The sequence below is a fragment of the Malania oleifera genome, chromosome 1, assembly GCF_029873635.1.
Source record: "Malania oleifera isolate guangnan ecotype guangnan chromosome 1, ASM2987363v1, whole genome shotgun sequence".
In the NCBI taxonomy this organism is placed as follows: Eukaryota; Viridiplantae; Streptophyta; class Magnoliopsida; order Santalales; family Ximeniaceae; genus Malania; species Malania oleifera.
Window position 1 is genome coordinate 155,563,413 of NC_080417.1, and position 55,574 is coordinate 155,618,986.

The 55,574-nt window shown below is 38.7% G+C and overlaps 1 protein-coding gene across 1 annotated transcript; it reads left to right on the forward strand.

Moving 5' to 3' along the window:
* The first annotated feature begins 25,370 nt into the window (after positions 1 to 25,370).
* Positions 25,371 to 30,960, forward strand: LOC131168198 (probable galactinol--sucrose galactosyltransferase 1). The gene is made up of 13 exons (XM_058127485.1): positions 25,371 to 26,045; positions 26,346 to 26,581; positions 26,704 to 26,794; positions 27,091 to 27,139; positions 27,707 to 27,798; positions 28,085 to 28,192; positions 28,309 to 28,443; positions 28,533 to 28,943; positions 29,178 to 29,319; positions 29,433 to 29,500; positions 29,586 to 29,720; positions 29,844 to 30,061; positions 30,210 to 30,960. Exons 1-13 carry the CDS (start codon positions 25,855 to 25,857, stop codon positions 30,584 to 30,586), a joined length of 2,253 nt encoding a protein of 750 aa, XP_057983468.1. The 5' UTR covers positions 25,371 to 25,854; the 3' UTR covers positions 30,587 to 30,960.
* Positions 30,961 to 55,574: the final 24,614 nt, after the last annotated feature.

The window sequence follows — 55,574 nt, forward strand, 5'->3', positions numbered from 1 at the left end:
TTATCGAGTTGTCTCGATTCGTGCCGTACTTGGTTCCAAATGAGCACGAGAAGTCTCAGAGGTTCGAGAGGGGTCTGAGGAAAGACATTCGCCATCTTGTGGATGCTGCAGATCCGTGAGTTCTCTGTTCTGGTGGATAAAGCCACTATAGTTGAGACCGACCTTCAGGAAGATGACGTAGTGCGGGTTCAGGGAAAGAGGCCAGTGTCTTCTGGTCCTTAGAGTGGCCCTCGACAAGGTTAGTGGAAGAAGAAGAAGAACTAAGCTCTGGTTATCGGTAGAACACTGAGCGGCCGAATGCTCAGGGGGATCCATCCTCCGCACCATGCGCTAAGTGCCATAAATGGCACGATGGCGAGTGTCAACCATTTTGGGGTGTATGCTACAACTGTGGCAAGTCAGGCCACATAGCAAAGAGCTGTCAGGAACAGAGTAGGAATATGCCTGAAAGAACCATAATCGTGGGAGTAATTAGGTGCCTCAGGGGAAATACCAGGCAACCACGGCTCTAGCGAGAGTATATTCACTTACTCCAGAAGATGCGGAACACGCTGGGAACGTGGTGATAGGTACCATGTTATTGCTTTCGAATAAAGCTGTTGTTTTATTTGATTCAGGGGCAACCCATTCGTTCATATATGCTAGATTTGTGAAATTGTGTGAGGTTGAAACCCAACTTTTGGATGAATGTTTGGCTGGGGCTACGCCGACTGGGAGTATAACGATCTGTAGTAAGATGTTAGGAAACTGCCCGATTGTGATTCAGGAGAGACTATTACCGGCGAATCTTGTGGTATACGACATGTCGGGTTTCGACGTTATATTGGGAACGAATTGGTTTTTTTCCAGTTATGCAGCGATTGACTGTCAGAAGAAGGTAGTAGTGTTCAGACCTCCTGGGAAGCATGAGTATAAGTTCATGGGATCGTGTGTGTGTTCGATGCCACAGATTCTATTGGATTTGCAGGTGAGGAGGTTACTTTTGGATGGATGTCAGGGGTACTTAGCTTGTGTGCAGGAACCGCCGCGGGATGAGTTGAGACTCGAGGACATTCGGGTAGTCAGTGAGTTCCCAGATGTTTTTCCAGATGATTTACCCGATTTACCTCCAAATTGTGAGGTGGATTTTGCGATTTAGTTGCTACTTGGCAAGGCACCGATCTCTAAAGCTCCGTACTGGATGGCTTCAATAGAACTTCGAGAGTTGAAGGAGCAGTTGCAAGAACTACTGGACCAAGGTTTTATTCGACCGAGTGTTTCACCCTGGGGAGCTCCAGTATTATTTGTGAAGAAGAAGGATGGGTCGATGTGTATGTGTATTGACTACCGTGAGATTAACAAAGTGACGGTGAAGAACCATTACCCTTTGCCTCGTATAGATGATCTCTTTGACCAGTTGCAGGGAACGCATGTCTTTTTGAAGATTGACCTACGGTCAGGGTATCATCAGGAGAGGGTTAGGTCTGAGGATATAGGGAAGACTTCTTTCCGAACTAGATACGACCATTATGAATTCTTGGTTATGTCGTTTGGGTTAACCAATGCGCCGACAGTGTTCATGGATATGATGAACAAGGTATTTATGAGTACCTAGATTAGTTCGTAGTGATGTTCATCAAAGATATTCTGGTATATTCGAAGAGTTTGGAAGAGCATAAGTACCATCTGAGGTTGGTACTACAGATCCTGCGAGAGAAGAAATTATATGCTAAGCTGAAAAAGTGTGAGTTTTGGCTAAATCAAGTCGCGTTCTTAGGCCATGTGGTGTCTAGGGGCGGTATCTCCGTTGATCCTAGGAGGATTGAAGTTGTGGTCGACTGGGCTAGACCGAAGTGTGTGTAGGAGGTTCAGAGTTTTCTGGGACTGACGAGTTACTATCGTTGGTTCGTGGAGGGTTTCTCCAAATTGTCTAGACCCCTGACACGATTGACTAAGAAGGGGGTGAAGTTTGACTGGACTAGTGATTGCGAGCAGTGCTTTCTCGAGTTGAAGCACCGGCTGGTTATCACAACAGTTTTGACCATTCCTTCGGGGGATGGGAGTTTTGTGATCTATAGCGACGCATCCCTGAAGGGTTTGGGTTGTGTGCTTATGCAACAGGGTAAGGTGGTAACTTATGTTTCTCGGAAACTTAAGGAGTTTGAGAAGAATTACCTTACGCATGATCTGAAATTGGCTGCTGTAGTTTATGCCTTAAAGATCTGGCGACACTACCTGTACGGTGTTCAGTGTGGGATTTTCACTGACCACAAAAGCCTCAGGTACTTTTTCACGTAAAAGGAGCTTAATATAAGGCAGAGGTGATGGCTAGAGTTGATTAAGGACTACGATTGCACAATCAGTTATCACCCAGGAAAGGCTAATGTGGTAGCAGATGCGCTGAGTCGGAAGTCAGAGCATGTAGTAATAACTACAGTTGTAGCTCAACATCATGTCAGACGAGATCTGGAAAGCCTTGGCGTAGAGTTGGTGTTTGGTGATCATCAGGCTTTCATTGCTAGCTTGGTGATCCAATCGACCTTGTTTGAGCGTTTTAAAGTTGCGCAGGCTAGTGATGCGGAGTTAGTTGAGATTGTGGAGAAAGTGTAGCAGGGTTTGGCTGCGGATTTTAACATCTCAGATAAAGGTGTGTTGAGTTTTGGGACCAAACTATGTGTTCTAAATGACGATGAGATCAGAAAGACGATTCTGGAAGAAGCGCATCATTCTTTATATACGGTACATTCAGGTAGTACAAAGATGTATCGGGATTTGCGCGAGTCCTTCTGGTGGAGTGGTATGAAGAGGGATATTGCCGGGTTCGTGGAGCAGTGTCTGATGTGTCAGTAGGTAAAGGCTGAACATTAGAGACCGGCAGGGCCGTTGCAGCCTTTGCCTATTTCGGTGTGGAAGTGGGAGCACATTTCCATGGACTTTGTTACCGGATTACCGACAACGCTTCACGGGTAGAATGCTATTTGGGTAATTGTGGATAGGTTGATGAAATCTTCTCACTTTGTACCGACAAAGGTTAGCTACCCTTTGAGTAGGCTAGTTGATATGTACGTGCATGAGATTGTGAGATTGCACGGGATACCAGTGTCCATTGTTTCAGATCAAGATCCGAGGTTTACTTTTCGATTTTGGAAGAGTTTGCAGGAAGCATTGGGGACGAAGCTTACTTTTAGTACAACGTTCCACCCCCAGACTGATGGACAGTCAGAGAGGACGATACAGATCTTGGAGGATATGTTACGGGCTTGTGTATTGGACTTCGGTGGTAGTTGGATTCAGTTTCTACCACTAGTAGAGTTTGCCTATAACAATAGCTTCCAGGCTAGTATAGGGATGACACCGTTCGAGGCTTTGTATGGTCGGAGGTGTCGATCTCCTTTGTATTAGGATGAGGTCGGTGAACGTCAGGTTTTAGGACTTGAACTCGTGCAGCAGGCTTCTGAGAAGGTAGGATTAATCTGGGAGAGGATTAGATCAGCTCAGAGTCGGCAAAAGAGTTACGTAGATGTTCGCCGCCGTGAGTTAGAGTTCGAAGAGGGAGGTAAGGTATTTCTGCGTATCACTCTGATGAAATGAGTGATGAGATTTGGCAGGAAGGGCAAGTTGAACCCGAGGTATATCGGACCATTCGAGGTACTTGAGCGAGTGGGTCCAGTAGCCTATAGAGGTGCATTACCTCTAGCACTTTCGAGGGTCCATGATGTGTTTTACGTATCCATGTTGAGGAGGTATGTGTTGGATCCTTCACATGTTCTTAGTTATGATGAGTTGGAAATTAGGGATACTTTAGCGTATGAGGAGATACCTATTTAGGTTCTGGACTGTAAAATTCAGAAGTTTCGTACTAAAGATGTAGTGACTCGAAGAATAATAGCATTTTTAAATATTAAAGAGGGAGAGAAAATAGAAACAGAAACAGAAGGAGGCCGTAGACTTCGTTGACGAATATAGGGTCTCGTCGATGAAGGTCTTCAGAATTTCGTCAATGAACATAGGGCTTCGTCGACGAGAAAATACTAAGAGACGGTTCGAGCTGCACTGAATTTTGTTGACGAACACAGGGCCTCGTCGACGAATTTTGTGAAGGGCTCGTCGACGAGGTGACATGTCTCGTCGACGAACCTGGCCCTATAAATAGTGGAAACTCAGGATATTTCTCATTTCTCTCGCTGCTCTCTCTCTCTCTCTCTCCTACTACTCCCTCTCCATTCTCTCTTCGATTCGGGCCCCACCAGTCACCAGATCGATGATCCGAGGCTACCACGAATCTCCTGGCAGAGTTCTCTGCGAATCTGCTGGAGCAGATCATCGAGAAAACAAAGTTGGATTTCATCCCAAATTCAGGATAAGGCCTTTTAGCTAGTTTTTGGCTTTCTGACAGTTATAGGAAATGATATAGAAGGAAAAATACTGATATTATGTTATGACATATGTTGGTTTCAGGGTGTTTTGTAGGAAGCCCTGCGGGTGTTAGGCTTGTATTCCCTAGGAGTTTTTCAAAGTTAAGGTAAGGGAAATATGCTATGCTAGACATTTCATAAAATATGATATAGTTTATTTAATTACGAAAATTATGTATTTAGTATGTGTGGCTTGTGAATATGTATATGATACATGGATATGTTTTACGAATTTAGTTTCCTGATTTTATGAATTTCAGTATTATGGTTATACGAACTTTAGTATTATGATTTTATGAATTTCAGTACCATGATTATACGAATTCCAGTATTACGAATATGCAGTTCCATGTTATGATTATTTAGATTTCAGTACGTTATGCAGCATCATGGTTATTTCAGTACTTCAGAATCATGGTAAATCAATTAGTTATGTATAGAAGTATATTATATGATTCAGACCCTATTGGACTTGCAGCTACAGAGCACGGTACCGTTGCTACAGACACTATGTTACTTTATGAGTGCAGCCACCTATTCAGATATATGTGGTAAAGTCGACCACCTAGGCCCTTGAAGCGGTTAGGCTCTCCATCCAGATATGGGTTGAGGTAGGCAGGTCGACTGACGGAGTACAGTGATTTATTCTTGGTTGGTCAGCTAGGGTAAATCCAGCCTACGAGCCGCACAACCTTATCATGAGGGGGCATGTCATGACACAGATAGCCACAGGGAACAATTTCAGTTATTATTACATACGTATGGATTTACAGATTCGGGGACCCTTCTTATGTACACTAGAAGTATTTTGAATTATAACCTACAATACTATTATGTTAAGCAACATGAAAAGGGGATGCATTTTCTTACTTATATTGTACTTAACATATCCTGTTATACATGTTTATATGAAATCAGATTTTGCATAATATTATTAGCTCATTTGCCACACACTAGCAATAGCATATTTCTTCTTACTAAGTGTTGGCTCATCCTAGTGTTGAAATATTTTATCAGGTGATCCAGGTAGGTGAGCAGATCAGGCTCGCAAATAAAGGGGCGTCTGTAGTGTCCTGTCAGCAAAGTGAGTATGTTTTGGGAGAATTTTTGTATTACCCTAGCTAGTTGAGGGTCTTTTGGGAAATTCAGATATATGTGTATATGGGGAAAACATGTAGTACTCTGGTATTGAGTGATATTGGTTCTATATTGTATGTAATGATTTATGGTTATGTTACATGATTTCCGCTTCTTGCTACTTAGGTTTTGGTTGGGTTAACCCCCAGCATTGTATTAGAGCATGTAGAATATTATAGAGTAAAAAAAAAAACCCATTTAATTAGGCAGGTCATTACAAAATAAATACCGTTGGTGAAGGTATTGTGGCGTAACCATGAGGTTGAGAAAGCTTTTTGGGAACTAGAAACGAAAATACGTCGGAAGTATCCGCAGTTGTTTTGTGTAGTAATTGGATAGCAGAGTCGGTATAAGTATGTATATATGTATATAATACTCTGTTATCGTATTGTATTAGTGGTTAGCCTCTAGGAGAGTCCTATTGTATTGTAAGCTCTCAAAGCCACGTATGTATGTAACCACGGTATTCCTCTGCCATAAGTAAGGGTATGTATGTATTGTAATGGGGATGCGTATAAATGGCCACCGTATTCTCTAGAGTATGTATGTATGTATCGTGACGAGGCTACATATAAATGGCCACCGTATTCTCTAGAGTGAGTATGTATGTATCGTAGAAGGACTGCGTATAGATAGTCACCGTTTCACTTCAAAGTATGTATGTAGTAGTATGAATGTGATTGTAAAGAGAGATTGCAAATTTCATGGATGAAATTTTTGTAAGGAGGGGAGGTGTAAGAACCCGAACCATGATATATGGGTTTATTGTGTAAAAGAGGGGTAAAAATGGAATTTACACAGATTTCGTCGACGAGGCCATAATTCGTCAATGAAGGTAGAAGGCTTTTCGTCGACGAAATTCAGAGATTCGTTGAGGAAGAAAAGCCGAGAGGTTTGGAAAATTTAAATATCTGGGTTCGTCGATGGAATCCCTGAGGACTTCGTCGACGAAGACACCAATTCGTCGATGAAGCCTCTCGGGTCAAAGGTCTTTATAAGGATATTTTTGGTTGCTTCTTGGCTAAGTTATGGTTTTCCTCTCTCTCTCTCTCTCTCTCTCTCTCTCTCTCTCTCTCTCTCTTCGATTGCTTCATCGTTTGTCGCTTGAATCGCAAATCCAAAGCTACTATGAGGATCAGTGAAGGATTCTCTACGTTTCTAGCAGATCGGAATCTCATTTTGGAAGATTTTGAGTTTTGGGCTAAAATCGAGGTAAGACTCGATTTTCATTTCTGATTCAGTATATGTGTAGTAGTACGGATTGTAAGCATGTACTATACTGTGGTTTGTAGGTTTTGGAGTATCGGTTTGTGGTTTTAGGGACCGTAGAGTTTGTAGTTGGATTTCGGGTTAAGGTAAGGGGATTCTATTTATATCAGTTCATTTTCGAAATCAGGATCGGTAAGCTTGTAGGCTATGATCGTATGTACGTTTTGGCTACTTATTTGGGGAAATCTATTGGGTAAAAACACGAGATTTTCGGGTTACAGTTTTTAGGAAAATTGGAAATTTCGGGTATCATCTCTACTTTGTTTGGAAAACTGTTGGTTGTATTAAAACTGTATTATTGAGGTGACCGTAATCCATATTTGTATAAACTGTATACTTGAATTTGTAAACGATATGATTTGCCGTAAACCAAATAAGTATGGTATGTCTGTATGTATGTATATATTTTGTTCCAGATATTTTTGAAACAGCTATGTGGCGGCTAATTACCGTACGCTGAAATATATAGGAACGTGAGTTCCAAAATGATTCCAGGATTTTGTAAAACAGCCATGTATCGATTAACTACCATGGGCGAGAGTGGCCAACTCTATATCAGGGGTGCGAAATATCACCAGTATGTTACGGCTAGTCATCGAAGGGTGTGTTCTACACCGTATGTAGCAATGGAATCACTGTAGGCCTAGGTCATCGCAGTGTAGTTGTGCATGTGGCAATGTAATCATGGTGAGACTAGGTGACCTTGTGTAGTTGCGTATGTAGCAATGTAATCACTATTGGGCCTGAGTCGTAGATCCTCGTAGTTGCATGTGTAGTAATGTAATCGCCGTGAGACTAGGTGACCTTGTGTAGTTGCGTATGGAGCAATGTAATCACTATTGGGCCTTGATCGTCACAGCGTAGTTGCGTAGGTAGTAATGTAATCGCTGTAAGACGAGGTGACCTTGTGTAGTTGCGAAACTGGTGTGACGACATTGACCATATGTATGTATGTATGTATGTTTTGGGTATTGTATGAACTGGAATGGTTTTTGTAAAAATACTGGAACTGTATGGAAATGTATGAAATTGTACGAATTGTTTCAAATTGTAACATATGTATAGTGTTATGAAGTATGTAAAATGACATTGGTATGCCACACACTGATATAACCTATTTTCTCTCTTACTAAGAGGTGTCTCACCCATAATATATATAAATGTTTTTCAGGTCCTTTGGGTAGCCGAAACTAGCATCCTAGCGTCCGGAAGCGAGGGTTGTTGTTTAGCTACTGCTAGTACCTGTTAGGTACGAGTTTTTGTATCCAGATTGTCGGGATGGTTTTTGTAGACACCTGGGGTATGTTTTGTGTATGGGAAGGTATATCTTAGCTTGTATAGACTCTGGTATGATACTGATTATGTATAAAAGATCGTATTCTGCTGCGTATTTTGATGAGTATGGACGTATGTATGTATGTATGTATATAGGGCATCTGTTCACCCCACGAGGTTGGACCCTCTTTGTATGTGGTATCATGTATGTTTTAATTGATATAGAGACAGGTTAGGTAACTAAATTCACACATGAGACCCACTCGTGGGTTCGAGGCGTGACAAAAAGGCTAATTGTACCTATTGTGGTTTAACATGTCATATAGCTGATAAATGCTATAAGTTTCATGGTTATCCTTCAGAATACAAACCCAAAGGAGGAAACAAAGTTATGGCTAATCAAGTGACTTGTGGTTTTAGGAATTTTGATCCTACTACTACTTTAACCAATTCCTAGGGCACTAAGTCTCAAGTTAATGGTCATTTTTCTGGTTCTTTGCTCATCTTGGTCCTCATTTAGAGATCATGTTTGCATCAAATGTTCTTGATGGTCTTTTGTAGTCAAATTTCTCACAGGAGCCTTCATTGGCACAATGTTCAATTACTGAGGCTCAATGTGCATAAGCAGTTGCTTACTTTTCTGAAAAATCATTTAATATCTGAATTAGGAATTCGTACCCAAGTTTCTCATCACGCTACATGTAACGACCTACTTAATTAACTGGGGTTTTTCTTTTTTTTTTTTCTTTTTAACACTGTAGTGATTAATATATTCTGATACCACAATATTAACCTAAGTAGCGAGAGGCAGAATCATGTAAACATATCCATAACCATTATATACAATACAAAGCCAATACCAGAGTACTACCATTTCCCCCAGAATATACACATATAATTGTTTTCAAAAATTCCCTCAACTATACTGGGATATACAAAAACACTCCCCAAAAATGTACTCACTCTGCTGACAGGGCACTACAGACGCCCCTCTATTTGCGAGCCTGATCTGCTCGTCTACCTGGATCACCTGAAAAATGTATCAACACTAGGATGAGCCAATGCTCAGTAAGAAGAAATATGCTATTACTAGTGTGTGGCAAATGAGCTAACAATATTATGCTAAATCTGATTTCATATAAACATGTATAACTGGATATGTTAAGTACAGTGTAAGTAAGAAAATGCATCCCCTTTCCATGTTGCTTAACATAACAGTGTTGTTAGTTATAACTCAAAATACTTCTAGTGTATATAAGTAAGGTCCCCATTTCTGTAAATCAATACGTAAGTAATAGTAACTGAAACTGTTCCCTATGGCTATCTGTGTCATGACATACCCCTTATGATGAGGTTGTGCGGCCCGTAGGCTGGATTTATCCTAGCTGGCCAATTAGGAATAAATCACTGAACTCCGTCAGTTGACCTACCCACCTCAACCCATATCTAGATGGAGAGCCTTACCTCTTCAAGGGCCTAGGTGGTCGACCATACCACATATTATCTGAATAGGTGGTTGCACTCATAAAGTAACATAGTATCTGTAGCAACGGTACCGTGCTCTGTAGCTGCAAGTCCAACAGGGTCTGATATCATATAATTTATTTTATACATAACTAACTGATTTACCATGATTCTGAAGTACTGAAATAACCATGATGTTACATGATGTACTGAAATATGAATAATCACAACATGGAACTGCATATTCGTAATACTGAAATTCATATAATCATGGTTCTGAGTATCGTATAATCATGACACTAAAATCCGTAAAATTATGGTACTGAAATCCATAAGATCATGATACTGAAATTCGTATAACCATAATACTAAAATTCATAAAATCAGGAAACTAAATTCGCACAACATATCCCCGTACCATATACATATTCATAAGTCACACTATACTAACATACATAATTTTTATAAATAAATAAACTGTATAATATTTAGAAATTTTCTAGCATAGCATATTTCCCTTACCTTAACTTTGAAAAGCCCCTAGGGAACACAAGTCTAACACCCATAGGGCCTTCTACAAAACGGCCTTACCCTGAATTTGGGATGATTTTCAACTCCGATTTCCCGACGATCTGCTCCGGTAGATGCGTGGAGAACTTTGCCAAGAGTGTCGTGGTAGCTTCGGATCATCGATCCGGCGACTGGTGGGGCCGGAATTGAAGAGAGAAGGGAGAGGGAGTCGTAGGAGAGAGAGAGAAAGAGAGAGAGAGAGAGAGAGAGAGAGAGAGAGAGAGAGAGAGAGAGAGAGAGAGAGGAAAGAGATAACGGCGAGAGAAATGGTAAAAAATCCCGGGTTTTCACTATTTATAGGGTCAAGTTCGTCGACGAGACACGTCACTTCGTCGACAAGCCCTTCACAAAATTCGTCGATGAGACCCTATGTTCGTCGACAAAATTCAGAGCAGCTCGAACCGTCTCTTGGTATTTTCTCGTCGACGAAACTGGGCAATTTCCTGAATTTATGATTATTTAATATTATCCCCAAAATGCAATGTCATCGACGAAGTCTACGACCTCCTTCTGTCTCTATTTCTATTTTCTCTCCCTCTTATTATTAAAATGTTATTATTCTTCGGGTCACAACACTACATCTGTCACGGCACCCATTGCATCTTCTCAACCTACTTTCAATGCTTGTTGAACTTTTACTCCTTATTCTTCCAATTTTTTAGGTAACCCCCTTTGGTTTCAAGCAAATCTATCTCATTCCAATTTTTCTACCCAATTTCTTCATACACATGACTTTAAATCAAATGATTGGATCATAAATACTGGAGCCACTGACCATATGGTCCATTCTGTCTCTCAACTGACTTCTATCACCTCCATTGTACAATTTTATGTCCACTTTCCAAATGGAAAAAAGGCCTTAGTCACACACATAGGCACAGTGCGACTTTATTCTACTCTCACTTTTATTGATGTTCTGTGTGTCCCTACCTTCAGTTTCAATATGATTTTAGCTAGTAAGCTTACCAAAAATCTTTCTTATTGCCTTATAATTCTTGGTAATTGTTGTTTTATGCAGGACCTTGTTCTATGGAGCACAATTGGTCTGGGTAAAGAACATAATGGGTTGTATTTGCTGCAAGATTCTACTATGCACTCTGTTATTGCTGCCAATACTGTTCATGCTAATAATTCATCTTCAGAGTTGTGGCACACTAGGCTGGGTCATCCTTCTTATTCCAAATTTTCTTTGCTTAAAGAAGCACTTGATGTAAATACTTCTAATACACTAGATTGTTGTGATGTTTGTCATTTTCTAAGCCAAAAAGACTACCCTTTGCTTGTATTAGTCATGTTTACAATAAGCCTTTTGAGCTAATACATTGTGACCTATGGGGTCCTTTTACTACTTGTACTCTTGAAGGTTTTAGATATTTTTTAACAATTGTGGATGATTTCACTAGATGTACTTGGGTTTACCTTGTTAAACAAAAATCTAATACTCGGTTTCTTCTTCCTCATTTTGTTGCTATCGTTAAAACTCATTTTAATGCCATAATTCAAACTATCAAAAGTGACAATGACACTGAATTTTTCCTTAAGGATTTCTTCCATAATAATGGCATCTTGCATCAATTGAGTTGTGTTGATACTCCTCAACAAAATGCTAATGATGAGAAGAAACATCAACATATCCTAAATGTTGCAAGAGCATTTTTATTTTAATCAAAGGTGCCATTGAACTACTAGGGTGATTGCATATTGACTGTTGTTTACCTACTCAATAGGATTCCTTTAAAGTCTTTAGGTAATAAGAGTCCTTTTGAACTTCTTTTCAATAAATCTCCTTCTTATTCTCATTTAAAATGTTTTGGCTGTTTATGCTTTACTTCTACTCTCTCTCACAATAGGCACATTTGCACCAAGGGTTAGAAAATGTGTGTTTCTAGGCTATCCTCATGACATTAAAGGATATAAGCTTTTGGATATTCAGACTAATTCTATTTTTATATCCAGAGATGTTCAATTCTATGAGCATATTTTTCCTTTTGGGAATTCTGGTAATCCTTCCATTTTTTATCTAGATAATTTTGTTTTTCCTCATTGCACTTCTGGTTCTTCTGATTTCCATTTTATTCCCTCTTAGTTTTCTTCCACTTATCCATATTCTGATGCTTCACAACCAAGTCCACCTTTACCTACTTTTGTAGAACATAATTCTTCTAATCATGATTCTAAAAATCCTAGTTCTCCAACAACTGAACTTTCTAATTTTGATTCCGCAGATGCTCTTTCTCTAGTGCCTACTGCCTCCTCTCCTTCTATTCTTCCTCTTCCTTCTTTAAGAAGATCTACTCGATCTCATCATCCTCCTTCTTACTTATCAGACTATTCTTGTAAGCTTGTTAGTACCAAACATGCCCCTGGTTTGCCATATGATATTTTTGATGGCCTAAGCTACTCTCATATTGGCCCTTCTTTTCATTCTTTTGTCATGGCTATTAATTCTGCTTCCCCAGAACCTTTTTTTTTCATCAAGCAGTTCAATATTCTGAGTGGACAGAAGCCATGGACAAAGAGATTGCTGCTCTGGAACTCAATGACACATGGACTCTTACTACACAGCCTCCTGGTAAATCTCCCATTGGTTGCAAATGGGTATACCGAATCAAGTATCATCCTGATGGTTCTATTGAAAGGTACAAGGCGCGTTTGGTTGCCAAGGGTTTCACTCAAAAACTTGGCTTAGATTACTTAGACACTTTTTCACCTGATGCGAAGTCTGTTTTAGTGAGGATAGTGCTTGCTTTAGCTGTTGTGAAAGGGTGGTATTTACATCAACTTGATGTAAATAATGCTTTTCTTCATGGGGAGTTAGTGTAGGATGTGTACATGTCTCTTCTACCAAGCTTTCACAGCAAGGGGAAGTATCTTGTTTGCAAATTGAATAAAAGCATTTATGGACTTAAGTAGGCCTCCAGGTAGTGGTTTGAAAAATTCTCTACCACAATTTTGCATATGGGATTTGTTCAATCAAGATCTGATTATTCATTATTCACTCACACGTCTGGTTGTTCTTTCACAATACTACTAGTTTGTGTAGATGATATCTTACTTATTGGTAATGCCTTCTTGTGTTGACAATTTGAAGCAAGTCCTTGATGCCAAGTTTGGTTTGAAAGATCGGAGATCACTAAGATATTTTTTAGGAATTGAAGTGGCTAGAACTGATAAAGGGATCAGTTTAAACCAGAGAAAGTATGCATTAAAGATTTTGAAAGATACAGGTTTTATTGGTAGCAAACCTGTTAGATCTTCTATGGAACAAAACTTGAGGTTATCCAAGTATGAAGGTAAACCACTTGATGATCCAGCTCAGTACAGGAGATTAATTGGTAGATTGTTATACTTAACTCTAACCAGGCCAGACATTACCTATGTTGTGCATTGGTTAAGCCAATTTTTATCACAACCTAGAGAGCCTCATCAACTTGCAACCAATAGAATACTCCAGTATCTTAAAGGTTCACCAGGCAAAGGAATTTTCTTTCCAAGCAATTTAGAGCTGCATATTAAATCCTATTGTGATGTAGACTGGGCTAGTTGCCCAGATATAAGAAGATCATTAACTGGTTATGCTGTTTACTTGGATGAATCATTGATATCTTGGAAATCAAAGAAGTAAGGAGTGGTTTTAAGGTTCTCTACTGAAGTTGAGTATAGGGTTATGGTAAGTGCAGCTTGTGAGATCACATGGGTATTACAATTGCTTAAAGATTCAACATCCTAAGCCAGCCATGCTATTCTGTGACAATCAAGCAGCTTTATACATAACTGCAAATCCTATATTTCATGAGAAGACAATCCACATTGAAGTGGATTGTCATTTAGTGAGAGACAAGATTATGGAAGGCATGATAAAAACTCTTCATATTACAACAAACTCTCAAGGATTGTGACTTGAGGGGGAGTGTTGAAAAAAATGCCGCAATGCAAAAGCAGCAACAGTTAAAATATATCTCATCAGAACAACATATCAATTAGCTTACAATAGCTAACTGCAAGTCATTCAGTTAGCACAATAGAAGCATTTCAGTTGTAGTTTAGTTACTGTATTGTTAATTTAATTCTATTATTGATTGTTGTATATATATAAACTCTTGTAATCTTCTCCAGATATGAAATAAGACTGAAATATTTTCATTCAGTTTTAACAAACAAAAACTTAAATAGAGAGTGCTATAAAATTAGTTTGATTCCATTTTTCAAATCTTTTCTCATTTCTACGTGTTAAAATAGGACAACTATAAATTAGACAACACAAAGAATTAATCTCGCCGGTTATAAAAGATTTCTCAGTTGTATTCTATAAAATATCTATTACTTTTTGCTTTTTTTTTTTTTCTTTTGGTCCATAAAAAGTTTTCTAAGTTCTTTGCTTTGAAAAACAAGTGGTCAAAACCACATGGAGCTGCTGCCAGCGCACTTTCTACCTCCATACTATTCTTTATATAAATATTTTTATGGGTTAAACCAAAAGTTGATTCTTCAACCGAATATATACAGCTAGAATATTAAGATTTGTGATGCGCGAGGAGGAGGACCAATGAGCATCCATTTACAGGGAGATTTGGATCCAAGTTGTACCACATTGTGGGCCTGGGCTGGGCTGGGCTGGGCTTATTGAGGGGTAAAAGCACGAGGTTCGCACGTGAGAGGAGAGATAGTGCATTCTTCTAGAAGCCCCCGTCCTTTGCGGTGGCACGCGTACAGTACCCACCGCGACAGCGTAGAAGCCCCGTCAGGGCCCATCTCCAATCAAATCCACAGGTGTGGACTGTATAGCAGAATATGGGCCCATGGGCCTTTTCCCAGTCTCCTGGATAATGAAATTTTAGGTCTCCAGTTCCATTATTATTACCCACTACCCAGGAAAAAATAAAAGAGGAGCATTATTCGGCTGGCTGTCAGCCTATTCTGTGGCTGAGTTGGCACGTGCGAGGACTTCTAGAAGCCTATTCTCATTTTTATTCTCTTCCGAAAAAAAAATGCAGCGGCAGATGAGGGAGGGCCGGCACTGCGTGGAGTTTTTGAATGGGCCAGCCGGCGGGTGGTGGCCCATTAATTGTCCGGTGTGGATGGGGATGGCACGTGCCACGTGGGAAGACTTCTAGAAGAAATACCTTGCCTTGGGAAGACTGTATTAGGAGACGGGACAAGTAACATGGGAAGCAACAAATAAAACTCACCATCACCAATCAACTAACTAACGTTAATTATTAATTATATGTCTTTGTTTAATCATTAATATTAATCAACTAACCAGTAAGTTGTAAGTTGTAACTAAGGGACAACAGCCTAATATTAATATTAATTAATAAGTCACTTTTAAATTTTTATTAAAATACTTCAATATATTATGCATTAGATTACCATTATTGACAATAATGCTCATAGCATTTGGCATGAGATTAAATATGTTATGGAAAAAGATAATGATTGGTTATAAAGTGGGTCCCCCTCTTTCTCACCAAAAAAAGAATATTCTTATTTAAATTTTATTTTATACATACAATTGATGAAATGTTTAAATTAGGATATAATTTTTTTTTTTTGTGGGCCGGGGGTAAAAAGGTAATTTAAAAAGGGCAACAAATATCCTAGAACAAATGAAAGCGATTGATTGGATGGGGAGAGAGTAGGAGTGGGGAGTAGAGATGGGCCCCACAAAGAAATGGGGTGCAATCCACGAATGAGCCCAATGGGCCGCTACTGTTCGGATACTGGTCTGGTCGGTTTCACGATGGGCCCGCTCCTTTGCTGTCGAGTCTGTAGAAAGCCCACCACCACAAATTGCAAAAGCAAAACGTACAAAATGGAGAGCCGCAACTTTTTCAGATTCTAAGTTTCTAACGCACACAGATTTGGAATACCTTCACCACCCGCCGCCACCTCACCTCTTGTGAAATATTTTTGTACTATATTTTTTTTGAGGTCTTTTATTTATAATGGAAAATTAATTTCCTCCTTATTTTTATTTTCTTTCCCTTTCTCAAATAGAATTTTTGATCCAAACAAACCTTAAAGGGGCAAATTGATAAAAATTAAACATCAATGAACAACTTGAGATTATTTTTCTCGAAAACAAAGGTGTAGGTTGGGGCATTTTACAAATAAGTAAATAAATAAATAATAGAAGCTAAGGATCATTTTGGAAGAAAAAATTGAAAGGGGAAAAGATGTTGCCTTTTGTTATTAAAAACATTAGAGGGTCGGATGTTGAACTGTAATAGATACGGAAACTTGATAAACTGTAAAGAGATAACCTTGAATAGATGTAGAGAGCCAGCTTTGATGAGCTGTAGTGTCGGTGTTAATCTCAACTCATCTCATTGAATCACCTCATTACAATCTTTCATTTATATATATCCTCATCCACCTATATAAATGGAGATATGCATGTGTGAAATATAAAGTGAGTATAATTAAGTTGAGAGAGAGAGAGAGAGAGAGAGAGAGAGAGAGAGAGAGAGAGAGAGGTGTCAGAAAGAGTGAGTTGAGTTGAGTGGAGTGATTTTCTCTCAGTTTTAGTAAAGTTTGGTGTGCTCCATAGATGTAAGTTAATTTGGACCGAACAACATTAAATCTTATCGTTCATTTTGATTGTTTATTTTGCTTGTGGCGTGATTGTTGCTTCTAGATCCTCAACATGGGGAATAATAGAATAAATATTCATTCAAGAATAAAATTTCTCATATTGGATGCTAGTAAATATGTCAATGTAAATCATTAAAGCAAATCTATGGATGACGATAAGCTATGTGATATTGGAGTTAGATTTTTTTTCTTAGTGGATCAAGTGAGAGATTTTTTTTTTTCTTTTTCCTAAGAGGGACTAATTAAAATAATATAACTTTTGACATTCGGCGAGCATTGCCAAGCACGTCTAATAATTACTCTAACGTCGGGTCATTTATTATTATGTAAGCTATGATGCTATTGGCATGCTCTATATGTTTAAAACGTCTCACTTGTTATATAAATATTATCATATCACATGTAAGCATAATGCATTTTGTAATATTTTTTTTATCACCTTCATGCACACTAAATGATATTTTCTTTTTGTAGAGCCGTGAACTATAAGTAAGAATAGAGTTTGCTAATAATGCTTCTAAAAATGTGGGAGCTAGCCGTCAAAAGAGCTAGGTAGTCTAGCCATCGACATTGTTACCAATCTTCAAATACATGTGCAGTACAACAAGAAATTAAATGTTGGGTTTTGTATTTTATTGACTTTGCTAAATTAGTCATGTTTTTTTAATTCCCTAGTCATTTTATTTTTATTTTTATTAAAAGTTATATGTAAAATGATTTGATTAATGATGTTAATTGTTTATATTAAAATATTGTTTTAACATGACAAAAAATTGAAATCATAAATAATTTTGATGTTCAACATTTTTGAGAGTATAATACTGATAATAGAAATAAAATACTGATGATAAACATCGACTCACCATATTTTATCTCTTCATTGTGAAAAAAGAGAGAAAGAAACTGAAAAATGATGACAAACAATCCTTTCATTTTGAATTTTTGATATAACAATTGAAAATCGAAAATGAAAATTAAAAATTAAGGCCCGGGGTGAATCATTGTAAAAAATTATAAGATCGAAAATCGGAAAATAAAAATTGAAAAAGAAAAATCAAAAACCTATTTGGTTAATATTTCTAAGATTAAAACAAATTAAAAACTTGATCAAAAAAATGCCTGTTTTTGTATTTAAATCAAATAATAATGTAAAACATATGACTAAAATAATACAAATTAAAAATGCTAAAGCTATTTTACTTATGTTGGAGTGTCAAGCTAAGAAAATAAATCCAAACCGTCCATATCAAACTGAGATCCAGTGGCTAGTTTTGTTTTATTTGTTATGGGGGGCATAGCTGTACTTTTACCTGTCAATTACTTGAAAATACAAAACATAACAGCAGATGGGCGGGACTTTAGCTTTTCTGTTTTTGCAGCTTGAGATACCGCAGCGCAGAAGAGGTTTTCTTCTTCTTCTGTTTGCAGCTCTAGAACCACGTGGATGTAGGCCAATTTTTTGGCCGAACCACGTAAATGCGTTCTTGTGGATTGTGACTGTGTGATTGGCATGTTTATGCTTTGCTGAATATTGTTTGGTGAACATATATTTTTCTTGATCAGACTTAACACACATACACACATAAAAATAAACAGGTTTATGTTTAGGTGTTATTGTGGCTGGTTTGGAATTAATTAAAATCTGAAAATAGAATTAGCAATCAGTTGGAATTACACACAACAACTTAATATCATATTTCAAAATTCATTTTACTAACAATGTTATTGTTCATATGACAATAGAAAAATTATAAAAAAATTTATGAACATTTCCATTTTAATTATATTTTAAATTCATATGATCATTTAGTTAATATTTTGGTAACAAGTTATCAAAACAACTAAAAATCATCAAAAAAAAAATGTAAATTTTTTTAAAAAAATTGAAAACTATCAACAAAAATAGAAAAATAACAATATAAACAAATATGTTTTCATAAATAATATATTTTTTTAGTGTGTAAAAATGAAAACAAAAAATAGAAAATAAAAATGATAACAAATAGATCCTAAAAATAGCAGACACAATTGAGTTACCTATTTTTTCGCTGGACAAAATTTTTAAAAATAAAATTGATATCAAACAAATCCATAAATTAACTTGATCAACCTCATTGAGTTCTTTGTTTGTTTTTTTTTTTTTTTTATTTTTAAAAGTCAAATATTGGGTGTTAAATTTCTACTCCAACTAAAACCCAAGGTGGTATTTCAAAGTAGCCAAGGAACAAAGAAAATTGAATAGAAAATTTCAATTTGAATTCAAGAAGGGATGCAAAGCCTCGGGTGTGTGAGTGTTTAGGACTTGTAATTCTGTATGTGATGGTGACATATACGACTTTTAGGATTAATTATAATTGTGCACACTAATTAAATTCAACATACATAAATTATTATCCAATGATTGACTTTAGTTATATAATGACTACGATTAGATCTAATCACAGATATTATAATTAATTAAACTCCTTAAGAATTATTAGTTTCTATGTATAATGCTTGCAAAATAGTTAAAATTGTAGGTTTTTCTTGAAAGTCAATATAGTACATCAAACTTGCCTTTGCGCGCACAATAGAATATGTAGTTTTTTATTACTATTATTATTTTTTTTCATGGGAACTCATGTCATAGATGAACCCTAATTGGACCCTCAAATGCGGCAACAAACCCATGGGACGGCGGCCTCCCCCTCTGGTTCGCCACCTGGGTTAATCGGATGCAGACACAACTTATTTTCAGTCCGGTTAGAAGTTAAGCCAACTCATCTCCCAGGACCCATCTCAGGACCCTTCACCCAGGACTCAGATTCGTTGCATCAACTGAGTATATCTACCAGGATTCAAACCCCCAATACTCCTACTAGATTGTCTGGCTGCTTTACCACTGTGCCAATGCCATGGGGGTAAAAATTAAAAAAGTGAAAATATTTTTGGAAACAAATAAATTGTTGTGAAAATAGGGTCTCTTCCAATAATGCACATCAGAATAACAATATTGTTGTAAATGATCAATCATACACTTGCATACAATGTAAATGATGAATACAAATTATATCCGCAACCATAGCAATATAAAGAGAGTAAAGATAAAAGATACGACACTAGGAGTTACGTGGTTCGGCAAAGCCTACATCTACAGGGAGCAATTAGCAAGAGATTTCACTATGAAAATCAAAGATACACACTCAATGATCTTCTCTCCTTCTCTCACCCCTCTCTTACTTGTCAAAATATGCCCAAAAAAACATATATAACAAGCCCTCGGAGGCTTCCCTCCGAATCCCTAACCGTCACACCATTTACATTCAAAATTCAAATATTTTCTCGTAACTCAGGCGCACTCGTTGGCGATAACAGGTAATTCGTCGACGAGTCCAAGAAGCCCATTCGTCGACTAGTCCATCATCTCGTCGATGAGTTTTCTGCTCTAAAATTTTTTGGCTCTCGGTATCTACTCGTCGACGAGTCTTTTACTGCTCTGTACCAACATATGTTTTTCCTCCGTTCTATTTATTAGCCCCCACGAAGTATAAAAGCCACACCATAAACAACATAAATAAATAGATGTTTATTCTTCAAGTGCTTTGTGAGAGGATGACAAAAAAAAATCATATAATCCAGTGTTATTGAGACTTAAACGTTGTTGTTATTGTATCCATTTTAAATACAATCACTTGAAAATTAAGAAAAATTTCGAGTCGGTAGGAATTAATTATTTATCCCTCTTTCAAACGTCAAAGCAATATTCTAGTTCCAATAATATTAATATAAAAATCAATGATTATGTATAATTAAATATAAATAAGTGAATTATGTATAATAATTGATTGATATAATAAAAGTAAAAATAAATTTTATAAAAAGATAACATTGATGTAATAGAAATGTTTTTTGAAAATTATTAAGTTGAAATTTGAAAACATACAAATTATACAATCATATTTTTTTTTCATAATTAATTTAAATTTTATTTGATTAAATTCAATTAATCGAATTACCATAAAATTCGGTTCGGTTAAAGCAATCAATTCGGTTGATTCGGTTATGGGTTGGGGTTAATAAAAAAATTCGGTTAATTCAGCCGAATTGGCCGAACCACCATTTGTACACCCCTACAAAGGAGCAACTTGGATTTGAGCCAATTGAAGAAACAATATGGCTCGGATGAAGCCGACCAGTGAAGGGAACGACTCAGATGGAGTTAACCAAAGTAGAAATACGGCTCGGAGAGAGCTAAATGTTGACCCATGAGCTCGGATTAAGCTGAAATGTGAAGAACTGGGCTGGAAGAAAAAACAAAAACTGAACAGCTGAAAAAGCTTACCCCGAGAGATTCAAACTTTTGAAGCTTGGCTCAAAAATTTGAAACTAATGAGGGGAGGCGGCAACTGATATACCCAAAATTAATACTCATAAAGGGAAAATAGTTACAAATCCACAATTAAACTTCTCTACATAACCGACATGCAAACTTTAATGTATACACATTCATGACTCATGAGAGGGAGCGGTTACAAGACTACACTTAAAACCCCACAAGCACAATAATGCCCATCAATGCCAAATTGATGGAGGGTTAACCTCCACCACTATAAACAGGGGACTTGAAGAGGAAGTAAACATCTCACTCATACTCTTTTTTTCTTTTTTTTTTTCTACTGTTGCAATTCAGAACCTTCCATTAGTCTCTTACTTAGGCTGTAGAGTTATCCCCCAAAGTACATCTCGGGTCCTTCAAGCTATCCTTATGTGATTCTTTTCAGGTGGTCGTGATCAAGGAACGATTCACGAAACTCATTCGATTTTCAAGAAGTAACAATATATATTTAATTTTTTATACTAATTCCTACCAATCTTCAAACGTGATTTTTTTTTCTTATAATTTCTTTTATTTTAGATAGCATATTTGTAATTTTTTTATAAAAATAATATGGTTTTTCTCGCACACTAAAATAATACACTCGCACATCAACCCCCTTCTCTTTTGTGAAGAAGAAATTAATATATAAAATTGTAATTTAACACATTAAAAATAAAAATTGTTATTTAATACATTAAAACACAAAAATATGGCGAATCTTTGATGGTCATCGAATTTTTTTACTTTTATTTTTTTGCCTCGATAATATTTTTCAAGTTCGATTCGTTGAGCTAGAAAATTAACTTCCTTGGGTTTTAAAGGCCCACAACTCCTCCGGCCTAAGAATTAAAATCAGCTCTTTGCATTGCAGCCCATAATTAAATTTGGCCCAGCACAAGGCTTCCAAAGCCCATAGCTCGCTACCTATTTTACTACTAGAATCCGCTTTAAACATAATTTGGTTCTTTCATTCTTCACCTATCCTTCTTTGATGCACTGTGGGCTCTACTTGGGCCTTGGCCTAGAATAGGAGTAATGAAATTAGTCCATTGCTTTACTTCTGGTCTGGGCAAAGGCAATCTTTCTTATCTTTGGGCCACGCGATTCCTGCTTTGCTATTCTACCATTTCTTGAGTTCAAAAATTGTGGGCTGCATGATTTGGTGGTTTTGCCTTTTGCTCATGGCATCTTGGGGTTGAGAGAGTTTATGGTATGTGCTAGTATCTGTAATCCTAGGACGATTAATTTCTTGATTGGTCAAATTATAAATGATGTTCCACCAAGTATTTCAGAATTAGAATGTGTTTGACAAGTCAAGGGTTGACAATAGGATCGGTCAATGACTCAACCTATACTAGATCTAGGCTAGGCCAGAGGGCAAGTCTCACATAATTTTTGCATGTTCTCTAAGTGAAAGTAATATTGAGATCTATCCCTACCTCGTCAAAGGTGCAAGGATGGATATCGTATTTGTACAAAGGAGTGCCTTATGAAATAGGGAGTTGGAATTCGTAAAAATAGTAAAAGGGAAGGAGGGAGATGAAAATATTCATGTTAGATGAGGCAATAGGAAGGGATAAAGAGAATAAAGATGCAAAGAGAGAGAGAGATAGAGAGAGAGAGGCTTTGAGATTTTATTTTTATTTTTATGAAGTAATAAAGAATAAAGATGCAGAGAATAGTAAAATACATGGAGAGAGGCTTCTCTAACGGTTGTATTTAAATATTGTTAAGATTTTTTATGACTATTCTCTCCCTATACTTCTGGGCTTCTTGTGCGTCATGTAACTAATTATTCAACCTTTAACATTGCATATTTGGAGGGTGCACAAATTCCAAAAACAATCACATATTTGAAATTATGACCAAATCTAAGTTTGTCGAAGAAAACAACAAATATTCATGATTAGAAGAGGAAATTGGGATGTGTGAAAAACAATTGGGAGCTGCTTTTACCAAGGAAGATGACGGGTGAATTGTTTGTAGTGCTTGTAGGTATAAGCTTGCAAACAAGAACAATCCTCAAATCATAAATAAAGAGAAAATCAGGATGCACGAGGAAACATTAGTGCTCTCATCCTTTTCCTTTCATTATGGATATGGAATAGTTAATCGTGGTTGATGAAGGTGGGACCAACAAGCTCAATCACAAGTGTATAATCTATATCTTTCTTCTTGATAAATCTTATTTGATTTAGGTCCCTTTTGGAATTCAGATAATATTAAGAAATGTAGAGGAAACTATAAAAGAATTTACGTTTTCATGTTTTGTTATAGAGGAAAGTAAGAAAGAAAATGGAAAATATATCAAATTCACGAACACAATTTTGATTTTATACGTAACTAATATTTAGTTTCTCTCAATTTATATTCATATAAAAATAAATTCCATTTTTAGTGGAATTTAATTTAAAATAAAAATATAACAAAAAAAGAGTTTTCTTCTTATTTTTCTTTTATTTTCGTTTTGTAAGTAAATCTTGTTGGACTTTTGTGGAGTCTATTTGTGTTAAATTAGGATGATGACCCGACTTCTTTTTAAGGAAAGATTTCTATCTTAAGGCTTAGTCCATGAAGCGAAGGCTTGGACTATCCCATGCCCCTGGGAAAATTTCTGAGTCTGTTTTTATAACTCATTTGGAACCTTGTACGCATCATATAAAATGATTATTTTTTTGATGATTAGGGTTAAGCAGTTGCACTTCGTGAAAAAGTGAGAGGAAAAGCATTGTACTGTCACATTCTCTTTATTTTCTTCCTGATAATAATGAAATCCTTTCAATTCCATGAATTAATTTTTTTTCAACGTATATTCTTTCTTTATTTTATTTCTTACATGTTTGGAGAATTTGTTTCTAATTCTCAACAAATCTTTGATTCGAGAACCAAAAGAGTATCATACCATTGTTTGCCATATCCAAACTCCAACGCGGCAAGCTGCTTTGGCAATCAAGAATTGCTGAGTCAGTGCAAAGTAGGATCTGAGCTGTCGGTGAGCGAAAGCTAACGTGGCGACACGCAATTGTCTTCCTCAAGTTTCCCAACGCGGTCGCAGTTGCCTTGTCTGTCATTCTCCAAATTTTCAGTAACTCGTTGCCACGTCATCTCCCATCTGCCACTCTAGATATCTAAAAAAAAATGCCAAACTAATGAAAAATCACGAGGCACGTGTCTGAGCTGTATTGGTCTTAAATAATCCCAAAAGTTTTCATACAAACAATGGTGCATCTGCAGTTTCGATTTCCAAGGCTGTCTGGACACGTCATCATCTCCACATGTATACAAAAAAAAACTATATTTTTCTTTTTTGGGTTAAAAGTTAAAGCCTTTCATAAAAGAATAATAATATACTATATTTTAAACAGATTTTTTATTTTAAAATGGGTATAAAATTCAATTTTTGCTTGTCATGATGACACGTCAACATAATCACGATGACCTTGACGAAAATTTATAAAGTTTTACGGCCTGAATTGTATAAAAGTTTGAATTTAAATTTATATAAAATAAAATATAATGTAAAGGTTAAATTCTTAAATATTAAATTTACATTTCTAAATATAATTTTAAAATAAGTTATATATTGAATATTCTGATTTATGTTATGTTACTGCCATAAAATATAACTTTAAAATCCATTTTTCAAAAAGATATTAAGCAAAAATATTTAGCTACACTAATTTTTAAATAAACAATTATAATTCTTACATTGTAAATGGTTATAGGATAAATTGACTGAAAATCATAAAATTAATAATTATTAATACTTGAAACAACGAAAAATTATTGTGTTAAATCCTTTTGATCTAATATAAAAATTAATAAGTTTTATGATCTTTGGATTTGAATTAATATAAACTTAAGTAAAATTTAGTTTATTTAATTGTCCAAAATTTAAATATGAAAATTTTATTTTTAAATGTAATTTTTAAAATAATTTTAAAAAAAAACCATATATATATATTCATATATGTATGTATATTTGTATGTATGTGCATAATAATAAGTTTTTTACGATCTTATAAAATCCAATATGAATTTCTAATATAAAATTATAATAGTGATGAGTTTGAAGTATTTTATCAGCATTAAAATATGGATCAAATTTAAAAAGTCAACACTTATGAATTATCAAAAACTATTAATTATTTGGGTTGTCATGTATTTATCTTTGAATTATAAAAATAATAATAATATGGGGAAATTAAAAGATAATAAAATTTTAAAACAAATATATGGGAAATTTTGTGGAATGGAAGATATTTACACGCAAGGGGTATAAAGGTATTTTCGGGGACGAAAATATCAAGTTTAGATGGGAGAGGGGGAGGACATGTGGGACGATGAGCAGCCGTTCATTTGGGAGAGGACGTTGTTGAAAGCGTCTGCCACTTCATGTGCACAGGCAGGCGTGGATAATTGGGCCGCCACTCTGCTTGTCCTCTAATGAATCCGAAAGCTCCTTTACTTTTAAAACTTTTCTCCTCGCGTTTGAAAAGCGCAAGATGTTCAGAGTTTCATACGTAAGATTTGTACTGTGCCCATGCCCTCCCATGGATTTCCCCTCCCCAAAACCCGAATTTCGGCTTACCCAATTTGACCGCGAATCAGAAAACTCCCGCTTCGGTTAACTCTCCCATTATAAATACCCGACTTTCCTTATCATGATCTCCGCATTCAATTCCACTTGTTTTACTCTCTGGGATTTTAGATTGATTGTGGGGCTTTTGTTCTTTAATAAATTTTTTCTCCGGGGATCTTGGGATCGAATTTGGTAGAAGAACAGTTAAAATGACGGTGGGAGCTGGCATATCGGTGGCCGACGGGAGGCTCTTGGTGTTGGGCAGCTGCATTCTCACCGATGTTCACGACAACATTGTAGTGACTCCGGCCGCCGGCGGCGATTTAGTCCACGGAGCTTTCGTCGGCGTCCGGTCTGACCGCGTCGGAAGCCGCCGGGTCTTCCCTGTCGGAAAGCTTCAGTATGTTCTTCTTTTTACGAAGTAGTTCAATTAGACTTGCTTACTCTGAATTTTATTGAACCGCGCTTTTAACTCTTTGAGTTTTTAATTAACGTTCCTAAAAAGGGAATGATAATTAAATTTTCGAGGAGCTAAATATATATAATCTAACAAAATTTCAGTGACTTGGGGAGATTTAGATTGGTTTCCTTAAGCTTCATAAATTAATTTTTGTGGCTTTTTGGTCATCTGCAATGTGGGTAGGGGCTATCTCATGGATTAAGCTCTTACATGCTGTGAAATCTGCTGTTGGATTTGCAGAGGATTGCGTTTTATGTGTGTGTTCCGGTTCAAGCTGTGGTGGATGACACAGAGGATGGGCAGCTGTGGGAAAGACATTCCCTTCGAGACCCAGTTTTTGATAGTTGAAGCACAGGACGGTTCTCATTTTGGCCAATCTTCACAATATGTTGTTTTCTTACCAATTTTGGAAGGAGACTTCAGAGCTGTTCTTCAAGGGAATGCACACAATGAGATGGAGATCTGTTTGGAAAGTGGTACAAAGAAAATTGCCATTTGTGTTTGTGTTCCATAATTTTTTTAATTTCCTTGTTTAGATAATTTTCTTTTTGGGTCCTGTTTGTATTTTCAATTGAGTAAATATGCTTGTGCCTTGCAGGAGATCCTGCGGTGGATGGATTTGAGGGTAGTCATTTGGTTTTCGTTGCAGCTGGATGTGACCCATTTGATGTCATCACAAACGCTGTGAAGTAAGTTTAATTGGTTCATTCATTGCTCACTGCTCATCTTTGTTTACAATCTTGTACTTCAAGGGTTTTATTTTCCCTTTCTGGGAATAGATAAGCAAAATCAGGACTAGCAAGATCTTTTGTTTTCTTCTCTTAAACCTGATTTCATATGCTATAAAGACTCTGGCTCTCTGTATCATTTGTTTGTGCAAACTAGACATGCTTAAAAAATATATATTACTACATGTTTCTACCATGACTCTTGAGAATTTACACTTACCTATGCTGAAACCCTTTTTGTACTTCAATTTATCCAGGAGTGTGGAGAAACATTTGCAGACATTCTGCCATCGCGAGAGAAAGAAGGTGTACCTTCTATCTATTCCTTAGCAGCATCCTTCTTGTGCTGCAGGGTTCATCTCAAAATGAGTGTATGCTTGTTAAAACTTGATATACATTGTTGGCCCACAACTTAGTAGCTTAAACTTTTAGGTAAAGTGGTAATCTAACATGGTATTAGAGCTAAGTTACTAGGAGGTCCTGAGTTCTAGTCTTATCGCCCGCCTTTATTATGTGATGTTATTTATCATTTGTTTGTCTCTCCACTTTTAAGTTGTGTTAAAACTTGATATACATGGTTGGCCCATAACCTAATAGTTTAAGCTTTTTAGGTAAAGTGGTAATTTAACATGGTATCAGAGTTCTAATTACCAAAAGGTCCTGGGTTCAAGTCTTGTCGCCCACATTTATTCTGTAGTGTTATTTATTATTTGTTTATCTCTCCACGTGCTGTCGAGCTGCACGTGCGGGGGTGTGTTAAAGTTTGATATACATTGTTGGTCCACAACCTAGTATAGCTTAAGTTTTTAGGTAAAGGGGTGATCTAACAATGCTGATAGTCATTATTCTTCCGTCTTGTGGTTTGTGGTTTAGATGCCGGACTTTTTAAACTGGTTTGGCTGGTGTACGTGGGATGCTTTCTATACAGATGTCACTGCAGAGGGGGTGAGGCGAGGATTAGAGAGGTATAACTCATCCCATCTTTGATATTTTCTTGCTTTGATTTTGAACTTGAAAAAAGTTTGTAGGATTGGATAGGAAATTATGAAAGAATCCATTTCTTTTCGTGTTTCATTAATTGGGGAAAATGAGAAAGAAAACATAATAACAAGCAAATCAGTAAGTAAATTGGAACTAACTTTTCTTTTTCATTTTCTCTCACAAAATCCTTAATCCAAAGATTCCAAACAAAGCCTTTATGGTTAGTACAGGTTCTATGACAAGTAAGGTAATAACAAATGAATTTTGCAGTTTGGAGAAGGGCGGGATTTCCCCAAAATTTGTCATCATTGATGATGGATGGCAATCAGTCAGCATGGATGCTAATGGTATCGAATCCAAAGCAGATAATGCAGCCAAGTAAGATTTGAACTGAATGCATCTCCTGTTTATTTATCAATCTTCCCCCCCAACCCTCTTTTTGTTTGCACCGGCTTTTAGTTTCTGCTCTTTAATTTCGTTCTCCCCATTTTCAGCTTTGCAAACAGGTTAACACACATAAAGGAGAACCACAAATTTCAGAAAGATGGTAAAGAAGGTCTCAGAGTTCAGGATCCCACCATGGGACTTAGCCACATTGTTACTGAAATCAAAGAAAAACATGCTTTGAAGTATGATTTCCTTATCTTCAAATTACATGGTGCTATGTTTTCAACAGACATTTATACGACGGTTTGCTGTTTTTTAAATTGTTCTCCAGGTACGTTTATGTGTGGCATGCAATAACAGGGTACTGGGGTGGTGTTCGACCTGGTGTTACAGAAATGGAACACTATGAATCCAAAATGGCTTACCCCATTTCCTCACCTGGCGTCCAGCTGAACGAGTCTTGTGATTGTTTGAACAGAATTACAACAAATGGGCTTGGCCTTGTGCATCCTGAGAAAGTTTTTAACTTCTATAATGAACTTCATTCCTATCTAGCATCTGCCGGGATCAATGGTGTCAAAGTTGATGTTCAGAACATCCTTGAAACTCTTGGGGCAGGCCATGGTGGAAGAGTGAAACTTGCTAGAAAATACCATCAGGCCTTGGAAGCTTCCATTTTGAGAAACTTCCCTGATAATGGAATTATTTCCTGCATGAGTCATAACACAGATGGTTTGTATAGGTACATATAACATTTAGATTATACATGTTTCGATTATTAGCACATTTCATTTAACTTACTACGTGCTTGGTACAAAGATGGAATGGAATTGAATTTTGTAACTTGATTTTGTCATACTCTCCATTCAAATTTTCATTCCATTCCATTCCCATTCCCATTCCATCTGCGAACCAAACATGATGTGTCTTTTAATACACTGAATTGGTATGACATGAACAAAACTTTAATGCACAGTGCGAAGAGGACAGCAGTTATAAGAGCATCAGATGATTTCTGGCCAAGAGATCCCGCATCACACACAATTCACATTGCATCAGTTGCTTACAACACCGTTTTTCTCGGGGAATTCATGCAGCCAGATTGGGATATGTTCCATGTAAGATCGATGCAACAGTGAGCTTCATTTTGCTGCTCCATTTGTCAAATTTTGAAACATGATCCTTAAAAATAATGATTAATCTTATAATATTTTATCTTGTGATATGGTAGAGCCTGCACCCTATGGCGGAATATCACGGAGCAGCTCGTGCCGTTGGAGGATGTGCCATTTATGTCAGGTAATCAATTTATTCACCCAAAAATTTTAGCTCATCAATGATTATAGCCACTCTTTGCCCTCTAACCTTATCCTATGTGACACAGTGACAAGCCTGGACATCATGACTTTGACCTCCTGAAGAAGCTTGTGCTTCCTGATGGCTCTATACTAAGAGCCAAACTTCCTGGTAGACCAACGAGGGACTGTTTGTTCTCTGATCCTGCCAGAGATGGGAAAAGGTAAAAATATACAAATAAAACAATTTAATAGTTATGGATGAAATTTGTTTATATATTTATAGTTTTGCTCCCTTCAAGTAGTTGTTTTTCTACTTCAGTAATGCAATGTTGATCCTGTTACAGTCTTCTGAAGATATGGAATCTAAATGATTTCACTGGAGTCATGGGGGTTTTCAACTGCCAAGGAGCTGGGTGGTGCCAGGTTGGAAAGAAGAACCTTATCCACGATGAACAACCTGGCACTATTACCGGGGTTATCCGAGCCAAAGATGTTGATTATTTGCCCAGAGTTGCTGGTGACAAATGGACTGGGGATACCGTAATATATTCCCATCTTGGTGGTATGTTAATTGATTGCGTTCTCTTATCAATACAATCAAATGTGCACTGAATTGAGAAAACTATAAACCCATTTGCAAAATCTGCTTGAAACCAAATTCGGTCCGTATGTTGATTGACTTAATAAAGTTCTTGTAATATCCACTGCAGGAGAGGTGGTGTATCTTCCCAAGGATAGCTCTATGCCTATAACATTGAAGGCCAAAGAGTATGAAGTTTTTACTGTGGTTCCTGTTAAGGAACTGTCTAATGGCACTTCCTTTGCTCCCATTGGTCTCACCAAAATGTTCAACTCCGGAGGATCCATCAAGGAGTTAAACTATGAGGCCGATGGAATTGGGATAGTTGGAATGAAAGTTCACGGGTGTGGAATATTTGGGGCATTTTCGTTCGCTCGGCCTAAAAGGGTAACTGTTGATTCAGAGGAAATAGATTTTAGATATGAAGAAGGATCTCGATTAGTTACTGTTGTTCTGAGAGTTCCAGAGCAGGAGTTGTTCCTGTGGACAATAGTTATGGAGCTATGAATACTGAAAAAGATTTTACATATGAAGAAGGATCCTGATTAGTTACCCTTGTTCAAAGGGTCCCAGAGCAAGAGTTGTACCTGTGGACAAAAATGGTTATGGAGCTATTAGGACTGAAATAGATTTTACATATGGAGGATCCAGATTTGTTACCCTTGTTCTGAGGGGTTCCAAAGCAAGAGCTGTTCCTGCGGACAAAAATAGTTATGGTGCTATGAAGACAACCCATGTCTTTGGTTATCTTTGAAGACAACCCAAGGTGTTGTTTAATTGTGGGAAACTATTTTTGTTTTCCCATTTTAATTTTTTAAGGAATAAAAAATTGTTGCCCCATCTTTGGGGTTTTATAAAATGAGAAGAAGCCTTTGATTCCACTACGCCCTGTAGGTTATATGAATCATTTTTTGTTAATTTATGTATTCGTTTAACTTAAGAGTTACATCTTTCACTCCTCACTCTAAGTTAATTCTTAGTTTACTTCTACCTTTTCTATATCACTAATAAATTAATAATAATTAGTTCATTCCTTCTCAATATTACACTATTTGGCTTGCATTTAAATGTTCAAATTATCTATAAAAGGTAATTTAATTATTAGTGATCATGAAAATTAATTTATAAATTGACGAGAAGTTTTCAAGATGGTGATAAATTTATTTTTGGAGAGTTTCCTAAATATTAATCATTATATTTAATATTTTATAATTTAGTTTCTCTACTAATGATAGTTATAGAAATTATTAATTTAGTTATTGGAAAATTATAAATTTAAGTATTAACACTATATTAGAAATGAAATTGCAAATCTAAATTATAAAAATAATTAGTTCAATTATTAGTGGTCATTAGAATTATTAAATCTATTAGTAATATCAATTGTGATAAATAAATAAATTCCAAAACTATAATGAGGTTTTAAAATACTAGTCAATATATATGTATTTACAGTTTAAATATTAATTATTATTTCACAAAATAATTCGATTCCTATGAATTGTGTTAAGTTTGTAAAATATTGATGATTTTCAATAATTTGTTGTGCTCACAATATTTTTAACATTATATACTCTACATAATACAATAGGCAAATTAGAGTAGGCAACTCAAAACATATACATTTTTCCAAAACGTTGTCTCCCTTCTATTTAAAATTTATTTATTTTACTACATTTTATTTTTTTTCTATCTACTTGCAAATTAAAAATAACAAAATCAGTTAAAATAGGTATAGCAAATAATTTTTTTTTTTTAAATTCAATGACAATTTTCTTTGACTCCTATTACCATCATCAGAGTCATTTTTTTTCCTTTTATTTTGTCTTTTTCTTGCCTCCTCTAACCACAAAATCCTAACTTTATAGTTTAAACATATCTACTAAAGCATGATATAGGCTTTTTTATTTGATAAAATTCTTGCAAATCTTTTAGGTTGATCATTAAAAATGACTAATAAATTAATATGTTAATCTTACAAACAAAATATGAAGCGCCTTGATCCGTCACGTGGGCCCGGAGTGCTAGATAAAACATATAAACTCTCTCATATCACTTCTAATGCAAATAAATGCAACCTGTCCTAATCAGGGAATCCCGAGTGCACTTGCCATTACTAAAATTAAACCATACAGCGAAAGAGTTCTAAAACATCCAACCACTTTACTAGAGTTCAATCTGTTCCCAAATAAAGACATACAAAATTTGTCTACATATTACAATCCCAAAATAACAAAAGAAGACATCTGGTATCTCACCAATTCTGATAACCATTCCCAGAAGTCTAATTCTAGCCCCAAAGTAAGTTAGGTACGGTTCCCTAGAGGACCTATAGAATAATTTGTATAATGGGGTGAGACACTTCTCATTAAGACGAATTATATTACTATCAGTGTGTAGCTAGCATGAGTTCTCGTGGGAATATAAAATTTCCATTTTTTAATTGTATATGAAATGACATTTTATAATTGTACTAATCAGTATATATGAAAATACATACTTTCTGAATAATAAATTGTCGGCTCAATATAACCCATTTCATAGTCAATTTGCCCATATATGCATAAAATACACAACCTAGACTATTGTATTAGCGTTGTCACGCTATCATATACTCATAGGACATGCTTCCCCCCATGACGGGTTGTGCGACCCAAAGGCTGGACTCAGCTCTTGGCTGGCTGACCATAGCTGAGTCAAAAAAGGGTGTAAGTACGATCGTGCCTACCTATGGTCATCCAGAACTACCTCGGATGGGGCCCTTTGGCAAAAACCTAGAAGTAGTACTGTGGCCTAGGTCACCGAATCATCTATCCATCATCACACTATCGTCCTAGTGTGATTGCACTCCCTGCCAACATATAGCTACGGTACTGTGCTTATAACATCACATTTCACAATCATAAGGTTCTAGAATCATATATGACAATTCACATAATAAAAATTGATTTATTCTCATTTCATATAAACTTATCATTTACTAACTCTCGGCCTTCGGCCAGCATAAAAATCTCGACCCCCGGCCATCATATCAAATCTTGTATTATCAATAAAAACATTCTACTCATATATACCATTTAGAAACTATTCTCATGCCACACAATTTTTATCTGATAGATCATAAATAATAAACTGACGGGAAAAAACATAAGTTGCTAAAATTAGGGACTGAACATCTTCAGGGTTTTATTTAACTTAAACTATCTATTTTTGTAAGAACCTGAACCGTGATAAATGGGTTTAAATAAATAAGAGAGGGGTAAAATTAGTATTTGAACAGGCTTCATCGACGAAGTCAGAGTTCATTGACGAAGGTCATGCATCTCTCGTCGACGAAGTTCAGAGGCTCGTCAACGAGGAGAAGTCGAGGAGTTTTGGGAAACCGGTGATATCAGGATTTGTCGACGAATCCACCGTCTCGTCGACGAGAAGACTATAGAGCTTTGTCGACAAGGACACCATCTTGTTGACGAGTTTGCCGAGTCAAAGGGCTATAAATATCATTTCTCATTGCTTAACTTTTAAGAAAACTAAATCCTATCTCTCTCTCTCTCTCTCAAGAACTCTCCCTACTCTCTATCTCTCTAGATTTCTTCACCGTTCGTCGTTAGAATCGTGAATCTAAAGTTACCACGAGGATCGTCGAAGGATTCTCTACAAGTTCTACGGATCGAAATCCCATTTTGGAGATTTTTGGGTTTTGACGTAAAATCGAGGTAAGCCTGGGTTTTCAATTCTGATCCGATAGTTTTGTAGGGAACAATCTTGTGAGTATATTCTGTAATATGATTTGTAGGTTTTGGAGTTCGGTTCGCTGTTTAGGGGCCTTAGAGTTTGATATTTGCTATTCGGGGGAAAAGGTAAGGGGAATTGTATTTATATCGGTTATTTTTGAAATCAAACTCGGTAGAACTGTGGGTCACGGTCCTGTGGGTGTTTTGGTTACTCATTTGGGGGGATCTAATGGAGAAAACTATAGGTTTTCATGATTACAGTTTTGGGAAAAAGGGGCAACGGGCTGCATCCCTGGTTTTGTTGAAAACCGAGCGTATATGTTGATTTATACTGTGTTATGGGGATGGTCGTGCCTTGACTTGTTTTAAATTGTATATGTTTGGAAAACCATGATTTTAGATTACCAAATGGGTGTGGTTTGCTTGGTTATATGAGCATGCATGTATGTGTGATTGGTTAAATTGCAAGCAGGAACGGGGTTCCGAAATTGTTCCAGGTACTGAGAGTGTCTGGCTCTATATCCGAGGGCATGTGTTTATCACCTACCATGTAAGCAAGAGTGTCCGACTCTATATCCGGGGGCGTGAGCCTATACCAGCTGATCACTGAAGGGTGTGGATCCACTAGTTAGCACCGGTACGATGCCATGGGAGTCTGGGACTAGTCATGTGCCGATGGCGCCGTGCTTCGCAGGTTGGCTACGGGCCAACGTCAGATTGTCACGGATCGGCTTTGGGCCGAGGGGTGTGATGACACTGGGTAGATCGTGGGTGTGCGTATGCGTGTGTGTGCGTGTATGCACTGTGTAAAAATTAGTATTGGACTGCATTTAACTGTGTGTATGTTGCACCAAGATAACACTCAAATGCGACACACCGATATAACATGTGTTCTTCCTTACTGAGAGGTGTCTCACCCCTACTGTACGTACATTTTTACAGGTCCTTCGAGTAACCGAAACTAGCGTCCTGGTGTAGAGAGCGTAGTGGCCGGTGTACTGCGATTAGTGCTTGGGTAGTGCTAGGACTGTGTTTTGATGGGTTGCCATTTTGGGATATGTTGGGCACCTAGTTGTACGTTGTATGATAGAGTTTGTTTCTGCTCTTGTATAGACTCTGGTATGGAACTGCATATTTGTATATAGTAAGACCTTTTCCACTGCGTATGATCTGTTGCGTTTGGATGTGTTATGGGAGCTTGGGAACCCCACGGGGTCGGACCCTCGTCCTTTGTACTGCATCTTTGGATAATTTGTATGATACAGGGACAAGTTAGATTACATTTTTACCCTTGGGTCCCATTTCCAGGTTCGGGGCGTGATAGCTTGGTATCAGAGTTAACCGGGTTGTTAGGTCTTATAGACTTGGTTAGGCTTAGCTGTGAGTACATACAAGAGTATAGGATGTTGGATATGGGTAGAGTTGGTTGAGGGTTGTTCCGTTGCTAGACCGAGATTTGTCGATGGTATTCCGTGTTTTTTTCCTAAGATGACGATTCCAGTAAAATTAGGGCAGATCATTGATGACTTTCGTGTCGGTGTGATAGGACAGACCTAGACCTGGTAGGGAGTAGTTAACACGATTATTGTAGATCATTGTGTTAATTGTATGTGTTGTGGGATACTGATAGATTCCTATTGTGTTGCAGAATGGAGCCCAAGGATAATGACCTGGGAAGTGGCTCCGAGGAGACCGCGAGTGATGAGTCTCCCTCTGTACCTCGAGGTTTGATGAGGCATGTGTTACGGGAGATCAGGCGGAGTGTGAGGAGACGCGAGCGCTCTCCTACTGCTGCGAGGTGCACCATTAAGAGGTTCACACGGATGCATCCTCCGACGTTTTTTGGGAGACCTGACCCTATGATAGCATAGGATTGGGTGGAGAAGACTGAGAGGATCTTGGAGGTCCTACACTGCACGAATAGGCAGTGATTCCTCTATGCTACCTTCTAGTTATTTGGGGAGGCGGGTCGATGGTGGACTGCGGTGAGTCTATTGGAGAAGTAGAGAGTCAGTCTTGAGGAGATGACATGGAGCCGTTTCAAGGAGATGTTCTTTAATAGATACTTCCCGACTTCAGTACGTGAGGCGAAGGCGGATGAGTTTTCTGCTCTAACTCAGGGGAGTTTGACGGTGCAGGGGTATGCGGCTCGGTACATAGAGTTGTCCCGGTTTGCGTCGTGTTTGATATCGAGCAAGTATAAGAAAACTTGAAGATTTGAGAAGGGCCTGAGGAAGGATCTCCGTAGATTGGTGGGTATGCTTCAGATCCGCGAGTTCTCGGTGTTGGTGGATAAAGCCACAGTTATTGAGACCAGTATCCGAGAGGACGAGGTGGATCAGGAATCGAGGAAGTGGATAATACCTTCTGGTTCTCAGACATGATCTCATCAGGGATCGTGGAAGAAGAGGAGCAAGGGCTCGAGTTACCGTCAGAATACCGAGCGCCGGGTTTCTCAGGGGAGCTAGACTAGGGATCGTTGTATCAGATGCCACAGACGGCAAGAGGGTGAGTGTCAGTCTTTCGAAGGTAACTGCTACAACTGTGGCTAGCCAGGTCACATGGCTCGCGACTGTCATGCACCGAGGTGATACGTGCCTGCATCCAGTGTGACCGAGGGAGCAACCAAGTACCTCGAGGAACCATTCAGATGAATACAGCTCCGGTCAGGGTATACTCTCTTACTCCAGCGGACGCTGAGCATGCAGGGAACGTAGTGACAGGTACCTTATTATTGTTTTCAAATAAAGCTTCTATTTTGTTTGATTCAGGTGCAACCCATTCCTTTATATCTATGAATTTTGTTGGATGGTGTGGGGTTGAGACCCAACTCATGAACGAGGTGTTATCTGTTACTACGCCATCTAGGAGTGTATCTTTTTGTGGGAAGATGTTGGTAGTTTGCCTAGTGGTAATTCAGGGGAAGCTGTTACCGGCGAATCTTGTGGTATACGACATGTCAGGGTTCGATGTTATTCTGAGGATGGATTGGTTGTTCTACAGTTATACTGTGATCGACTGTCGTAGGAAGGTAATAATTTTCAGACCTCCTGAGGAGCAAGAGTATGAATTCGAGGGATCATGTGTGCTTTCAGCGCCACAAATTCTATCAGCATTACTGGCGAGGAGGTTACTCTTGGACAGGTGTTAGGGGTACCTGTAATGACCCGGGAATTTAAATAATTAGAAAATATAATGAATAAAGTGGATTAAAGGAAAATAAGGGATAAAGGAAGGATTTTTAAGGAAATTATAGACCTCGTTGACGAATGTCCTGTATTCGTCGACGAGTATCCTTCTAAGCTCATCGACGAAGTCTGTTTCTCGTCAACAAAGGAATCCCGAGAGAGCATATTTGGAACTCTGAATTTCATCGACAGAGGTATCTTCTCGTCGACAAAGTCTCTACATCGCCTCATCAACGAATCAACATGTCTCGTCGATGAAGCCATGTCTATAAATAGGCTCTTTCTTCATTTTCAGTGCAAGACCTCGGGAATTTTCTTCTTATCTCTCTAAAATACGGCTCCCCCACCCTTCTTTCCTCGATTTTGATCCGGTTTTGACCAGGTTTTACGATCCGGAGCCACCACAAGGTTCGTAGGATCATTCTCTACAAGGCTGTAGGAGCTGATCGTTGGTTTGAGGGGTTTGGGAAACGTCCCAAAATTAGGGTAAGTGAATTATTTTGAGATTTTCTTAAGGAATAATGTTATATGGAGCCTAAGAAATAGTACATAGGTATTTTTATTAAGATTCAAGTTAATTGGAATTTATTTTAATTAAGTTAGGATTTTTGAATTCAGGGTCCAGGTGAACGCCGTGTGGGTATCAGTTTGGGGATCCTACAAGGGTAGTCTAAAAGTCAGGTAAGGGGGAAATTTATATTTTAAATCAGGTTTTTCATGAATTAAAATGGATTGTATATTATTTATGTATATATGTTTATATGTGGGTTTAAAATGCCAGCCATGAAATTATGTTTTCTGATCCTAGGATTGTTTATATAGTTATGTATATGTGAAAATAAATGAATGAAAGTGAAAAGGTATTTTTCTAAGGAAGTAAATAAGGAATGAAATGTATTTTTGGGTATATAAATGTTAATTATGAGTTGACTTATTTTGTAAGAGATGTATATGAATTTTACTGTTAAAATTGTGTGGCATGAGATTCTGTGCAAATATATGTTAGATATATGAGATGCAGGTTAAGTAAGTAAAGCTTATAAATAAAATATGATATGGACAATGATGCTTGTGTATGTTAAATGCAACCATGTAAATGTAAGACAGCTGAAAGACAGCCATGTTAGCAGATCTAGCACACTTCTGTGTAGACTAACTGATGACAGTTAAAAGGAGCTGTGCTAGCAGATCTAGCACGTTTCTACGTAGACTAACTGATGATGGCTAAAGACCAGCTGTAGTACGAAGGAATGAAATGAAAATGTTATGCAACAAAATGACAATGGAATGACAATGCAATGAAATGAAAAGTGAAACGTGAATGATACAAATGGGAAAGAGTCACTTAAAGTGAAACCAAATGCAAAGTTAAGTTATGAATAGGAATGAATGTGTATGAATGTATAATGACAAAAAAGAATGATGTATTATGATTTTAGAAGTATGTATGTACGTAGAATATGTTGCGATTGGGCAAGGCGAACTCTTTTCCTGAGGGCTTGCTGAGAAAGGCGAGTGCACAGGTAGCTTCAGATGTGGCGGTAGCTGCATAACGTACTAGGGCAAAGGGAACCTACTTGTATGGGCGGGTAGATTTCCTTATCCTTAGGACCTTTGCCGGTAAACTATTATTGAATGCATGAGTACGAGATTAATCTAACACTTGAGGGCTTACTAAGTAAGGTAAGTGCCCTGGTATGCTTTAGTTGTGACCTTAGGGTTACTTATGTATTAGAGCAGAGGGGTGCTACTTGTATGGGCTGGTAATCACCCCTATCCTTAAGTAATCTCGTGGATAAATCTCTGCATGTGATTGTTTAGGTTCAGAAAATGGTTTTAATGTTATGATAATGATTTGCAAATGTATTTAAAATGATATCTATGTACCTCATGTTAGCCACACGCTATGTTTAATATATTGTTTCTTCCCTTACTGAATATGAATGTTTCTTTTTTAGGACATCCTCGATATCGGGCTTAGGAGCTCAAGGGTATTTTTAACATTTTTGAGGACTATATAAGAAACAGGGTATATATATTGATACTATTTTGGAGATGTAAATATTTATGTTTTATGTTTTATGTTGTTATGTTTTAAAGATGTTGTGAGAGAGTTGGTTGTGAACATACTGGAATGTTTTGGAGATGTATGTATATATGGAAATGCATGTGTTGGACAAATTTTATGGATTTCTAGACAGGTTATAGCAAACTTTGGTATAACGGTATTATGGAATATGATATATGGAGAGTATGTTTATGTTTTCCTCTACGTATGTATGTTAATGATTTATGATTTAACAGGATAATATCAGGTATAACGCACCGGACCCGGGTTTAGGGGTTTGGAGCGTTACAGTACCTAGCTTGTGTGAAGGAACCATCGCGGAATGAGTTGAGGCTCGAGGACATTCAGGTAGTCAGCGAGTTCCCGGATGTGTTTCCTGATGATTTACCTAGTTTACCTCCAGATCGTGAGGTGGAGTTTGCGATAGAATTGCTGTCTGGAAAGGTGCCGATCTCTAAAGCTCCGTATTGGATGGCTCCAATAGAACTTCGAGAGCTGAAGAAGCAGTTACAAGAATTACTGGACAGGAGTTTCATTCGACCTAGTGTTTCGCCCTAGGAAGCTCCAGTATTGTTTGTGAAGAAAAAGGACGGGTCGATGCGGATGTACATTGATTTCCATGTGATTAACAAGGTGACTGTGAAGAATCTTTATCCTTTACCTCGTATAGATGATCTCTTTGACCAATTGCAGGAGACGCGGGTCTTTTCGAAGATCGACTTGCGGTCAGGGTATCATAAAGTGAGGGTTAGAGCTGAGGATGTAGCAAAGACAGCTTTTCGATCCAGATATGGCCACTACGAGTTTTTGGTCATGCCTTTTGGGTTGACGAATGCTCTGGCGGTGTTTATGGATTTGATGAACAGGGTTTTCCATGAGTACCTGGACCGGTTCATGGTGGTGTTCATTGATGACATTCTGGTATACTCGAGGAGTACGGAAGGGCACGAGAACCATTTTAGGTTAGTATTACAGATTCTACAGGAGAAGAAGTTGTATGCTGAACTGAAGAAGTGTGAATTCTGGTTGAGTCAGATTGCATTCTTAGGCCATGTGGTGACTGGTGATGGTATATCAGTTGATCCTAGCAAGATTGAAGCTGTGGTTGACTGGGTGAGGCCGAAGAATGTGTAGGAGGTTCGGATTTTTCTAAGACTGGCGGGTTATTATCATCAGTTCGTGGAAGGGGTCTCTAAACTGTCTAGGCCTCTAACTCGATTGACCAGGAAGGGAGTGCAGTTTGAGTGGATCAGTGATTACGAGCAGTGCTTTTAGGAGTTGAAGCACCGGCTGGTTACTGCTCCGGTTTTAACCATTCCTTCGGGGGATGGTGGGTTTGTGATCTATAGTGACGCGTCTCTGAAGGGTTTGGGATGTGTGCTTATGCAGCAGGGTAAGGTAGTAGCGTATGCTTCTCGGCAACTGAAAGAATATGAGAATAATTACCCTATGCATGATTTAGAGTTGACTGCTGTTGTATATGCACTGAAGATCTGGCGACACTACTTGTATGGTGTGCAATGCGAGATCTTCAATGACCACAAAAGCGTCAGATATTTCTTCAGGCAGAAGGAGTTGAACATGAGGTAGAGGCGGTGGCTAGAGTTGATTAAGGACTACGATTGCATGATCAGTTACCACCTAAGGAAGGCTAATGTGGTAGCTGATGCATTGAGTTAGAAGTCAGGACTTGTAGCTGTATCTGCGGTTGTAACTCAGTATCACATCAAACGGGATTTGGAGAGCTCGTATATAGAGTTGGTATATGGTGATCATCATGCTTTCATTGCTAGCTTGGTGGTCCAGCCAACTTTGTTTGAGCTTATAAAAGCCGTGCAAGCTAATGATGCGGAGTTAGCTGAGATTGTGGAGAAAATGCAGCAGGGTTTGGCTGTGGATTTTAACATCTCTAACGGAGGTGTGTTGAGGTTTGAGATCAGGTTGTGTGTTCCCAACGACGATGAGATCAGAAGGACGATTTTGGAGGAGGTGCATCTTTCTCTATATACGGTACATCCTGGTAGTACAAAGATGTATCGGAACTTACGCGAGACCTTCTGGTGGTCTGGTATGAAGAGGCAGGTTACTCAGTTCGTGGAACAGTGTTTGATGTGTCAGCAGGTGAAAGCTGAACATCAAAGGCCGATAGGGCCATTACAGCCTATGCCTATTCCAGTGTGGAAATGGGAACATATTTCCATGGATTTTGTGACCGAATTGCCACCGGCACTGCACGGTCAAAATGCTATTTAGGTGATCGTGGACAGATTGACGAAATCTGCTCATTTCGTACCGATGAAAGTTGTCTATCCCTTGAGTAGGCTAGCAAAATTGTATGTGCATAAGATTTTGAGGATGCACGGAGTACTGGTGTCCATTATATCAGATCGAGATCTGAGGTTTACTTCTCAATTCTGGATGAGCTTGCAGGAGGCATTGGGGACGAAGCTTACTTTCAATACAACGTTCCACCCCCAGACTAATGGACAATCGGAGAGGACGATACAGATGTTGGAAGATATGTTGCGAGCTTATGTGTTAGACTTTGGTGGTAGCTGGATACAGTTTATGCCACTAGTAGAATTCGCTTATAATAACAGCTTCAGGCTAGTATCGAGATGACACCATTCGAAGCTTTGTATGGTTGGAGGTGTCGATCTCCCTTGTGTTGGAATGAGGTTGGTGAACGTCAGGTGTTAGGACCTGAACTTGTGCAGCAGGCATCTGAGAAGGTGGGTTTGATCCGGAAGAGGATTAAATAGGCTCAGAGTCGGCAGAAGAGTTACGCAGATGTTTGCTGCTGTTATTTAGAGTTCGAGGTTGGGGGGGGGGTAAGGTATTTTTGCGTATCGCTCTGATGAAAGGGGTGTTGAGATTTGGGAGGAAGGACAAGCTGAGCCCGAGGTATATCGGACCATTCGAGATTCTTGAGTGAGTGGGTCCGGTAGCCTACAAGATTCCATTACCTCCAGCACTCTCGAGGGTCCACGATGTGTTTCACGTATCCATGTTGAGGAGGTACGTGTTGGATCCTTCATATGGTATCAGCTATGATGAGTTAGAAATTGGGGATACTTTAGCGTATGAAGAGATACCTGTTCAGGTTCTAGACCGTAAATTTCTGAGGTTTCGTACTAAAGAGATATCATTAGTGAAGGTATTGAGGCGGACGAGATCGAGGAAGCTTCTTGGGAACTGGAAACGAAAATACACCGGAAGTATCCGCAGTTGTTTTGAACACTTGTATATTATCCTACTTTGGATTGGGATAGGTGGTTAGTCTTAGGGAGTGTGTGTATTGTGAACTCCAGAGACGTTTGTATATGAACCACGGTATTCCTCCACCATAAGTGAGGGTATGTATTTGTATGATGGGGCTGCGTTGTAGTAGTCTCTAGCTTCTTGTTAGTATTGTGTGTATATGTATTCAGTTGTATGAATTTGTGAATGAGAGATGACAAATTTCGAGAATGAAATTTTTGTAAGGAGGGGAGATTGTAAGAACCCGAACCGTGATAAATAGGTTTAAATAAATAAGAGAGGGGTAAAATTGGTATTTGAACAGGCTTCGTCGACAAAGCCAGAGTTCATCGACGAAGGCTATGCATCTCTCTTCGACGAAGTTTAAAGGCTCGTCAACGAGGAGAAGCAGAGGAGTTTCAGGAAACCGGTGATATCAGGATTCATCGACGAATCCACTGTCTCGTCGACGAGAAGACTATAAAGCCTCGTTGACGAGGACACCATCTCGTCGACGAGTTTGCCTGAGTCAAAGGGCTATAAATATCATTTCTCATTGCTTAACCATTAAGAAAACTAAATCCTATATCTCTCTCTCTCTCTCTCTCAAGAACTCTCCCTACTCTCTATCTCTCTAGATTTCTTCGCCGTTCGTCGTTAGAATCGTGAATCTGAAGTTACCACGAGGATCGTGGAAGGATTCTCTACAAGTTCTACGGATTGAAATCCAATTTTGGAGATTTTCGGGTTTTGACGTAAAATCGAGGTAAGGCTGGGTTTTCAATTCTGATCCAATAGTTTTGTAGGGAACAATCTTGTGAGTATATTCTGTAATGTGATTTGTAGGTTTTGGAGCTCGGTTCACTGTTTAGGGGCCTTAGAGTTTGAGATTTGCTATTCGGGGGGAAAGGAAAGGGGAATTGTATTTATATCGGTTATTTTTGAAATCGGATTCGGTGGAACTGTGGTTCATGGTCCTGTGGGTGTTTTGGTTACTTATTTGGGGGGATCTAATGGGAAAACTATGGGTTTTCATGATTACAGTTTTGGGAAAAAGGGGGCGACAAGCTGCATCCCTGGTTTTGTTGAAAATCGAGAGTATATGTTGATTTATACTGCGTTATGGAGATGGTCGTGCCTTGACTTGTTTTAAACTTGTAACGCCCCAACCTGAGTCTACGAGGGAGCACTGTGTCTCTCCTCCTCCACCTGGACCAGACAACAGGGGGCGGGCCTTATCAGACTAATGACTGGCCCCACAAACCAACACGTGTCATTTTTAGTGTGTTTTGTCCTCACTCACACACTTCCTGAGAAAACTTCCCAGGTGGTCACCCATCCCAAGATTGCTCCAAGCCAAGCATGCTTAACTATGGAGTTCTTATGGGAAAGCTCCCGAAAAGAAAGGTGCACCTTGTTGATATGGGTAGTAACATCTAATCCTTTTAAGTCTTTCATCTATGGGGTATCACATTTTGGTAGTGACCCGAAGAATAATAGTATTTTAATAATAAAGAGGGAGAGAAAAATGGAAACATGAACAGAAGGAGGTCATAAATTTCATTGACGACATCGCATTTTGGAGATAATAATAATAATAATTTCAAAGAATTGCCAGGACTCGTTGACGAATACAGGGGTTTGTCGACGAGCGCATAAGGAAACTCGTCGACGAATATAGGGGTTCGTCGACGAGCGCATAAGGAAATTCATCAATGAAGCTACGTCTCGTCGATGAGAAAATACCGAGTGATGGTTTTGGGCTGCTTTGAATTTCGTCGACGAATACAGGGGTTCGTCGACAAATTTACTGAAGGACTCGTCGACGAGGTGACGTGTCTCGTCGACGAATCTGGCCCTATAAATAGAGTAAACTCGGATTTTTATTCAAATTTCAGTGCTCTCTCTCTCTCTCTCTCTCTCTTTCCTCTCTCTCCCCTACGGTCTCTCTCACTTCTCTTTTCGATTTCAGCCCCCGCCAGTCACCGGATCAACGATCCGAAGTCGCCACGATGCTACTGGCCAAGTTCTCTGCAAGTTTGCTGGAGCAGATCGTTGGTGAAACGAAGTTGGATTTCATCCCAAATTCAGGGTAAGGCCTTTTAGTCCATTTTTGGCCTTCTGACAGTTATAGGAAATGATGTAGGCGAAAAAATACTGATATTTTGTTCTGGAAAACATTGTTTTCAGGGTGTTATGTAGGAGGCCCTACGGGTGTTACAGCTGTATACTATAAGGGCTTTTCAGTAGTCAGGTAAGAGAAATATGCTATGTTAGGTAATTTTAAAATATTATACAGTTTATTAAATTATAAAAATAATGTGTTAAAGTATGGTGTGGCTTGAGAATATGAATATAGTACAGAGATATGTTTTATGAATTTCAGTATTATGATTTTATGAATTTCAGTACCACGATTATACGAATTCTAGTACCATGATTATATGTATCTCAGTACCATGATTATATGAATTTCAGTACTATGATTATGCAGTCATCAGTGTTATGATTATACAATTCTCAGTATTATGACGTATGAATTACAGTTATAGTTTATGCAGCATCATGATTATTACAGTTATTTCAGAATCATGGTAAATCAGATAGTGGTATATAGAGATATATTATATAGTATTAGACCCTGTTGGACTATGCAGTTATAGAGCACGGTACCGTTGCTACAAATATTATGTTATGTTACGAGTGCAACCACCTATTTAGATAATACGTGGTAGTAGGTTGATCACCTAGGCCCTTGACATGGACAGGCTTCCCATCAGATATAGGTTGAGGTGGGCAGATCAGACCAATGAAGTACAGTGATTTACCCTGGTCGGCTAGCCAGTGTAGATCTCGCCTACGGGCTACATAACCCTATCATGAGGAGTTAAATCATGACACAGAGTTATCCATAGGGAACATTTTCAGTTACTATTACGTATGTACAATTTTACAGAAACAGGGAGCATACTTATGTATACTAAAAGTATTTTGAATAGTAATCTTCAATATTGTTATGTTAAGCAACATGAGAAGGGATGGTGGATTTTATCACTTGTACTGTACTTACGTATCCAGTTATACACGATAATATAGAAACAAATTTTCATAATATTGTAGCTCATTTGCCACACACTAGTAATAACATATTTCGTCTTACTAAGCGTTGATTCATCCCAGTGTTGAATCATTTTTTCAGTTGATCCAGGTAGGTGAGCAGACCAGGCTCGCAGATAGAGGGGCTTCAGTATTGCCCTGTCAAAGAGAGAGTGAGTATATTTTTGGGAATATTTTTGTATACCCCTCACTGGTTGAGGATATTGGGGGAACTGACATATATGTGTATTTTGGGAAACCTGATAGCACTTTGGTATTGTATTGTATATAATTATAAATGGATACGTTCATTTGATTTTCGCTTCTTGTTGCTTAGGTTAATGATTGGGTTCAACCCAGTATGGTATCAGAGTATGTTAAATATCATAGTATATAAAAAAAAAAAACCAGTTTATTAAGCAGGTCGTTACAATTTGGTATCAGAGCCTAGGTTGCTAAATTTTGTAGACTTTAGAGTGCAGCAAAAGCAATACCAAAGTATAGGAAAAGGATTTGGGGTTTGTTCGATTGTCTGGATATAGGATTTCCGTGGTGGTTTATGTGCTTTTCTTAGGGTGACGATTTTAAGAAAGCCATAGTAAACTATTGTCGGGTCGTGTGTCTAGGTAACAGAACTGGATATTGAGTTAAGGTCAGGGAAGGTAATTAATTTTGAGTTGGTACATGATAGGTTTGTATAAGAGATAAAGTGCTTAAGTGTGTTTCTTATTTTTAGGATGGACCCAGGAAGTAGTGGCATGAATGCTGGGAAGGATAGGCCAGGACCTTCTAGCATAGGTGGAGGAGATACAGATGTTGTACTGCGTAGTGTCACTCAGCAGGTGATGGCTAAGATGGCCAGGAACTCTGGGGAGCATGGTTGTTCGATTGAGCAGTTTATGCGCACGAAGCCCCCATCCTTTGCTGAAGGAGATGACCCAATTGTAGCTGAGAATTGGGTCCAGGACATCGAAGAGACATTGGTGGTGCTTCCATGTACGGATAAGCAGAAGATAGCATTTGCAACATTCAAGTTGACAGGGGAGGCAAAGCACCGGTGAAGAGCAGCGCGTTTGATAAAGGAGCAGAGGCTAGTTCCAGTTCTAGTGACGTGGGACCGATTTAAGGAGCTATTTTTCGAGCGATATTTTCCTGTCGTCGTTCGGAGTGCAAAGGCAGCAGAATTTTTGCATTTGGTGCAGGGGCAGATGATTGTGTCATAGTACACGGCTTGGTTTGTCGAGTTGTCGCGTTTTGCTCCACATCTTGCACCTGATGAAGAGAAAAAGGCATGAAAGTTTGAAGAGGGACTGAGGCAGAATATGTTTGAGCAGGTGATTGGTTTTAGGGCTCAGACATTCACAGAGGTTATAGAAAGAGCTGCGATTATTGAGAGTAGCATTCAAAGGGGTGTAGCAGCTCAGAGTCAGAGGAAGTGGCCTGCGCCTTAGGGTTTTCAGGTTGGCACCAGTAGGGGTCCATGGAGAGGAGGTCGCGATAGGGGAGACCAGAGGTAGATGGTAGGACCTTGTGGGAATCAGGGTGCACTGACTTACCCAGTGTGTCAGACGTGCGGGAGACATCATTTGGGGGAGTGCCGGGTAAGGAGAGGTGTATGTTACCGTTGTGGGAGACCTGGTCACATGGTATGGGAATGCCCAGGTCAGCAGGATCAGGTCCCAGCTCCCAGGCCTTATCAGGGAGGACATCAGGCAACTCGGGGAGGATACCAGGAGCCTCGTGGTGGCCAGCAGAGGAATGTGGCCCCAGCGCGAGTATACACTTTGATACCAGGTGATGCAGAGGCTGGTACGGATGTGGTGACAGGTAATGTACTGTTCTATCATACCCAGTTATTGTTCTTTTTAACTCGGGTGCTACTCATTCTTTCATTTCTACATCTTATGTTAAATTATCTGAGAGTGAGACTTGGTCAATAGATATAGCATTGTCAGTAGCTACACCATCAGGATCAGTGATCAGATGTCAGAGGATACTTAGAGGCTATCCGATAGAAATTCAGAGGAAAGTACTACCAGCAAATCTTATTGTGTTTGATATGTGTGGGTTCGATATAATACTGGGTATGGACTGGTCGGCTGTCAATCATGCCAGCATCAATTGTTTCCAGAAAGAAGTAATTTTCAAACCTCCTAGAAAGCAGGAATTCAGATTCATTGGTTCACGGGTACGTGCTCCAACGTAGTTAGTGTCAGTCGTGCAGGCGAGTGGATTACTCTTGGATGGAGGTCAGGGGTTTATAACATTTTTGAAAGAAGCATCTGAAAAAGAATTGAAGATTGACAACACCCCAGTAGTATGGGAATTTCTAGATGTTTTTCCAGATGAGCTACCAGGGTTGCCTCCTGTGCGCGAGGTAGATTTTCCTGTAGATTTACCTCCAGGGACTGCGCCGATTTCTAAGGTTCCCTACCGTTTGGCTCCAGCTAAATTGGGAGAATTAAAGGAATAGTTGCAAGATTTGTTGAACAAGGGATTTATACGACCCAGTGTATCACCATGGGGAGCTCTAGTGTTGTTTGTAAAGAAGAAAGACGGGTCCATGAGGATGTGTATTGATTACAGGTAGATAAACAAAGTTACTATTAAGAATAAATATCCTCTACCCGTTATAGACGATTTGTTTGATCAACTCCAGGGTACATGGGTATATTCCAAGATTGACCTCAGATCTAGGTATCATCAAGTGAGAATAAAAGCGAAGGACGTTGCGAAGACAACCTTCAGAACTAGGTACGGGCACTATGAATTTCTTGTTATGCCGTTTGGTCTGACGAATGCCCCGGCCGTGTTCATGGACTTGATGAACAGAGTTTTTCACCAGTATCTAGATCAGTTTGTAGTAGTTTTCATTGAGGATATACTGGTGTACTCAAGGAGTTTCGAGGATCACGAGGTGCATTTAAGGCAGGTGTTGCAGACTCTCAGGGAGGATAAGCTTTATGCTAATTTTAGTAAGTGTGAGTTCTGGCTTGAGAAGGTGGCATTTTTAGGCCATGTAATCTCAGGAGACGGTATTTCAGTGGATCCCAACAAGATTGATGCAGTGGTAAATTGGGTTAGGCCGAGAAATGTGCTGGAAGTTAGGAGCTTCTTAATACTGGCAGGTTATTACCGTCGTTTTGTTGAGGGGTTTTCGGCTTTGTCAGGGCCTTTCACGCTTTTGATTAGGAAAAATGCCAGATTTTTGTGGGATGAAGAATGCGAGCAGAGCTTCCAGGAATTAAAGCAGCGGCTCGTCACTGCACCCGTTCTGACGATTCCATCGGAAGGCGATGGTTATGTTATTTACAGTGACGCTTCTTTGAAAGGGCTTGGTTGTGTGCTGATGCAGCATGGTAGGATGATAGCATATGCGTCCAGGCAGTTGAAAGAATATGAAAAGAACTACCCTACTCATGATCTAGAATTGGCTGTGGTTGTACATGCACTGAACATCTGGAGGCATTACCTTTATGGTGAGAGGTGTGAGATATTTTCTGATCATAAGAGTCTTAAGTATTTCTTTACATAGAAAGAGTTGAATATGCGGCAGAGGAGGTGGTTGGAACTCATTAAGGATTATGACTGCACCATCAGTTACCACCCAGGTAAAGAAAATGTGGTAGCTGATGCCTTGAGCCGTAAATCAGGAGACACAACACAACTAGCAGCAGTAGTTCAGCATCCGATTCTAATGGAGTTAGAAAGACTCGATATGGAATTAGTGGAAGATGATCCCTAGACACTTATTGCCAGTTTAGTGATACAGCCTGCACTGTATGAGAGAGTTAAAGCTGTTCAGAGAGATAACCCAGAGTTAGTGGAGGTGTTTTCCAAAGTACAGGATGGTCAGGGGGAAGAGTTCAATATTTATGATGATGGGGCTTTGAGATTTCGCACTAGATTGTGTGTGCCTGCAGATGACAGCATCAGGAGGACGATTTTAAAGGAGGCACACAGATCTCTATACACTGTTCATCCGGCAGTACGAAAATGTATAGGGATCTGCGAGATTATTTTTGGTGGAGTGGCATGAAGAGGGAGATAGCAGAGTTTGTGCAGCAGTGTTTGATGTGCCAGCAGGTTAAGGCTGAGCACCAGAGGCCTGTTGGTCAGTTGCGGCCATTTTTCATTCCCGAGTGGAAATGGGACCATGTATCCATGGATTTTGTTACTGGGCTGCCATCAGCGTCGCATGGACAGAATTCCATCTGGGTAATAGTTGATAGGTTGACGAAGACAACACACTTTTTGCCTATTAAGATTAGCTACCCTATGGACCGGTTAGTAGAGATATATATATACAGGAGATTGTTCGACCCCATGGAGTGCCGGTATCCATAGTCTCCGACCATGATCCACGTTTTACATCACGGTTTTGGAGGAGCTTACAGGAGGCATTGGGGACTCAGTTAGCATTCAGCACTGCCTCCCACCCTCATACCGATGGTCAGACTGAGAGAACAATCCTAGTATTAGAAGATATGCTTCGTGCTTGTGTGCTAGACTTTGGAGGTAGCTGGATTCAGTTTTTGCCGCTAGTTGAATTTGCTTATAATAACAGTTATCAGACTAGCATCGGCATGACACCTTACGAGGCATTATATGGTAGGAGATGCCGATCTCCTCTTTTCTGGGATGAGGTAGGCGAAAGGCGAGTTTTGGGCCTAGAGATAATTCAGCAAGCGTGTTATAAAGTCCGACTTATTCGAGATAGGATCAGTACAGCGCAAAGTCAGCAGAAAAGCTACGAGGATACTCGCCGCCGAGAACTGGAATTTGAAGTGGGTAATCATGTATTTCTGAGAATAACTTCACTTAAGGGGATATTGAGATTTGAAAAGAAGGGTAAGTTGAGCCCTAGGTTTATTGGCCCCTTTGAGATACTTGAGAAGATTGGGTCACTAGCCTATCGGCTAGCTTTATCGCCATCTCTATTTCGAGTTCATGACGTATTTCATGTTTCTATGTTAAGGAAATACGTCCCAGATCCTTCCCATATCATCAGCCATGCAGAATTGGAATTCACTGAGGCTTTAGCATATGAAGAAGCTCCAGTACAGATTCTAGATAGGAAAGAACAGGAATTGTGCAATAAGAGGATACCACTAGTGAAAGTTCTATGGAGAAATCACACGATTGAAGAAGCCTCATGGGAGCTTGAAAATGAAATCCGACGAAAATATCCCTATCTATTTGATGAATCATAGTATTGATGTATATGCTAATATGGTAATTTTATTTTGTTGAGTTCAGTGTAATTGTAATGTAGAGAATAGGTTAGGTAGTATTTTGGTTTTGGGGAAAATTTTCTTTTATATTTGTAATCTCCAGAACTATCCATGTAACCACAGTATTCCTCCGCCATAAGTGAGGGTAGGCAATAAAATAAGTAGACCATTTTCCTTTACTGAATGATGGAGGGTATGGATAAAGATACAGATAGTAAATTTCGAGGACGAAATTTTATAAGGAGAGGAGAATGTAGTGACCTAAAGAATAATAGTATTTTAATAATAAAGAGGGAGAGAAAAATGGAAACATGAACAGAAGGAGGCCATAAACTTTGTCGACGACATCGCATTTTAGAAATAATAATAATAATAATTTCAAGGAATTGCCAGGACTCGTCGACGAATACAGGGGTTCGTTGACGAGCGCATAAGGAAACCCGTCGATGAATACAGGGGTTCGTTGACGAGCACATAAGGAAATTCATCGATGAGAAAATACCGAGCGAAGGTTTTGAGCTGCTCTGAATTTCGTCGATGAGATGACGTGTCTCGTTGACGAATCTGGCCCTATAAATAGAGCAAACTTGGATTTTTATTCAAATTTCAGTGCACTCTCTCTCTCTCATATCTCTCCCCTATGGTCTCTCTCACTTCTCTTTTCGATTTCAGCCCCACCAGTCGCCGAATCGACGATCCGAAGCCACCACGACGCTCCTGACCAAGTTCTCTGCAAGTCTGCCGGAGCGGATCGTTGGTGAAACGAAGTTGGATTTCATCCCAAATTCAGGGTAAGGCCTTTTAGTCCATTTTTTGCCTTCAGACAGTTATAAGAAATGATGTAGGCAAAAAATACTGATATTTTATTCTGGCAAACGTTGTTTTCAGGGTGTTATGTAGGAGGCCCTACGGGTGTTAGGCCTGTATATTATAGGGACTTTTCAATAGTCAGGTAAAGGAAATATGCTATGCTAGGTAATTTTAAAATATTATACAGTTTATTAAATTATAAAAATTATGTATTAAAGTATGGTGTGACTTGAGAATATGAATATAGTACAGAGATATGTTTTATGAATTTCAGTATTATAATTTTATGAATTTCAGTACCATAATTATACGAATTCTAGTACCATGATTATATGTATCTCAGTACTATGATTATGCAGTTATCAGTGTTATGATTATATAGTTCTCAGTATTATAACGTATGAATTACAGTTACAATTTATGCAGCATCATGGTTATTACAGTTATTTCAAAATCATGGTAAATCAGATAGTGGTATATAGAGATATATTATATAGTATTAGACCCTGTACTATGCAGTTACAGGGCACGGTACCGTTGCTACAGATATTATGTTATGTTACGGGTGCAACCACCTATTTAGATAATACGTGGTAGTAGGTCGATCACCTAGGCCCTTGACGTGGACAAGCTCCCCATTAGATATGGGTTGAGGTGGGTAGATCAGACCGATGGAGTATAGTGATTTACCTTGGTCGGCCAGCCAGTGTAGATCCCACCTACGGGCCGCACAACCCTGTCATGAGGGGTTAAATCATGACACACAGTTATCCATAGGGAACATTTTTAGTTACTATTACGTATGTACAGTTTTATAGAAATAGGGAACATACTTATGTATACTAGAAGTATTTTGAATAGTAATCTTCAATACTGTTATGTTAAGCAACATGGGAAGGGGTGGTGGATTTTATCACTTGTACTGTACTTACGTATCCAGTTATACATGATAATATAGGAACAAATTTTCATAATATTATAGCTCATTTGCCACGCACTAGTAATAGCATATTTCGTCTTACTGAGCTTTGGCTCATCCCAGTGTTGAATCATTTTTTCAGGTGATCCAGGTAGGCGGGCAAACCAGGCTCGCAAATAGAGGGGCTTCAGTATCACCCTATCAGAGAGAGAGTGAGTATATTTTTGGGAATATTTTTGTATACCTCTCACTAGTTGAGGATATTGGGGGAACTGACATATATGTGTATTTTGGGAAACCTGATAGCGCTCGGGTATTGTATTGTATATAATTATATATGGATATGTTTATTTGATTTCCGCTTCTTGTTGCTTAGGTTAATGATTGGGTTCAACCTAGTATGGTATCAGAGTATGTTAAATATCATAGTATAAAAAATAAAAAAAACCAGTTTATTAAGCAGGTCGTTACAGTATATGTTTGGAAAACCATGATTTTAGATTACCAAATGGGTGTGGTTTGTTTGGTTATATGAGCATGCATGTGTGTGTGATTGGTTAAATTACTAGCAGGAACGGGGTTTTGAAATTGTTCCAGATACTGAGAGTATCCGGCTCTATATCTGAGGGCGTGTGTTTATCGCCTACCACGTAGGCAAGAGTGTCTGGCTCTATATCCAAGGGCATGAGCTTATACCGGCTGATCACTGAAGGGTGTGGATCCACCAGTTAGCGTCAGTACGATGCCATGGGAGTCTAGGACTAGCCATGTGTCGGTGGCGCCGTGCTTTGCGGGTTAGCTACGGGCCAACGCTGGATTGCCGCGGACCAGCTTCGAGCCGAGGGGTGTGACGACACCGGGTAGGTTGTGGGCGTGCGTATGCGTGTATGTGCGTGTATACACTGTGTAAAAATTAGTACTAGACTGCATTTAACTGCGTGTATGTTGCATCATTATAACACTCAAATGCCACACACCGATATAACTTGTGTGCTTCCTTACTGAGAGGTGTGTCACCCCTACTGTACATACATTTTTACAGGTCCTTCGAGTAACCGGAACTAGCGTCCTGGTGTGGGGAGCGTAGTGGCCAGTGTACTGCGGTTTGCGCTTGGGTAAGTGTTAGGACTGTGTTTTGATGGGTTGCCATTTTGGGATGTGGGCACCTAGTTGTACGTTGTATGATAGAGCCTGTTTCTGCTCTTGTATAGACTCTGGTATGGTACTGCATATTTGTATATAGTAAGACCTTTTCCGCTGCGTATGATCTATTGTGTTTGGATGTGTTATGGGTGCTTGGGAACCCCTCGGGGTTGGACCCTTATTCTTTGTACTGTATCTTTGGATGATTTGTATGATACAGGGACAGGTTAGATTACATTTTCACCCTTGGGTCCCATTTCCGGGTTCAAGGCGTGACAATTTTATAGAAAATATGAGATTTCAAACCAACCACGTAAATTTTCCCCAAAACATATAACAATCAAAACCATCCTTTTATATACCCGATTCGTTCAGAAAATCGTATATGCAATTTAATCGGATCCATATTTCAAAATCAACTGACATAATATAATCCCCTTATCTGACTTATTGGGACCCTAAATCTCCGCCCTGCGGCTTTTGAAGATCAAAACCCTAAAATAACATTTTCCCCAAATTAATTAACTTAACTCACAGCATATTTTTCGTTAAGCATTTCCTAGGCCTCATATACTCCAAATCAATAATAAAAACCTAAAATACCCTACTTACCCTGATCTTAGAGTGGTGCCTGAAAAGCCACAATAAAAAATCCACTATGCTAGACTTGTAGAGAATTTCTCCTAGATCCTTGTAGCGGCTTCCGATCATCGAATCAAGCGACGAACGACGAAAAAAATCAAAGAAAGAGAGAGAGAGAGAGAGAGAGTGAGAGAGAGAGAGAGAGGAATAGAAGAATATTCGTCAACGAAAGAAGGGGCTTCGTCGACACACCTTAAGCCTGAAATTTCAGTCGTTCGGGATCTCTTCGTCAATGACGCCCAGAACTTCATCGAAGAACCATAGAAGGACATTCGTCGACAAAAACAGGGGATTCGTCAACGAAGCCTACTATTATTCCCTTTTTAAATTCCCTTTCTTCTTTTCTTATTTATTTCTTATTTGCCCAAGTTTGGGTTTCTACAATCTCCCCATCCCCTTATAAAAATTTTATCCTTGAAATTTGCTAACTGATTTCCATTACCTTCCCTGAATTATTACTAATTTACCGATCTGACTCTAGGAAGAGCCGGCAGCCACCCACATAACAGCCCCATCCTAGATTTATTAAATACCCTCACTTATGGCGGAGGAATACCGTGGTTACACATACTGTCTTGAGAGATTACAATATCCACACAAAACTCTTCCTGAGACCATCCATAAACAAAACAATAAATAACTGATACAACTAAACAAACCTACTTTAAGAACCTATATACAAAACCAACCCTTACCTACCGCTCTACTTACCAGTTTAACATTGAGCTTCCTCAAATAGCTGTGGATACTTCTGACGTATTTGTGTCTCTGATTCCCATGATGCTTCCTCCACTGCATGATTATGCCAAAGTACCTTTACAAGCGGAATCCTTTTTGTATGCAACTTTTGTTCCTTATCATCTAGAATCTGAACCGGTATCTCCTCATATACCAATGCATCCACGAGCTCCAAAGACTCATAACTGATCACATGTGAAGGATCCGAAATATACTTCCTTAGTTTAGACACGTGGAACACATCGTGAATAGACAATGCTGGAGGTAATGCAATTCATTACTCCTTTGGACCAACTCTTTCCAGAATCTCGAATGACTTGATATATCTGGGGCTTAGCTTTCCCTTTTTCCCAAATCTTATTATCCCTTTCATCGGAACAATCCTAAAAAATATGGCATCATCTACCTCGAACTCCATCTCTCACCGGTGTGTATCTACATAGCTCTTCTGCCAACTTTGAGCTATCTTTATTCTTTTCCGGATAAACTGAACCTTCTCAGAGGTCTGCTGAATAAGCTCTAGCCCTAAAATTTTTCGCTCACTGATCTCGTCCCAATACAACGGAGATCGGCACTTGCGACCATACAGTGCCTCATATGGTGTTATCCCAATACTAGCTTGATAACTCTTATTGTATGTGAACTCAACTAGCGGCAGATATTTAATCCAACTAGCCCCAATA

Coding starts and splice junctions, on each gene's coding strand:
- LOC131168198 (XM_058127485.1), top strand. CDS start 25,855: ATGACGGTGGGAGCTGGCATATCGGTGGCCGACGGGAGGCTCTTGGTG. Junction 27,799..28,084: donor GTGAGGCGAGGATTAGAGAG/GTATAACTCATC, acceptor TGAATTTTGCAG/TTTGGAGAAGGGCGGGATTT. Junction 28,944..29,177: donor AACACAGATGGTTTGTATAG/GTACATATAACA, acceptor TTTAATGCACAG/TGCGAAGAGGACAGCAGTTA.